This window comes from Tupaia chinensis, unplaced genomic scaffold, assembly GCF_000334495.1.
Source record: "Tupaia chinensis unplaced genomic scaffold, TupChi_1.0 Scaffold000709_1, whole genome shotgun sequence".
Classification (NCBI taxonomy): domain Eukaryota; kingdom Metazoa; phylum Chordata; class Mammalia; order Scandentia; family Tupaiidae; genus Tupaia; species Tupaia belangeri.
Window position 1 is genome coordinate 311,566 of NW_006160232.1, and position 57,186 is coordinate 368,751.

Here is a 57,186-nt window from a genome sequence, read left to right on the forward strand (position 1 = left end):
TTTCCCTTGTGGGAGAGGTATTTTCCTGCTTCCCCATATTTCTTGTGGTCCTGCAGCGATTTCTAGTCATCTGGTGGATGGTCGGTTTCTTCCCAAACTTGGAAGTTCAATCTGAGGGTCGAGAAGTGTGCAGAAAAGGAAGCAGAGAGAGGAAAACAATACCAACAACAGCAAAAACACCAGACAAGAAACAGAGAAAAAGAAGAGAAAAACTTTTAAGTAAATCTAAAAAAAATTAATATTCAAAAAATTTCAATAAAACTCAAAAATTAGAAAACCGTGCTGCGCAGAAGCGCCGCGCGAAATGGCTAGATCGCAGGAGCCATGGAGCTGTCTGTCTCTTGAAGAAGGGCTGTTCTGGGAGGAGAAGGGATAATTAAGAAGATAAAAGCCTAGGAGGGGCCAAAGGGCCCTGTAAAATGCCTCACCTTAAAAAATTCTAAAAAGCAAAAATTAAAAAAAAGACAGAGAGAGAGAGAGAGGACAGAGACAGAGGTAGAGAGAGACAAAGACTGATACAGAGACAGGAGACTTGAAAGGGGTCTTCCTACCATGCGAGTTTTATATGCTGGAGGCCCAGTTATCAGTGGGACATTTTCCTTTCTCCCAAAATGGCTAGATCGCAGGAGCCATGGAGCTGTCTGTCTCTTGAAGAAGGGCTGTTCACGCGAGTTTTGTATGCTGGAGGCCCAGTTATCAGTGGGACATCTTCCTTTCTCCCAAAATGGCTAGATCACAGGAGCCATGGAGCTGTCTAAGTTCCCATGTACTCTTCACCCAGCTTCTTCCCATAACAATGTTACATAACCACAGGACATAGTCAAAACTAAAAAAATGACTATGAAATAATATTATTAACTCAGGCACAGACAATAATAGATTTTCTAAGCATTTACACACATTCTTTTTGTCTGTTTCTCTGTTTTTCATATACAGTTCCATGACATTTTATCACATGGGTAGACTCAAAACACCATCACCATAGTCAAGATCCAGAACTGTTCCAAAATCATAAACTCCCTCTTGTTACTCCTTAATAGTCACATCCATACCTAATCTCTGATAACCACTGAGTTCTGTCCATCATTATAATTTTTTCATCCCATCAATGTGATATGTTGGGATTTCATATGTTACATAGTCCTTTGAGATTATGTTTTTTTTTAATTTTTCACTTAGCATAATGCACTTAATACTCATTCAAGTGTATGTATATATCAATACTTTATTTATTTTCACTGAAGAATAGCATTCTATTGTATGGCTATATCATCATTTATTTAACAATTTACTTATAGAAGTAGACCTAGATTGTTTCCAGGGCTTGGCTCTTACAAACAGATGCTATGCACTTTGCTGTATAAATTTTCATGTGAACATAGTCTTAATTTCTTTAGGACAAATATCTATGAGTGTAATTGCTGAATCATCCTATAGTAAGTGTATTTTTATCTTTTAAAGAGCTGCCAGACTGTTTCTCAATGAGTTGTACCATTTTACAGTTCCATCAGTGATGCACAAGAGACCCATTTATAGTAGTTATGTTTTAAAATGGAAAGTGCTATCTATGTCATAATAACTCAAATTAGGCTATATTAATAATTGACACGACTACATAGCTAAGGCCTCTGACTACAATCATATTGATAGAGCCCACTGCCTATGGGAAAAGGAGGCAATAAAGAGCACAGGAGATATCAATTTTTTTAGAGAGATTTTTTTGCCATAGGGTATGTGTGCTCGCTGGAGAGACAAAAAGAGACAGAGAGACAGAAAGTGAGAAATCACTCCCCAAGTGGGATGGCCACACCACAATCCTTTCTCCTCCATTTACCTCTTGGATTTGGGGGCATGCACACACACTTGCCTGGCATGTTTTAAGTCACTGGGTCCAGGATTTGAACCAGGCTCAACTACATGGGAGTCCAGCAACATAACCATGACACCATCTGCTGGTCCCAGAGAGCAATTATTTAAGAAAATTAAAACCAATTATCATTATACCTCAATAAGAAGGACCCTTCAATCAAATATTAAATCATTAAATGTCATTTTCTTTGAAAGGAAATTTTTTGTTTTCAGTTTTTATTTCTTAAAGACATAGGTAACTGTCATTTGAAGCTTCTGATCCCACATGATAACACATGACATCACTTGGAGAGAAACTTATGTAAAGACCCTGAGTTTTCAGTGAGTCTAGTTGACATTTGGTTAAAAACAAACAAACAAACAAACAATTTTATATATATACTCAATATATACAACCGATTTGAAACGTATGTTCCTTTGACATGAAACTGCACCTCAGATATTCATTCAACTATAATTTATAATTCCAACTTTTTTTTTAAAGACAGGGTCTTGTTATGTTGAGATTATCCTGTCTCAATCATCCAGGTAAATGGGACTACAGACATGCTATCATGCCCAGATTTTAAGGTGGGTTTGGAATCCAACCTGAGCAGCCTAGTCTCAGTCTGCTGAGGAGCAGCATCAATCAGTGCATGTTACCATAGCTGGGCCAAAAATACTAGTATTTTGGGGCCAGCTGGTAGCATGGTAGTTAAGGTAGCTAGATCCCACATGGCTGAGTACTGGTTTGAATCTTGGACTCGACAGCTTGAAAAAGACATCAAGTGCATGTGCATATGTGCTTAAAATTCCAAGAGGAGAATGAAGGAAAAGGGATTGTGGCATGCCCATTCCTCCTGGGGGATGGGGGTAATATTTTTGGTTTCCCTCTCTTTCTGTCTCTCTCTCTAGTGAGTACACATGTCCCACAGCAAATTAAAAACAAACAAAACAAAACAAAAAATTAGCACTTTTAATAAACCTGAAAGCTATTGGACCTGCAATTAATGGTACATGTACATATGATACTAGATATTTGACTTAACCTCACCAATCTATGGTAAATTACTAACAAACAACAATTGTCTCATACTTTGTATTAAATTTGATAAGGTACATAAAGCATTTAACACAATGCCTAAGATATAGTGTAAATATTTACTTCAGTGTCTTCATATGTGAGCTGGAATGGCAATGCCTACTTATCCTTTGTGGAAAATAAAATCATATGTGCAAAGCACATAGAGGATAGTAAAAACTTAATAAATGTGAGCTGAACATATTTGTTATCTTGCATATTTAATCCAGAAGATAACTCAATATAGAATTAAAAGGAAGTGGGAGCAGTTCAGTTTAAATTGACTATTTCTTCAATGCCTTTTTTTTTTTTTCGCCAGAGAACATGCGTGCCTATCAGAGAGACAGTGAGACAGAAAGAAAAGGCGAGGGGAAATGCAGACCAGAGGGTCATGGTCACATCACTGTCCCTTCTCTTCCATTTCTGCATCTTGTCAGGATTATGGGCACATACACACATGCACTCAGAATGTTTTTTAATCTACTGGGGCCAGGCCTCAACCCATGCAGTAGGTCATGTGAAATCCAAATCCCTTAACCAGTAGGCCACAGAACCAATCTCCTTTAAATTCTTTGTCTCTATAAAGGTTTCACACAGGCAAGAACACCATGCTGTCCTAGTTTATTGGTTTTGTAATTTTTTTTAAATCATTATACATTCTAAAACTCATTAAAAGCAGCATTCGCTACTACTAAAATTTTCAAATGGTAAAATTCCTTAGACACTGGAAAGTAAAAGATGTTCCCCATAAACACTCAAGACCCACTGTTTCCTATGTGTCATTTTAAAATTATGACAGTCCTTATTTAGTTATACATATTTGTGAGGTACAGTGTGGCTTTTCAGAACATACCTACAAGGCTTATGTTCAAAATACACCTGATCAAAAGTATATTCGCCATGTCCAACAGTTATTATGACTTTGTATTTATGATCTATTTCTTGAATCATCCTATATAATGTCCTATTGGAAATATTGCTCAGGAGATATCTGCCTACATAACAAACACATAAGCTGCAATTTTTATTTCTTTAAGATCTGCTCAGGTTTGGGCAACTTTTGCTGTACCAACAGATAAAAGTCCACAAGCACCTCATGGTATCTACAGAAATTTAGCACCATCCCAGATCCTGGAAAGGAGTACAACACTAACCAATGAATCTGTTAGTGAGATGACAGAAAAAAGATGTATGGCAATATGAATCAAGAACTTCGGAAAGATTGACTCCTCATCTTTGTAATTACCAAACTTTTAATGAAACTGGGACCAGTAGATGGCATAATGGTTATGTCACTCACTGGACTGTCATGTATTTGACTGCAGATCAAGTCCCAGACGTGGCGGCTTAAAACTCACACTGGGTGTGTGTGCGTACATGGCCAAAATCGCAAGAGGAGAATTAAGGAGAGAAGATTATGGTGTGACCATCCCCTATGGGGGTGATTTCTCCCTTTTTGTCTCTCTGTCTCTCCAGTGAGCACAAGCACCCTATATCAAAAATCTCTCTCAGAAACAAAAACTTTTAATTGGATTAATCATTTTCTTCTGGGTAAGCTGCTTGATTTCCCTGTGTATTCTGGTTATCGGTCCTTTATCTGAGGCACACTTAACAAAAATTCTTTCCCATTCTGAGGGTTGTCAATTTACACTAATTATAGTGTCCTTTGCTGTGCAGAAACTCCTTAATCTGATGTAACCCCACCTGTCCATTTGGGGGATTATTGCCTGTTCTTTGGGGGATCTTGTTTAAGAAGTCCTTGCTTACGCCAATGTCTTCACAATCTAAAATAAAAAACCTTTTAATTAAACTAATGACAGCATAAATTCTCAAAGATAATTTGATAAAAAAAAAAGGTGGCAATAACTAAAAACAATCAAATTTTTTGACTTAGTATTTTCCACTCAAGGGATTTGTCCTACAGAAATAATACAGATACTTCTCTACAAAGTTTTTATTGCTGAAATAGTAAAAATTATAATTTAAGATTATAATATAAATTATACATATTATAATATAAATTATAATTTAAGATTAAATTTATTAACTAATAATAGCAGTATTTACCAAAAAATATAATATATGCTTAGTGTGAAAAATTGTGTAACCACTTAAAATTGTGTTTTTTCAAAAACATCTTACATAGAGAAAATATTAAGGAAAAAGATGTCAGGTGAATAAAAGCAAGATACAAAACAGTGCATATGATTTAATTTTGTAGTTTTATTTAAAATACATGAATTTTCATGTGTGTATATTTGCACATACTGTCAGTCCTCTACATCCATGGATTCTGAATCAGTAGATTCCCACCACCACAGATTAAATCAACTGTGGGTTAAAAGTATTTGAGAAAAAAATTGTACCAAACATGTATAGACATTTTCTTGTCATTACTCCCCTAATAAATATAGTATAGCAATTATTTAAATAACATTTACATTATATCAGTATGATTATTTTTAAGTGCATTTATTTATTTCTTCTATGAACAAGAGAAACAATACCCCTAACAGGGCCTTGATGCCATAATCCACCCCCAGCTTCAGCGAGCTGCAGATTATGAGCAAGCATGTGCCTAACATATTCAGAGAAGTCTTGGATACAAACCCAGAACCTTCCCATGTAGGTCAGCTTCACAGAGCACTGCATTTTACTACTGTGCCCTACCCAGTCCTTGTGTTAGGTATGATAAGTAATCTAGAGGTTATTTTAAAAATAGGGTAGGATGTGCATAGGTCTATGCAAAGATTATGTGCTTATTCTGGATCTTGAACATACGCAGATCTGGGTATCCTCGGGGGTGCTGGAACTCCCAATTATGTGTGTGTTTTATGTTTGTGTGCTTAATGATCTACCTTAAAAAGAAGGGATCATCAATGTTTGGTGAAATTACAGGTTATTTTAATTTTTTTTCTTCTTGATATCTTCTGTAAACTCAAAAGAATATACAAAGACGACTAATAGGTTTCTATACTCAAAAAAAGTTAAGCATCCATCCAAGGAAATACCATTTATAGATATTATAATAAAAATGTAAAACAAAATGAGAGGACTAGCAGTTGGCATAATAGCTATGTCACTGGACTCCCATGTAGTCAACTGTGGTTCGAGTCCCAAACTCGGAGGCTTCAACTCACACTGGGCACGTGTGTATGCGTGCCCAAGATCCTGAGAGGAGAACAGAGAAGGGATTGTGGCATGGCCATACCCCTTGGAGGGTGATTTCTTGCTTTCTGTCTTTCTGTCTCTCTCTGTCTTTCTGGCAAGCGCATGCGCCCTATAGCGAAAACACTCCCAAAAAAAAAAAAAGGAAAAGAAAAAAAATGAGAAAGAGATATTTCAGTTTCATTTTCTGCCCATTCACCTATTTTCTGTTAGAGAAAGACTGCACCCTGTGGAGGGCACTGCATAAGGAAACCATCTTGAGCTATCCGCCATCTTGAGCTATCTGCCATCTAGGAAACCATTAGGTTTCACTTCCTCAGGGAGCAAACCCTTTCTCAGAAATCATGCGACCAACAGTTTTTCCTGGGGGTGGTTGGGTTTCTAGGCAATGAGAAAGATCCACCCACATCAATGATTGGCTCATACTGTTCTATCTCATTTGCATTCCAGGCAACCAATCAATGCCCACCAGCCTGTATATAACTCGACATTCTTCCTCAATAAACAGAAGACTCGAAGACTTGATCAGCACCTCATCTTGTCTTCACTCTGTGTGTCTGTGTGTTTGTCCTATCTCTCACTCCCTCCCCCAGGAACCTGTTCAACAGTCCCCTGGGTCGGGACAGCACCCTCATTGACATCAGTGGCATTCGAGGGAAGAAACCTCATAGGTGGATTTGTGACTTCTTAGGCTAAGTTCATGATGCAGGTCAACAGATCCTGTATCTCTCCTTCTTGGGCTGCAGAATGAGAGTCAACCTCAGTCCCTACTTACACTATTAGAAAAGAGAAGCTCTTGGGACCAGCAGTTAGCATCATGGCTATGTTGCTGGACTCCCTTGTAGTCAACGGCATTTCAAGTCCCGGACCAGGTAGCTTAAACTCATGCTGAGCACATGAGTGTGCATGCCCAAGATCCTGAGAGGAGAATGGAGGAGAAGGGATTGTGGCATGACCATCCCCCCTGGGGGGTGATTTCTCACTTTCTGTTTCTCTGTCTCTCTCTGTCTTCCTGGCGAGCGCATGCGCCTATAGCAAAAAAGAAAAAAAACTCTTAAAAAAAAAAAGAAAGAAGAAAAGAGAAGCTCTTGGTGTGAATTTGAAGCTCCAACATCCAGCATTTACCAAAAGGTAATATAGTAAGAATCAAGCCAACATGGAAAATAATTGAGTTGAACTTCAAGAAAGAGAAACAAGAGCAATATCTTATATAAATAATAGTAGTAATAATAATAAGTTTTCCCATGCTTAAAGACCTGTGTAGTCCTGGACGACTTTTTTTTGTGAGTCAATAAAATCTCTTTTTAATCTTCATCTTGTGAAACAATGAAATTCATTTTTTTCCTTAAATCATTGATTTGTGTTTTGCTTTTCAACTCACACAGACCCTACTGACACAAACCACACCTTTCAGGAGATAATACAAGTTGCTGAATCAGGGAAGAAAGCAATCATTTCCAGTTTAAAGGTCTGGGAAAAATATCTGAGAGCAAAAACAACCCAAGCTAGGCCTTGGAGGACAAAAAAGAAAGGTTGAGCAGCAGTAAGCAGTGTTCACATACGTCTAAATTGAAGGTATTAGGTAAGATGCCATTACTAAGTAGAGTTTGTACTGGGAAGCTTAAAGTACAAGGGATAGGGTCAAAACGTTGATTAGTTTAGACAGTATTCTAAAAGAATGAAAGAGCCATTAAAGGATTTTAGTAAGGGTGTGACTTTCAAATTATCCTTCCAAGAAAATAATTTAGTGGGAGGGCAGTATCTAATAAAAATGTGAAATGAGGGTTTCTCCTTGGCACCATCCTTCACCTTTGTCTTTCTCTGTTATCACTTCCCTAGGAAATTCACTAGCTTACCTCCCGACCTTCAGTTCTCTATATTGTCTCATCCTCCTCAGCTTTATGAGCTAGACCTTTAAAAACATGTCTAACTGTGACATTTAAAAAAACAGAATAAACATGCTATAACATGAATGAATCTTAAAATAATAGTGTTGAGCGAAAGAAACCAGACTAAATGCAAAATGTGTAGTGTATGATTCCAGTTGTATGAAATACTTGTATGAATGAAAGAAAGCAGATCAACGATTGCCTAGGGAATAGGACTGAGGAGGGAAGGTAAGGGTGTGAATACAGGAGTGCATGAGGGAGCTTTGGGGGCAACAGAATAGTCACTATCTTGATTGCAGCAATGGCTTCATAGGTGCATACATATGAAAAACTCAGCAAGTGGTGTACCTTAAATATGTGCAGTTTTCTGTATGCCCACTGGTTATACAGTTATACTTCCATAAACTATAGCTCAATAAAGCTGTTTAAAAAAAAAAAAAGAAAAGAAAAAGAAGAAAGAAAGATGGAAAAAGAGAGGAAGAAAGAAAAACAAAGAAATAAAGAAAGAAAAAAGAAGAAAGAGAAAGAACAGAGAAAGAAAAAGAAAGAAGAAAGAAAAAGAAGGAACAAAAGAAGGAAAAGAAAGAAAAATGATGGAAAAGAAGAAAGAAAGAAAGAAATAGAGAGAGAAAGAAAGAAAGAGAGAGAGAGAGAGAGAAGGAAAGGAAGAAAGAAAGAGAAGGGAAGAAAGAAAAAGAGAAGGAAGGAAGAAAGAAAGAAAAAGAAAGTTCCTGCCCCATAATTTACTAGTTAAAGGAGCCAGATGCCAGACTCCACATGGTCCACCAAAGTTTGAATTTCAACCTGAGAGACTTGAAAAGCATGCTGTGTGTGTGTGTGTGTGTGTGTGTGTGTGTGTGTGTATCCCTACAGGATGGAAAGATAGAGGAGAAAGATTATGGCGTGACCATGCCCCCACTGGGGGTGGGGAGAGTGCTGTCTTTCCCTCCCTCTCTATCTCTCTCTTCCTTTTAGGCAAGCACACAAACTAGAAAGGAAAAAAAAAAAATGACCATGCGAGCCAGTCTTATAGCAGTATGTAAGAAAATACTAAAAATTAATTTCACTCTTCTCCTTTTTATTCTTTTCTTTTCTTTTCTTTTCTTTTTTTTGGGGGGAGAGGGTTTTTGCTATAGGGTACATGCACTCTCCAGAAAGACAGACAGAGACAGAGAGACAGAAAGCAATAAATCACCCCTCAGGGGGGATGACCACGCCACGATCCTTTCTCCTCCATTCTCCTCTCGGGATCTTGGGTTTGCATGCACACGTGCCCGGCATGAATTTAAGCCACTAGGTCCAGGACTCGAGCCACTGTCAACTACATGGGAGTCCATCAACATAGCCATTACACTAACTCCTAGTCCCTTCTCTTCACTCTTCTCACACAAATGACATACCTGAGAGACCAACTAGTAAAACATCCAATGAAAGTTTCAGCAAACCTGAAACAATGTCCCATCTCTTTGGTCATTCATTCATGTCTTTACAGTGTTCATTTATTTAACAAATTTTACTGAGGCCCTATCCTACTCCAAACTCTACAAATCAAATGATGAACAAAATAGGCAAATATTTCAGCCCTCCTTAATGCTGGAATTTAATCCTCTGCTCTTTCCTTTAGCCCTTGTTATCTCTTTGACTAGCTGAGCACAGAGTTTTGGGTGTTCATGAGAACAGGCCTCCATTTATCCTTTCTCCCCATGAGATAAGGCAGCAACTGAGACCACAAAAGTAAACAATTGTGTTGAGTCTGTGAGAACACGAAGCTCACGAAGCTCACGTCTGCCCCACTTGAATCTTGCCCTTGGCAGGAGGAGGGCCAACCAACGGTAGGCTGGCAAGCAACCAGCTAAAGCAGTCCTTCCTGAATGTCTACCTGGAGACAATGAGACATTTTAGAAGCAAGACTAATTGGGTGTTTCTCAAATAAACTTTGCTGAAACGTAAAGCTGCTCTTCAGAACAGCCACCCTGGGTAAAAGAAGAGGTGCAGTTTATACAGGTACTCATATGCACAAACCAGGGCATGCCCCAAGTTAAATAGACCTACCCAGAGAATAGATCGGCCATGACATTAATAGCTACACTCACATGCACATCTATAATGTCAGAACTTAAGGATCTCAAAGCAGTTTATGAATAGACTGGTAGGTAGTGAGGCAACAGAAGAACTATGTCCCTTTATGCTCAGTCCACCCTTTTACGTGGTTCTGCAGCTAGAAAGAATGGTTGCATTTTTCTCTCTGTGATATAATGGATCCAGTCAGAAGAGTTCCATGGAGAATTTGGAAAATCTTGTACTCACTATAAAAATCTCAATTATCATAACAGTATCAGGTTTCAACATTAAAACCATTCTTCTGCCTTCTTTTGAGCCTCACAACACTTTAATTCTTTAAAAACAAACCCTTTAATGGGTATCATACCAAATTGAACAAACGAGGAAACTGAAGTTAGATAGGATAAGTAACTTAAATAAAGATGCACAGCTTTTAAGAAGGGAGTAGTGGGGGCCAGCAGGTGGCATAGTGGTTAAGACACTAGACTTTCACATGGTAAATCATGGTTCGAGTCCCAGATCCAGTTGCTTTAGATTTATGCCAGGTACATGTGTGCCCAAAATCCCTAGAGAAGACTGAAGGAGAAGGGATTGTGGTGCGGCCATCCCTTTCGGGGGGCAGCAGGGTGGTGATTTCTTGCTTTCTGGTAAGTGTAAGCACCCTGTAGCAAAAAAAATCTCTCAAAAAAAAATAAATAAATAAAAAGAAGGAAGTGACACCAACAGATGATGTAAGGCTTACATCACTGAATTCCCATGTAGTCAACCACAGGTCCAGTCCTGGAGTCAGTGGCTTAAACTCAAGCCAGTGAGTGTGCGTGTGTGCCCTGAGAGAATGGAGAAGGGCTCGTGGCATAGCCATCCCTCCAGGGGGCTTATTTCTTGCTTTCTGTCTCTCCTCTCTCTGCCTTTCTGGAGAGTGCACACTCCTTATAGCAAAAGTATCTCTTTGAAAAAAAAAAAAAAGAAGGAAGTAGCAGAAAATAGGCATAAACAGCTATGTTGATGATAAAACCAGAGTTTCTTTCTGCTATCTTCAAAGCTGTTCTTCTAACTTTGTGAGTTACAGAGTTTGAATCCACAGGATCTAAAAGTGTTCCCAGCCTGTTCTAAATTCCTTTTTAAGTGATTTTCATTTTTACATGAAAGGACAGTGCTCTGGATTGGGCATCATGCATAAACTTGACCTTTCTAGTTTGGTTTCTGACATTGCAGCATGAGAGAATGATCATTGATTGATTGAAAAGAAGATGAGGAGCCTGGAGAAGACAGATTCCAAGTGATACAGTGGTAATTCAGACAACATCAGGCCTGGTCAGTGGGAATAGCAAAGATGAGCCTGCTTCTTTCTGCCTGTGATTCAAACTTAGATACTTCTCTTTCCCACTTCATTCATTGCATTAATACACGCTTATCTCTTTTTATGCCCATTTGACTGGCTGTCTCCTCCCCTTGCATTCTTTTTTTTTTTTTTTTTGAATGAGACACCTTTTAACTCTAATCATTAGTTCTTAGATGGAAATTATGCACGTTTTAAGTCTCTATGTCTAGTCACCTTGAAGGGTATTATGTGTGTTCTGGTACTGGTTAACATAATCTTGTTTCTACATTCTTTTATTTCATTAAATTACATATAATTATATTAATTCAGTAAGATGTAGATGAAATATTTAAAAAATGGATTTCTAAAAAAGGAAAGGTATTACTTGGTATCTATCTGAAGAGAAAAATAATAAATCTTATATTTGAATATATTTTTTGCTACTTTTTGGCTCTTAAAAGCTCCATGGTTGCTTAGTTTTTTTCTCCTGCGGTGTCTTTCCCCCCCCCTTGTTTTTTTTTTTTTTTTTTTTTTTGAGAGAGATTTTCGCTATAGGGTGCGCTCGCCAGACAGACAGAGAGAGACATAGAGACAGAAAGCGAGAAATCACCCCCCAGGGGGGATGGTCACGCCGCAATCCCTTCTCCTCCATTCTCCTCTCGGGATCTTGGGCACGCATGCACGCACACGCGCCCGGCGTGAGTTTTAAGCCACCGGGTCCAGGACGTGAACCGCGGTTGACTACGTGAGAGTCCAGCGACATAGCCATTACGCTAACTGCTGGTTCCCTCCCCTTGCATTCTTTAAGAACATAGAATTATTGTAGAGAGGCAGCACCTGGCAATCATATGTGTTCATCAAATACTCATTGTGGCTAAATAATATGCTGGCTCCGAACTAAAAGAATAATACCAGCAGCTAACATCTACAGCAAATCCTAAGCGTTATCTTAAGCCCTTCACATGAATCAACACAATCCTCACAAGACTGTGAAGGGAATCTTATGAGGTATTAGTGTCATTAGTTTCATCCCTATTTTAGAAAGGTATTGTATTGAGGCACAGAGGAGTTAACCAGCTTATCCAAGTTCATGTCACTAGAAGCTGCAGTCCTGGTATTTCTCCAGATCCAGGCTTGCAGTTGCCTCTAAAGTGGCAGTAGGGGAATTCCCACAAGGGAGAGCTCTCAAACTATCCCAAGATATGGCCAGTTAGGATTCCAAAGAAAGAAGTCCTGAACACCAGGAAGATCCACATAAAGCATTTATTAGGGGAACTCACATACAGAGTGGTCTGCTGCTTATTCTATTAAGGACAGTCAAGAAAGATGTTCCACATATGTATGTCTTCAAGGAGATGTTTGACTCAAAACTAGGACAAGGTTCTTTCATTATTTTGGGCAACAACCTAAAAACTTTTATCAGAGCCTGGGACTCTTCAAAGCCCTGGCAGTGTCAGAGCAATCCTGCAGGAGAAGAACTAGTCACAGAGGTCAAGACAATCTGTTTTTCCATCAGAACAAGAGTAAACGTGGGGAGAACTGAGAGAATTTACCCTGGATTATATACCCTGCAAATCTAGTTCTTCACTCGCAGGAAGAAACTGAATGCTTAGTGGTGGGGGAGGAGTGGTGTTTGTTTTAGCTGTTCTCTTTATTTTCAGCAGTTCTCCTTACAGAGCAAAGAAAGTTTTCTCTCTCATCTCCAAGTTATGTGGCATGGCAACATGAAAATAGTTTCTCAGGAAATCTTCGATAAATTATGTGATGAGAAGTTCTCAATGGTAGCCATTAGATACTACCACCTCTGACAAGTTTTAGGCTGAGAGCTGCTGGCACAGGATTCTAATGAGCAAGCTGGGTTGGTCCAGGATGAAGACTCCTAAGTAATTGAATACACATATTTGAGCCATAGGAACCCCTACTCTTATGTCCTATTGGGTGATGATGTCAAAAAAGCACAACTGTTTTTAAAAGTAGTAAAAGTCTTAGAGGCTCAATGCCAGCCCATAGAAGTCACTCAATACAGGTTCAGTGGATGAATTTGTGATTAAATTGCTGAATGACTCACCCATTTATGCAAATGACCTACAAACACTGAATGTGTGTATGCTGGATTTATAAAAACCCCCTTCAGAAGTCATGGAAACTGCAGAGTTTCTGTAAATACCATGGCATTTACATTAACTTCATGTAATCCTGAGGATTATGCTTATTCTTTTATTTCATTGATACAAAATTAAATCTCAAAGAAATCAAGTAATTTAGTTGATTTGCTGTGGTTAATAAATGATAGAGCTGAAATATGATCCAAAGTCCATCTATTTCCTAAATTTGTTTTATATCTCTTTGGTTCCTTATTTAGATTTTTAAAATAACCCTATCTTTTGTACATTATGAAAATTATGCATATTGATTTGTAGGAAATTTGGGAAGTATCATAAAATATAGAAAACAATTAATCTTGAATAACACTATAATCCAAAGAGAACTAATGCCAACTAATGCATTTTCCTTTCAATCATATACCATTCAGAAAATACAGTTTATTAACTAATTTTTCCTTTGTTATAATGCAAGCATGAGTCCATGTCATAAAAATTCTATAAAAACTTCTCTTTAAATATCTATATAATATTCCACATAGCATAATTAATGTAATTTTTGCCTAAATATTTAGGCCACTTCTAACTTCTAACAATTATAAATAATACTAAATTTCTTTACACATAAATCTTAGACTGAATTATGATGATTTAGTTAAAGATAGATTTCCATATACGAGGAAGCATTTTTCTATTATTTCAAGCAGACTCTTTCTTAAGATTAAGACCCTTCTCAACTCTATTCCAGAATTTCTTCTCCCTTGCTTCTAAACCACTGAGTGAAGTTATTATTTTAAATACCTAGACTATAGATATTTACATTAAAAGGATGAGAGCTGGAATCATAAAATCTAGAGCTATGCACTTCTTACTGACGAAAGTCACCTGAGGCCTTCAATCCTTGTTTTCTCACCTGGAAAGTGGGGCAATAATTGCACCTCCCTCAAAAAGATTGTGAGGATTAAATCAGATAAAACATGTGACAACAGCTTTGCAAAAAACATCATGTGTTCTTGCAAACATCAGTTGCTGTTCCTTTTACGTGTGCTAATAGATTTAGATGGCCCTCAAAGGGAAACAAAAAGAGAAAAAAACTGGTTTTAGTTGATTTGCTCTTTTTGGTACAATGAAATCCAATCCTTCCTTAAGACGAAAAGAAAACTTTAAAAGAATTTAAAAGCCCTTAGGAGGAATAATAACAGCTGTCAAAAATAACAAGAATATTTCCCAAGTTTAGCAAGCCTTCATGTCGTTCTGGAGATTTTGAAAGCTTTTGCTCACATGTTGAATGAACAAATCTGAAGGTCTCCATTCACAGGCGGGTCAGAGAGTTGCCCCGAACCCAACCCTCCAGGATACTCAGGGTAATCACCAGCCAGGACTTAGTCGCTCCTCCCTGGGGGCGGGCCACAACCTTGGGCCAGCCTGGGATTGGCCCTAGCTCTTTACTAAGGGATATTAAATGATGGAGATGCTGCTGAGAGGCCAGCCAGCAGGGAGATAGGTGAAGAGAGAAAGGTGGTCTAGCCTCCATCAGGACAGGAAAGATTCAGGACAGACAGAGAAGTGAGAGGCTGGGACTGTAGTCATTATCAGGTTTGTGAAAAGACAGCTAGGGTAAAAGTTAATCTGTGGAGGCTTCGTCTTGCAATGGAATGAAAGAGAAGAAAGGCCATCATTCTATGGTCCAGTTAGAGGCTAGGATTAGTTATTTTCAGAAGTCAACTCAGGAATCCCCGGGACTCAGCGACCATGAAGTTCGAGGAAAAGCACGTGGGCAACGGAAACCTTGTGGGGAAAAGTCAGACGTCCGGAGGAGAGAAACATCAGGCAAACGGGAAAACAGCAGCAAGTGGGAAAGCTCAGGTCTGTGTGAAACAGGAGGCAAATGGGAAGCACCACACGCCCAGGGAAAGCCTCAACACGTACACCTGGCAGGAGATCCAGAGACACAATCAGGAGTCCGACCAGTGGCTGGTAATTGATCGCAAGGTTTACAATGTCACTAGCTGGGCAGACAGGCATCCAGGTGGGCGCTGGGTCCTCAACCACTACGCCGGAGAAGATGCCACGGTAAGGAGCATCACGCTCTTGTGCTCTCTCTCTCTCCTTTACTCTCTCCTCTCTCTCCTCTCCCCCCTCTCCTCCCTCTCTACCGGATCTCCCAGACACTGAATGGCTGAAATCTTGGCTCTGCTCCCAAAAGCGTTCGAGTACGTGTTCAGACTCCACATCTCATCTCCTCCCAAACCAATTTTTCAGGATTCCTATCTAGCGAGAATTTGGAAGCAAATTAAGTCTCAAGATCTAAGTTATTATCTGCACCTGGTTTGCGATGAACTCAGATGTTGACAGTTAAAACGATGACTGTGTATTCCAAGTTTTGTTTTGTTCTCGATGTTTTGCGTTTCTTTGTTTTGCATTTCTTTGTTTTGAAGTGGAGTCAGTCACTGTTTGATAAGAAAGTAACAGGTGGTTGAGTAAAATCTGGATAAAAGAATATCTGCACTCAGGAGAAACAGAAGTCTTATAATTGGAGTGTCTACAAGACAGGAAGCAATTCATCCAGTGGACATTGAAATGTTAATAATGATGAAAGCCTACAATTACCGAGGCTATGAGTCTGAAGAACTCTTTTGTATCCTGTAGCTCACTCAATGTCATTACAGGTGATGCAAACCACTTTTATGATACATTCAAATGCATCACTTCCCCTTAAAGAGGGTGAATATTATTTCCATATTACATATGACAGTAGTAGTGTTCAAAGAGAGAAATAATGTGCCAAAAAGCCAGCAAGTGAGAGTGCCAAACTTTTTTTGTTTTTTTTTTTTTGAGAGGTTTTTGCTATAGGGCATGTGTGCTCCCCAGAAAGAGAGAGACAGAATGCAAGAAATCACCCCCCAGGGGAGATGGCCAGGGCACAATCCTTTCTCCTCCATGCTCCGCTCAGGATCCTGGGCATGCACGCACACACATGCACCCAGCAGCATGGGTTTAAGCCACCAGGTCTGGAACTCGAACCAGGTCGACTACATGGGAGTCCAGTGACATAGCCATTACACTAACTGCTGGTCCTGAGAGTGTCAAACTTTGAAATCAGGTTGGCTTTGACTCTAAAGCTTCACATATATATTAATAAATCCTTAAAAATAAAATTAAAGAAAACAAAGGACACAAAAATGGAAAATTATTTGTTAATGATAGTGTAATATCTTTGACTGAACCAATATACAGTGTATTCACGATGGGAAAATTTATTCAGTACACTGAAATGATACACAGTGATTGAATGTAATAAAAATATAAATAAATAATTATAAATTTTAAAAATTCCATTTAATATTTAATAAAGAGCATTTAGGACTCCCTCTTAAAATAGTCTATCAGGAAGTTTGTTTTTTCTCAATTGACAATTTTATTTCCACATCATACAAAAAAAAAAATAATAACACAGAAGGTTAGAAGGACTAAACAGCTAACCCAAGGTCAGAAAATTAATATATGACAGAAGAGAAATTTAAACCTACGCTTTTTCAATTTTGTTTTTCCTTGTTGGTTTCATAGTTTGTAATTTCTCCAACTGGTTTCAAAGCATAAGACTGAAAACAGCATTTCACTTAGCACTAGACTATAAATGGTGATGTACTTAGAATAACAGAATTTGGCGCCCAGCCAACACTTTGTTGGTAAAGGCAGTGGAATTCCACATGGTCAACTGTACAATTTGAGTCCTAGACCTGGTGGCTTAAAAAACATACTGCACACATGTGCATATGTGCCCCAAATCCTGAGAGGAGATGTGGAGGAGAAGGAATTGCAGTGTAACCATCCCCCATGGGCATGTGATTCTCACTTCCCTCTCTCTCTATCTCTGTCTGTCTCTCTCTTTCTCTCCAGCAAGCTTGCATGCCCTCTAGCAAATTTAAAAGAAAGAGAAAAGAAGAAAGGAAGAAAGACAGAAACAGAATTTTCAAATAACTGGCAAATTTATAAAGTATGCAAGAGTTTGTTGACACTACCAATATCAATTTTTCATATTTCTCATTTTTTCCACACTTTGCTCATCCTCCCCCCCTGCCTAAGTTCTTGCTCCTTTACCAACTTCTTGTCTTGATTCTACAGTCAGATGAAATCCGTTCTTAGTGTTCTGTGTATTCACCACTTCTCTCAGACAGGACTTAGAAAAAAAAAAAAAGTTCAATCTTTCCTTGAGAAAATGAGCATGCGCTTGTGACAAGGGTTGGGAGTATCACATACATTGGAAAAAACACACTGGGGTAGAAGAAACCAGGTAGAGCGCATAGGTGTAAGAATAACAGGAACTAGTTAATACAAATCAAAGGGGAATATACTGCAGTTCCCTGTCTAACCCATCTCCTCACTTCCACGATTCAGAAAAACATAGATGATGCTTTTCTAACAAAATGACCTCAGAAGATATCTTGGCCCAAACATAGGACTTCAACTACTTCAGAAAAAACTGAGACCCTCAGTTTGAGACAACCCAGCTGATAAATCTATAATTTGATAATGATTTTTATGTCCTAGAAGTTAGGAAAAGACCACCATTCTGCATGTAACTCTAATCAACAAGGAGGAATTGATTAATATAATAGAAACCATGAGAACCTTATGGACAAATGCTCATGCCACCTTAGTATTCTTGTATGTTAAAGAAGAAAATCATAAGCTTGGTTGGCCATGTGCCTTAAACTTTGGGAAAATACATCCACAATGTTCAGAGAAAAGATTCTCCAAGGTGACTCAAAAATGGGAAAGAGCCAAGGAAATCCCTCCTATTACAATAATCCATGGCTACACAGAGCACAGAGATCTTGAGCTAAGAATCAGTTAGATGAGAGACCAGCAGTTAGCGTAATGGCTATGTCACTGGACTCCCACGTAGTCAACTGCAGTTCGAGTCCTAGACCCGGTGGCTTAAACTCACGCTGGGCACGTGTGCATGCATGCCCAAGATCCCGAGAGGAGAATGGAGGAGAAGGGATTGTGGTGTGGCCAGCCCCCCTGGGGGGGGGTGATTTCTCACTTTCTAGCTCTCTCTATTTCTGGCGAGCAGATGCACCCTATGGCAAAAACCTCCCCCCAAAAAATAAATAAATAAAAAAGAAAGAATCAGTTAGGTGAACCTGGGAAAGTTGTCAAAAATGCTCTGAGCCTTAGCTTCATCATCTGCAAAATGGAAATGGCATTAGCAATCTGACCAATTGATGGTAAATGGAACAAATGTATTTAACGTGTTTGGCATAATCCCAGATATTTCATAAACGTTCAGTAAATAGTAGCTATTATTGCTCCTATCACTGACCTCTATATCCTTACAAATGTGATTATTCCTTACTGCTTGTTCACCACCAGCTTCAAAATCCTGATGGTATTTGGTATGGTCTGTTTGGGAACAAAGGGTAATACAATGGGGAATTCTCATGCTCTTTAGTGAAAGAGAACAGGACAGAGTCAGAGCACCTGGGATTAAATGCTCACTCTATAATTTAAGAGATGTTTGTGGATCATTCTCTGAGTGCCTACTGTGGACCAAAGTACAGTCTCTGTGTCCTGCACTTGCCTAGAGGGGGCCCTCTTCCTATTTAGATGGGAACTCTTCTCTAGGTCTTCACACAAGACAGATAATAATATCTAAGTAGTTCATCACATTGGGTCATGCATTTTTTAATTTGTATAGTCAATTGTTCTAATCTTTGTTAGAGATCCAGCCTTGTTAGAGATCCAGTCCAAGAGTACAGATTAGAGAAAAAAGAAGATCTGCTTTTCATTTGAGCCTTCTACTTACTAGGAATGTCCTGAGATGGTTGCTTAAGCTCTTAGAAATCAACTCCCCCATCTAAAAAATGAGAATAATGTCATCATCTTAGTATTTTTTTTAACAAGTCAGCAGAGATAAAATGAAGTGCCCCTACACTGTCTGGCACAGACTATATGCCCCCAAAATAGAAGCCATTGTATTTTATTATTTTTTCATTCTTCTGATTTTAATTTTATCCAAGGACCTTTACTAAGAAAAATAAATCTACAAAACAAAATTGGCACATAAGTTCATTTCATCACATATATGAGTTATCTGGTTGTTTTGATGCTACTTGACTTAAACCGATGTCACAGGGCTAACAACTAAAGTCTAAGATCTAGTCTTTCTACTTGTAAGCATTTATTCAGGAGAAACCATAAACAATCTATAAGTACCACAAACGATTGTATAGATTATACTGCAATCGTAATATGATAAGCAATGTTGCGGTCATTAAAATGAGGATCACAAAGTATGTTAGTGATAAGAAATACTTATGAATAAATATAAGACAACAGCATGCTTCAGGTTCCGTGAGAAAAAGGTAAATGCAATCTTGTGATACATGCACAGAGGCAGCATGTTTGGAACAAAGACAGTAAGTAGGTTTATTATCCTGTGTGCTGGTCAGCCCACTTCTTATCTCTGTATGTCACATTCAAGATGAGACACTGAAAAACTTAGCTTCTTTCTCATGAAAGTCAAAGGTCAACATGACAAGGAAGATATATATAAAAGCTTAGAGGAACTATGGCAGAGTTTTATTTCAGTTCTTTAGAGGACTGCTATGTGGAGGTAGGTAAAGGTGCATGCAGCTCCAAAAGAGAACATCATCAGTGCTTTGGGATGAGCAGAGCCAAGAGAGGCAAGATTGGCAGAGGGAAGAGAGGGTTTGTGCAGAGGTGGAGTGCAGATATGACTCATATCCTGAGTAAGCACCCCACCAGGATGGCATTCCAGCCTAGCCACTTCCTTTACTTAGCACAATATTGGCCAAAAATATATACTTTGTTAATGACAGTGACTATTATCATGTGATGATGAAAGCAGAAGGCAGGAAGATAAAGAAGAGAAAGGAAAGGAAGGGGAAGAGAAAAGAGAAGGGTCAAGAAAGGATCCTGAGCGCTGAGCCAAAAAGTTTGCATTTCTTTTCTTTTTTTTGTTTTCTTAGAGAGAATTGTTGCTACTAAGGTACTTACCCTCACCAGAGAGAGACAGAGAGATGGACAGAAAGTGAGAAATCACCCCCCTAGGAGGGATGGACATGCCATAATTCCTTCTCCTCCATTCTCCTCTTGGGATTTTGGGCATGCACACACATGCACCTGGCACAAGTTTTAAGCCGCTGGGTCTGGGACTCAAACTACCGTCAGCTATGTGGGAGTCCAGAAACAACCATTATGCAATATGCTTGCCCCAGCAGTTTGCATTTTATGCTCACTACATGGCTATCTCTCCTTCCACGATACATGATTTCTCTCTCACACAGTGTATCCCTTCACACCCTTATCATACATCTAAGCTGGTAAAAGTAATAATTAGTAATAATTGTATCTTTCCTGGGTTGTCAAACTTTTATAAATAACCTGGTTCTCATTTCAATGATAGTGTTAGTTATGAAATAGAGAAGAGAAAGAAGAGTTATGAAATAGAGAAGATGAAAATAGGCACTAAGAAGACACTGCCTTTCTGAAAGGTCAACCTGGCAGTTGAGTGAAGGATGAATGTGAAACATCAGCTGAAATGAAGTAACACCAATAATACGGGAAACATGTTGAAGGACTAAATAAGGCATTGACAACTGGAATGGGGAAGAGGCAATAGGGTGGAAAGAATATTTAAGAGACATAATCATATTATATTTTATAGGTAATTGGATAAGAAACCAGAAAGGAGGAGTCCAGCTGACTTATAAAGATCTTGACTTGCATGACTAAGTGGTGATGTTCATTATTTATTACAGGATAGGGAAGTCAGGAGGATGCATAGATGTGGAAGGAACCAGGGTTGCAATGGAAAAATAACCCTCTTATCTCTGGGATGGGAGGGTAATCTGATGACTTCAGGTGAGCATTCTCTACTCCAAAGCAGCTCTTTCCTAGGTCTGAGGCAAATATGCATTCACCCATAAATCAGCCTATTCACAACCCAACCTGAGATATGAGATGACTTATTCTAGACATTATCTTAGACTACATGAAATCTGAGATGAATGCCAAAGAAGAATTGGCCAAAGGTATAGGAATGGGAATCCTCATCTGTGCTTGGGTATGAAATATTCCTATGAGCTTTTTTGAGATAAGAAAATCAAAGTCTACATTCTAGTTGCCTTGTTTTGTAACTATATATACATATTCTCCATTGATAGTTTCTGGATTTTTGTATGCTGCTTGGTAAAGTTCTTTTGGAAACTCTTGACCCACCTCACATAAGTCCTTGACGGATTTTGTAAAGGCTGAATAAATGAATGAATGATTGATGAGACCATAGGAAAACTAGATAGTATTATCTGCATTTTTTTTTTAAAAAGTCCAGGGCTTACAGAAATTAAATAATTCGCTGAATGCAAAGCAGCCTACTCTCCTGCTACCCTACACTGTGCCTTAGTGTGAATCAGGAAGGCACACTTTCTGGGTTGTTGTTGACCCATAGGCACAAGATTTGGCCGATGGCATGTCCCCTGGATTTTAGGCCACATTTGCTCTCTTGACCAGGTGCCTGTGTGCAGAGTACAACCTACATATAGCATTTCAGTTGTAAAAATAATTTTGTCTCATAATTTCCTCTTCCATTAGAGATTATACTTTTTTAAGTAAAGCATGTAACTCCACCCCACACTAAATAACAGAAAAAAAAATTAGCAAGATTTCCAAGGTATTTGTGGAAGCAATTATCACCTCTGTCCTGTGTTAATACTATTTTGGAAAGAATCAGATTCGAGATGAGCTAAAGAATAAATTTATGAATAAGTTAGGTGGTAGAGATGATGACTGAGAAGGGAATCAAAAGGCTAACGAATGATAATGGGGATGTTAAATAGAAAAAAGTTCAGAAAGTAGAGACATGGAGACTAGGAGAAGACAGTAGCACTAAACCCCTGTATCCTCTGAACACAACGCTTCAGTAATTCCAGTTCCTTATGATATAAGCACTTTATCCACCTGTTCACTATTTTTAAAATTATTTATTTACTTTTATTTATTATTATTTGCTATAAGACACGTGCACTCACCAGAGAGAGAGAGAAAGTAAGCCACCAGGTCCAGGACTTGAATCACAGTCAATCATATGGGAGTCCGGCACCCTAATCACCATTTCACCCACTGGCCCCATTCATCTTCCTCTTATTCATGAGGCATTTATTGATTACATATCCAGTTCCAAGCATAGTGCTAGGCAGCAGGTATGCATTGATCAATCATAATACATGGTCCTAGTCTTCATAAAATACACAAACCCCTGAAGAAAACCAAGTACATAAACAAATCATAACATCATTTGAAAATATTGAGGAAGGAGTGTCATGAAAGCCCAGTGTTGATCATGAATAACTTTCCTAAGTGAATTAGGGGAGATATTTAATCTGGGTCTTAAAGGAGGAGCAGGAGTTTTTATGTAAAGATAATTGAAGAAAATAGATAAAGTAAAAGGAGCAGTAGGAGTAAAGTTTCAGAATCACAGAGGGGCATAGACTGTTTACTGCATGAGAAGGCTCCAACAGAGAAGACAGTGCTTAAAGCACAGAGACAAGATAAGTTTAAGGCGGTAGGTAGGAGCCAGAGGCAAAGTGCTTTACATGACTCAAACCTAGGTGAAGAGCCTCTGTTAATATCTTCCCAGAAAACACATACTAATTTTAGCATCATCACCAAACAATCTGGCATTGCTCCTTTCTTGGGAGGCCTTTCATATAAAAGGTTATACTTGTTAAGGCTGAAAGGGACCTGTTGACTCCATGGCTGTAGAGTGACATAGCTCTAGATTCAAGTATCTTTGGACAAGATGTTTCTTTCCTCTAAGATTTTGTTCTTTATCTGTACAACAAAAATGAGTGAATTTCTCAGAACTAAGGTGATGACTGAGTTGCCCAAAGAGCACCCTGCATACAGGATATACTCCATAAACACGGACATGATCCCCTTTGATCCCCTTTCCTTCCTGCAGCAAGAGCATACTTGCCCAAGAATGTTGGTAGCAGGACCCGTTTTTGTTGCAGGCCATTTGAGAAGGATTTCACAACTTAGTATCCAGATTCTATTAGGAAATATATATATATATATTTATTGGAGAATTTTTTGCTATAGGGCATGTGTGCTCGCCAGAAAGACAGAGTGAGACAGAGAGACAGAAAGCAAGAAATCACTCCCCAGGAAAGATGGACATGCCACAATTCCTTCTCCTCCATTCTCCTCTCAGGATCTTGGGCATGCATGCATATGTGCCTAGCGTGAGTTTAAGCCACCAGGTCTGGGACTCAAACCGTGGTTGACTGCATGGGAATCCAGTGACATAGCCATTATGCCAACTGCTGGTCCCTCTATTAGGAACTTCTTAAAAAGAGCATATTCAAAAACTACGTAAACTCTTTTGTTATACTGCTCACTAATGCAATGAACAGTTCCACATAGCAGGCCAGTGCCTATTATCCTGAAAAACTATGTAACCCTTCTTTATCTATTGTCACTATATTGACCTGTGAGCCTTTCTAGTGATCAGAAAAAAAAAAAAAAAAGCACAGGAGAATATTATTCTGAGTGCACTGTTCCAGGACTCTAGATAGCTATTCAAAGCAAGTTAAAATTGTAACATATTACATTCTTCCATAACTTGATCTTTTTTTTTTTTAAAAGAGATTTTTGCTATCAGGCGTGTGTGCTTGCCAGAGAGACAGAGAGACAGAAAGCGAGAAATCCCTCCGGGGATTGGTCACGCCACAATCCCTTCTCCTCCATTCCCTCTTGGGATCTTGGGCACGCATGCACATGTGCCAGGCATGAATTTTTAAGGCCCGGATCTGGGAGTCAAACCACGATGGACTACATGGGTGTCCAGCCATGTAACCATTATGCCATCTGCTGGTCCCCATGCCTTTATCTTGATCCATTGAGATGTTTTTTTCATGCTAACCTGCCTTGAAATAACAAATAGAATATGATTTTTCAATATAAATCTTTGTGAGATATTTTAATAATCTCAATCAGTAAATCACTCTCTTCCTAGTTAGGGGAAAGTATGCTTTATTATCATAGAAAGTGAAATTTCAAAAAAATGAAAAGAACCTTTGAAATTATGTATTTTAGCATTTCCAAAGGGAATCAGAGAACATGTGTGGAAGCAGAATGGGCAGGAAGCCTGGACTGGTTCTAGTGGATAAAAGCCCTTTTTATTGCCCGTAGATCCCCTTAAGTGGAGTCTAAAGAGTTGGTAATACACTCTTCTAATTAACCTTATTCGTTATGTAAGCACATTTTCACAAGGAATCTTGAGTTAGTTCTTATATATATCTAAAATTGCTTTAATATTTAAATATGTAAGATTCATTACATTCAATATGTAATTCAGAGCTCACTCCACATTAGGCACTGGAGTATAGAAAGAAAATCTCTGCATTGCCGTGTTGAAGAGAAGATGGGTAGTGAATTCATATTTCTAGAGGTATATATATTTGTATATGTGTGTGTGTGTGTGAAAGATAGCACATAAACATTATAAACTTAGTATATGCCAATCAACATTCTAATGAATTCATTTAACCCTCATATTAATTTTATTAATTCAGTGGCTATTATCACCACCCTTTAAGGATAATAATGTAGACATACCACATACAAGTCAAAAGACCTGTTCATATTTATACAACTACAATATGGCAAAGCTAGAATTTAAACATAGGAAAGCTGAATCCAGGGTCTATTTTTTTTTAATCAATACTACACAATACCCCCACTTCAGAGTATTTGTATGGTTTCCATATATTCAGGTTAAAACATTAGTTATATTTCTTTATTTTTAGTGTCTCCGGTTCCCAAAGCAGGAAGTTCCCCATCTCCTTCTTAGGAAATCCTTCTTCCCTAAAATCTATTTAAATTCCTGGGAGCTAAGAGTTTTTTATTTCCAAAAATAAGCAGGATATAGGAATCACTACTGTTCCTCATTTTCACATGAAATTGCTACTTAATGTGTATCTCTGATGAAAAAGTATACTTGATCACCTGTATTCTGTACCTGGCTGTTTCAAATCCATCAACAGACTATAACTTTTATTAATAGAGAATGATGAGGTTCCTTTACTGACAAACTTAGACAACCTAAGTTTCAAGGATTGTTTTCTTATCATCTCTCATCCCTTTGTCTTAAATCATCATCAGCAACTTTTACCTGCCCTTCTCTAGAAATATCTAATTCAAAACCTTCGCCCTTGGATAAGAACCAAAGAGGTTCCATTCCTCAATGGACTCTGTGATTTGCAGAGGCAATCTTGATAACTGCAGTCCTCTGACTGAGAGTGTGAGCGCCTTCCATGCTGAGGTTGGACTTTAAAGGTACATCATGGCCTGTAAACGCAGGCAACTATTTCTTCTGCTTTTCAACAAAATAAACTGTAATCTACCAATGCTCCAGGATAACCTGACCATGCCGGTCATATCTAGAGAAGCAATGCATTCAGTTAGTGGCTATTCAGCATGAGGTTCTCATAGAGTGTTCCCAGGGTAATTCTGATACATCAACTTGAAGCATCAAATTGGAGTCAGAAGTAAACCTGCCCTAATGAATTCTGTGCTGATTCCAAAGTGAGGTACAAGACGAGGTAAGAAAAGTGACCAATATAGACACAAGCAAGCCTCTTCTGAGACCCTAACAGGTTTCTCTGATTTACAGGATGTCTTCAGGGCCATGCACCTGGATATCGACATTGCACGACGGTACCTTAAGCCACTGCTTGTTGGAGAGCTGGCCCCAGGAGAGCCCAGCCAGGAGAGAAACAAAAACGTGAGTTAGATCCCAGGACACAGATGTGTAGAGGAATGGGGACAAGGTGTATTTTGAGACCAATTTACCATTTTATGTGAGAAACCAGATTTCCTACCTGGGTGTGCCCACAACAGAGTAAATGCATTTACTCTGAGTAAATATAATTCACCCCTGTGAATCAAAGGAGTGGAATTTTTAGTCCTGTGCCAAACAGTAATTCCATGTCTCTCAGCTTCCATTTCATGCCAGGCTACGTACACATATAATTTTTCTAAATGATTGCTTGTAATTATGTATTTCGTATCTATGTCTATGTCACCTAATAAACTTAGTACCACGAGAACAGAGAATTTGTCCATCTTGCTTATCCCTGTGTCTTCAGGACCTACGTGCACAGAGCCACACATGCAGGAGGAACTCCATAAATGTATGCTGAGTGAAAGCATAAGTAGATCCTAACTACAGCCTGTTCACGTTCAGGGAAAGTATTACTCAGGGGGAATAAATTGTTTCCTGAAAGTCCCACAGCTGGTATCAGGTTAGGACTTCGAATCACGTTTCACTGGCCCTAATTCCTTAGGTATTCCCAAGAACAGATACTATTTAAAAAATTTTTAAAAAGACAGAAAGAAGAGAAAAGAAAAGAGAAAGAAGGAAGGAAGGAAGGAAGGAAGGAAGGAAGGAAGGAAGGAAGGAAAGAGAAAGAAAGAAGAAAGAAAGAATGAATGATTAAAAATACTGTCTTTTAAAGGACATCTTTGTAAGAATCAAAATTCACTGGGATGATGCTACATAAAACTTAAAGGAGAACCATCCTGGGTGCTGGTGGTTAAGGGAGCCAAACTCCAAATGACTCACTATGAGATTCAAGCCCCAGACCCAGCTTCTTGAAAAACATACTGGTGCATGTGCGTGTGTATCCGAAATCCTAAAACGAGGTAGAGATAAACATAAAGGGACTGCAGAGTGACCATCCTCTATGGGGGAGAGGGATGCTTTCTTCCTCTCCCTCTGTCTCAGTCTCTCTGGTGAGTGCTTACACCCTCTGGCAAAATTTAAAAAGTAATAATAATAAAGCTTAAAGAGATTTTACTTAATATTGAACAATTTATTTTTTGTAATTAATATTTTTAAACATTATTTTTATTCATCATTATTATTACTTTTTAATTTGCCACAGGATATGAACTCTCATGAGAAAGAGAGAGAAAGTGAGAAGGCACATCACCAGGTCAAAGACTTGAACTGCAGTCAACATGTGGGAGTCCAGCACCTTAACTACCAACACCACCTGCTGACCCCATCATTTATTCTTTATAATAACATATTTGTCTGACTCTTAATTCCCTTTGAAATAATCAGTACAAAGTACTAACCTGTATACCACAGGGAAGCAGATAGAGATTTTATTCCCTCTTTAAGAAATGAGGAGATAGACTCACGCAGGGAACAGGGCTAATCCGAAGACACAGAACTGGGTGTGTGCAGACCTGAAACCAACATTTAGCTCACTCCTTAAGCCCATGCACATGCCCACAGCTGTGTGTCAAGCAGCATAGGTCTGCTGAGAGCAGGGAGCTCTGAGAGTAGATGGGCTAGGCTCACACCTCAACCTTGTCTCTTTCAAGTTATTCAAGTTTAGCCCAATTCCCACACCATGTCTCAGTTCCTCTCCCTGTAAAATCACAATAGTATTAACCTTGTAAGAATTATTTGGAGGATGATTTTAAATGTGAAGTCACTTAATGTTCTTAGGATAATGTCTGGAACAGAGTACATGCTCAATCAATTTTAAACGTTGTCCTTATCACAAAACCAATGGAGGTATACTGGTAGTCTACAAATCTCAAGAGGCGGCTCCATTTTTTTTTTTTTTGAGAGGTTTTTGCTGTAGGGTGCGTGTGCTCGCCAGACAGACAGAGATAGAGAGACAGAAAGCGAGAAATCACCCCCCAGGGGGGATGGCCACACCGCAATCCCTTCTCCTCCATTCTCCTCTCGTGATCTTGGACATGCATACACATGTGTCCGGCGTGAGTTTAGGCCACTGGCTCCCACGGTCGACTACGTGGGAGTCCAGCAACATAGCCATTACGCTAACTGCTGGTCCCGAGGTAGCTCCATTTTTTAAGTTAGCTGACGCAATGTTAAAAAGAGAAACATCATGCAAAACTTAATTACTTTTCTGAAAAAAAAAAATTTACCAGGAAAAGCAAACCTCACTAATGGCAGAGTCTTCTAAGGCAATTATCTTAAAGTGTTGGTCTAAAGACTTGGAAAGCACTTTGTAAACTCTACCAGTAACTATGGTAACACAGATTCAAATACAAAACCAGGTTCCCCAAAGCACAACCAGAACCAGGAGAAGCAGAGTCAACACCTGAAATAACATCAATGGTTTAAAAGGCAATTCTTAGGCTTATTGATCTCCCTACTGCTTCCTCTTCTTTTTCCTTCCCCACAAAAAAAATTAATTCTGAGTTCTATAACAGCTTTGAGGGGAGCTCACAAGTCATATTCATCTTTTTTCCAGGAAGAAAAAATTATCTTAGCCTTTTGTCAGAGACTGTGCTCTGTTTTGTTTGTTCTTAAATCCAGCTAATTAATTAAATTCACTGATTTGATAAAATTATATACATAGAATAAATGCATTGCTAAATTAATAAAAGAAATTACTGTGTCCATGTGTGTTGGCTTTCCACTGCAGGAACTAACGCTTTCCTTGGATATTTATTTTGCAGTCCCAGCTAGTGGAAGATTTCCAAGAATTGAGAAAGACATTAGAGGCTATGAATATGTTCGATGCCAACCTGGGGTTCTTCTTTCTTCACCTGACCCAGATATTGATTTTGGAAGTCCTAGCTTGGCTAATACTGTATCATTTGGGCAGTGGCTGGCTGGTTACAATATTTATTTCCTTTCTTCTCACAGTTTCTCAGGTAAGCAGGTATCCTAAGCCCCGGCAGTGTCCTCAAGGAGAGGCTCAGAGATTGTTCTCTTTGTAGACCAGTGTTAGCTGCTGCCTGGCACTTCTTAGCAAGCTATTCATCAGTGTTGGACACTTGCCAGCAAGATACCAAACCTCACTGGGCTCCATTCTCTCACCTGTAAAATGAGGACAGTAATGAATACAAAATGATTCTAAGGACGACTAAACAAGCCACTGTGAGAAACACCTAGCATTGTGTCTGTCAGATTGCATTTCATTCATTAATGACAGTCTGTATGGTTTTCCCTGCCTCATCTCCATAATATCAGTAACTGAAGTGCCATCCTTGGCCATGGAATGTTCGTCTTTATCTTTCATTCATTAACCAATCAACATTTATCAGCGCATCAGACCAGGAAGTCTTCAAAGGCAGAGATACACCTTATTAAGTAAGAGCATGTTAGTCCCACTGTAAATGACAAACAGCCACTGACACTTAGCAAGGTTTTTGATGAATTTTTCTCCAATGAAGCATGAATCTCTGAACATGAGCTTCCATAAACACCACACGGTGGTGGATGTGAAGGGAAATATGAGCTCCCTGCTCCTGAGAAAGGAACTACATAGGGAAGATAGTCATTCAAACAGCTAAACAGACTGCAGGAAAGAATGACACGAATGCCAAGGATAGAGATGAGAGGTCCTGTGGAGCAGGAAAGAGCTTTTGATTCTCCATTAGAGCAATTGGGGAAGGTTTTATAGCGAATTAATGGTAACGAGCTTCCACGTTCCAGCATTGTTTTTAATTTATTTATTATCATGATAATCTTGTTTATAGTACATTGAATCACATATAACTTTATAGTGTATTACATTTCTTTTTCCAGAAGAAATAACATGCATATCAGTCAATACAGAGACACTAAAATCCCCATTTCATCATCCAATAGCTTTTCATTATTTTTCCCAATCAAGTTCCAACATTTTGTGTGACAATTTTGTTTGTTTTGGAAGTGCCAACTTGCTTTTGTCCAAAAACTGAGACTTTTGGAAACAAGAAAGGAAGCAAATATTTGCTTGGTGTTTTGCATAATCCAGGCGCTTTACACATATGTAAATTGCACAACAGCCCTGTGAGTCAGGTATTATCAGATGTAACACTATTCCTGTTTATCAGATGTAAAACTACCATCTTCCAAAGTTACTTGTCCAGAGTCCCATAGCTAATACATGATAAACAACAGTTTGGGATGCAAATATGCCTAATGCCAAAGTTAACACTACTGGATTATTTTGACCATGGCCAGGAAAGTATTCCAAACTGAGAACACCAATTGCACAAAGATATAGAAGTTAGAACATGACATATATGTGAATTAAAAACTACACTTGGTTGGAGATCAGACAAGATCTCCCACTGTTCTCAATGAACTCTTGAAACTACAAATGGGTTTATTTATTTATTTTTAATATATATATTATTATTATTATTCATACATTAAATTGCTATATATTATTTAGATTGTAAAGAGACTTTACCCAGCATGATATACACCTCAGTCCAGCCCAGTTGAGACCACCATACATATCCTCGTCAACAGATAATAGACCTTATCTGTGTCCCATAGGTGTCTTACCTCTCTTCATTGATTTCTTCTTGAGTTCCTAACTTTCCTAATCAAAAACTTCATCTCTCCTAGGCTCAGAGTTCATTTTTGCAGCATGACATGGGGCACCTTTCCATATTTAAGAAGTCCAAGTGGAACCACCTGATGCAAAAATTCGTGATGTGCCATCTGAAGGTATGGGATGCCAAGGAAAATGGTGGGAATTCTTGAATGTCATTTGTTAAGGCAGTGGTTTCCATGTTTGCTTGATTATGCACTCATACCAATAAAACAAGTTTGTTTTTTTTTGATTTTTATTTACAATCAATCATTTACATCTTTACAGCAAGAAAAACGTTGTTTTTTTTTTCCAAGAATGAATACAATATATATTAGTCCAATCAAACATTTTATCATATACAGGAACAGCAGATGGCATAATTGTTGTCTCTGGCTTCCCACGTAGTCGACCGCGGTTTTTTTGTCCCAGACCTAATAGCTTAAAATTCATGCTGGGCATGTGTGTGTGGGTGCCCAGAATTTCTAGAGGATAATGGAGGAGAAATAACCTGGTGATTTCTCACTTTCCATCTCTCTGTCTCTTTTCATCTCTCCAGTAAGCACATGCAGGCAATGGAAAAAATTGCTCTTAAAAAAATATATGTGTTATCATCAACAGATAACTTATTTTTATGTCTGGTAAATGTTTCACCCACCCCACCTCCAGCTCTCTCAAAAAAAAAAAAAAGTGTTTTTGATAACCACAAATAAATTATAACGTACTAACAATATAGATAATACATGTAACATATCATTATAAAAACATGTTAAATTTAGAATTTTAATTTTTTATGAATAAAATATTGATTTTTATTTTAGATGCTCTTTTATTTTTCATTATCCTCATAGATCATTTGGCCTAATCCCTGAGACCCCAGTACCCTAAAGAGCCAATGCACAAAAGAAAGTCTGTGCCTTTAAAAAATGAAGATGTATACTGTAAATCTTGATTGGAAATATCCTTACAGAGGATTTATAGCTGAGAAGCTAGGGGAATCCAACAGGTTTGATTAGTCCCAGAAGGGTGGGGCTATCAAGAAATAAATAAAAAGATGCAGGAAAACAGGTAAAAGTGAATAGAACATGAAAGAGGAGTTGGTAAAGAACAGCTGGCTTTGCTCAAGAGTTGAGACTTGCAAAACCCAGATTGCTGGATGAAGCCAGTGGGGAGGATAGCAACTGGTGTTACATCCCCAGTAGAAGTTTCAGGAAAGAGTTACAAGCAGTGGCCCTATGCACCACTGCAATACAGCAACCAGGTTGTCACAGAGTAGGCCTTTAGTAAGCATTTGTTAAATGAATCGATGAACATACAGGACTTCTAAAAGTGGCTTGAAGTTCTGGCTCTGATAGTACTCATCAAATGATCTTGAGTCAATCCTATTCTAGCGCAGGTTCTTAATGTTCAAAGGTGTAATCTTAGGAGTTCAATTAGATCTCTCCATTTCTTTAACTTTCCAGTATTTGGTGACTATGTACTTAAGCCCAGAAGGAAGACAAATGCCTCTGAGCCTCCCAATAAACCATCCTTACATTCAAGTCAGACCCTTTTTGGAAAAATCTATAGGCACTTACCTAGAATCTGTGTTCTTCCCTACAGAGTGGTCTTCTTGGTTACCTGTTCTCTAACTTACAGTGACTTGAAAGTGGTCAGCTAGTCAAAGGGTAAAGATAATTTTGGAGTCCGGCCTATAGAAAGTAGCAAGCAGTAACTATGATAGCAAATGATAGGGAGGGCAAGGGGAACTCCTCTCAGATAAGATCCTTCCAAGTGTCCAGTTCTGAACTAGTGCTTTTAGGATATTGTCTTGTATTCTGAGTCCCATAAAGGGGAATGATAGTACCCCTTATTTTTTCAGTTAAGATTAGTGTTCAGTGGGGTTAACTAAGTCAATGGCCCTAAGTGGGAGAATTCATAGTACAGTACTAAATAGTACAATCTTTAGATCAGTGCTTCTTAATTCTGGCCATCATCTGGGGTCACCTAAAGAACTTTTAAAAAAGAAACTTTCCCTCTCACTGCTCTCTCTGTCTCTCCCCCTGGCGAGTTTGTGCACTCTATGGCAAAACCTCTAATAAATAAAGTTCATTGCCTTAACATAATGAATAAACGAAAAACAAACAAGCAAACAAAACCCACCAATACCCAGGCACTATCTCTAGATGTTCTGACCAAGTTCATCTGTGGTAGGGTCTGGACCTCAGCATGTTCTTAAAAGCTCCCGGTGATCTATCCTGCAGCCAGGATTGTGAACTGCTACGCTAACAGAACTGCTTTCTTTGGGAACTTAGCCACTTATTGGCTGCGTTGCTTTGCCCAAGTCACCTAATCCCTTAGAACCTCAGTTTCTTCAACTGTAAAATGAGGATGGATTTCAGAGATATTGTCAGGATTGTATGTATTATGCCCAAGATAGTACCTGCCATATGGGAACAATCTTTTCATAATCAAAATGAGTATACAGGATGAACAGGATCTTTGGCTCATGGTACCTACAGACAAAAAAAAAATTGAAACAGACACCAGAAGATAAGCAGATAGTATAGAAACTACTTTATTTAGGTAAGCAAAGAAGCAAAGTACACTTTTCTTTTTTTTTTTTTTTGCAAAGTACAAAGTACAGTCTTCAGAAGGGAGACTAGCACTGGGTTATTTGGATGGATTTCTTTTACGATGACCCTGGTTCCCTCTTCTGGTTCCCTCCTCTGGATGATCTCTTTCCTTTGTCATGGGGTGTCATCTTTGAATGACAGGAAGGGGCGTACAAACCTACACACTTCTGCACATGCATTTTTCCCAGAATGCATCTGGAGAGCCCACCAACCACAATGCTAATTTATGTTACGTGAGCAATGGTACATGCCAGTAGCGTAGTGCACATGTTCTGCCCAGAGGCAAGCAGGAGTTTGGCCTGGAGGTGGGTACAAGGCAGGCAGAGCTTTCATCCTGAGGTGAGAAGGGAGCTTTTACCCTCTTCTCTCAGGAATTGTTGACTACAGGTCAGAATGATCTGGGTCGGATTATGGATGTTGGACAGGACTATCTGCTCATGTTAAACTGCTACATAATATGAGGACCCAAAATCATTAAGAAGAATGTTTAATCATCATCATAAGAAAAAGATAAGAAAGTAGACTATAAATCACAGCATCACTGGGTTGCAAGATACTTGACATCACCTGTCCTTATCTATCTGCTTTGAGCATAATGAGGCTTAAGTTGATTAAATAGCACAGAGCTGGGTTTGGATTCATATTAGAGATATGTCTGTCCCCCAGATTGGTTAGAATGAGTAATACATTGTCACTTTATGTGGCAAGTTTTATTTGACCAGAAAATTCCTATGAATACACTAGTAGAGGACTTCAGAAAGTTTGTGGAAAAAAATGAAATGAAAGTATGAGCTTATTTTTGGTACAAAAAATTTTTGAAATTAATGCAGTTATCTAAATGTGTACTTTCCACAACCATTTTGAAGGCTCCGCATTTCCCATTCTGTACCTACCAGTGTTACATGGAGGAGGTATTTCTGAATTCATTTAGAAATATTAGATGTAGAGATTCAGGCTATCCTATCTTCCTCTCTCCTGTTCCAAAAAGTCAGAGGAAAAGTGAGATTCATCTGCCCTGGAGGTCATTGAGAGCTGATTTGTACCAGTAAATCAGATATTTCAGGTCAGCCCATTCTTGCTGACACTTTTAAAAAATCACTCCAAAAAAAAAAAAAAAAAAATCACTCCTTTCCCATTGGTCCAAATTTGTACACAGATTTTTTTTTCCTATAAAAATTATGTCTTCAGAAACAGTTTAGCACTAGTTGAAATGAGAGAACCTTGATGACTGTGAACAGAATGAGAAATGTTGCTAAAAGCAAATCAAGTGTACTCTGCCTTTTTGTAGGCAAAACCAGCAATTCATGAGTCAAATGAATATCAGCTTCAGCTACAATCAAGAGAGAAATTACCTGTGGGGAGAAAGGGTGGGTGGAAAAAAGGTGACAAAGAAAATGATCATAAGAACAGCAACATCCCACCTTATATGTGCATCACAATTTTAAATGTTAAGACTTCATTTCGCATTGATTAATTTCTCCCTCCTACAGAAGGCCCAGATTTTGAGAGTCTTGAGGGTTTTCATTCACTACCTGTGCAAAAATATACATAGGCTTGTCTGCAGTGTTGCACTATAAAAGAGTCCTTCTGAAAATAAACCATGAAATGTCTGCATACATTTTTGAATTTTTTATAACATTAAAATCAAAATGGGCTCCCTGGAGCATATCTTTAAACACTCTCCAGAATATGCATCTTGAAAACTGTAAGAAAGAAGTCTTATTGTAGGTATAATGGTACAGAATATTTGAAATTAAGACTTTCCTCAAAAAACTGCCCTGTACTGTTTCTATGACTACATTCTAAAGTATTTCACTTTGGTGGAAGGAAGACGAGAGTGTCATGTATATTTTCTGTAATCTTCTCAATAACTTCATCCATTTTACAGATAAGGAAATAGCCCAAGGTCACCCACCTAATAGATGGCCAACCAGGGATTTTAATTCATGTTAGTTTCATTCCAAAGCCTGAGTTCTTCCTACCGCACTGAAAAAGGAGCTAACTAGAAAATGATGAATGACCTACAGTGGTTTCTGTGGAGAACTTGGCTCAGGGACAGCCTATTTGGCATGTAATTAGTAATCCTTACCTGCCCATAAAATCTTTTTTCCTTTGTCTCTGGCAATAATAGCGTCTTCCAGACAGAGCAACCAAGGTGGAGTCAGCTGCTAAAGATCACACCCATAAAGATCACACCCAGTGGTCATCACTCTGACCACTGTTCTAAGGTTCAGGGCCTAGGATGTTAAGATCTGCTCCCCATGGGGCTGGCAGGTGGCATGGTGCTTAAGGGTGCTGGACTCCCACATGGCCAACCACAATTCAAGTCCTGGACCTACTGGCTTGCTTTCTCACTTTCCTTCTCTTCTCTTCTCTTCTCTTCTCTTCTCTTCTCTTCTCTTCTCTTCTCTTCTCCTCTCTTCTCTCTTCTCCTCTCTTCTCCTCTCTTCTCCTCTCTTCTCCTCTCTTCTCTTCTTCTCTCCTCTCCTCTCCTCTTCTCTCTCTCTCTCTCTCTCTCACTCACTCTCTCTCTCCCCTCTCTCTCTCTCTCTTTCTGTCCCTCTCATCAAATTTAAAAATAAATAAATAAAGGAAATAAAGTAATTCTTAAAGATTTGCTCCCCAATCTATGGGGAACCAAAACCTATCTCCCATATTTCCAATTACCACAGATGTCACTGGCTTAAAGAGCACAATCAACAGGTGTAAGAAGCCAAAATATTTGCTCTCACAAGACTTAAAAAAAGGGGGACGAGCAGTTAGCATAATGGCTATATCGCCAAACTTCCAGGTATTTGACCGCGGTTCAAGTCCTGGGCCTGGTGGCTTAAACTCATGCTGGGCATGTGAGCGTGTGTGCCTAATATCCCGAGAGGAGAGGAGAATGGAGAAGGGATTGCCGTGTGGCCATCCCCTCTGGGGCGGGGGGTGATTTCTCACTTTCTGTCTGTCTGTCTCTCTCTGTCTTTCTGGCGAGCATATGCGCCCAATAGCAAAAAAAAAAAACCTCTCAAAAAAAAAGACTTAAAAGAAGCATTTCTTTGTTTTTCTTTTTTTTTTTTTACTATTTTGATTTTATTTATTTACTTTTATAGTAAAATAACCATTTATAACATATAAACTTATGGAGTACAAAGTATGTTATAATTTATTAATACAATGTGAAATAATGAAATCAAGATAGTTAACATAGGGACCAGCAGTTAGCGTAATGTCTATGTCGCTGGACTCCCACGTAGTCGACCACGGTTCACGTCCTGGACCCGGTGGCATAAAACTCATGCGAGGCGCGTGTGCATGCATGCCCAAGATCCCGAGAGGAGTACAGATGAGAAGGGATTGCGGTGTGGCCATGCCCCCTGGGGGGTGATTTCTCGCTTTCTATCTCTCTGCCTCTGTCTGTCTGGCGAGCGCACGCCCCCTATAGCAAAAACCTCTTAAAGAAAAAAAAAAAAAGATAGTTAATATATTCGTCATCTCAAATAACATTTTGCAGTGGGAACATCTATAATTTTTCTCTTAGCAATTCAAAAATATACAATATTCCATTTTTTATATCTTTGCCAATTTTTATTTTTTATTTTCTTGTTTTATTTACACTTAACCACTGTACATCTTTGCAGCATACAAATAAATCTTCCCAACGTGAATATTCTATTAGTCCAGTCAAAGATATTACCATATATATCATCATCACCAGATAATTTTCTACTTTTGTGTCTGTTAAATGTTTTGCTTTTTTTCCCCTTAATTCCCTCTGTCCCACCTCTGTACTACCCACCCTCCCCCTACACTGTCTACAGAATCCATGGTTGCTCTCCATGCCTTCATACTTTCTAATCTTTCAGTTTTTGTCATAGAGCATAGGCATTCAGTATATATTAAGTGGGGACATACAATGCTTCTCTTTTACAGCGTGGCTTGCTTTGCTCTACTATTTTGTCCACTTTCTATCAAATGTCTGAGTCTCATTGTTTTTTATGGCTGAGTAGTAGTTCATTGTGTATATGTGCCGCACTTTCTCAATCCATTCATCTGTTGGACATTTGGGTTGATTATATATCTTAGCAATTGTGAATAATTACTTCAATAAATATGGATGCACAAGTGTTTTTTCAACTGAGTGTATTTCTATCCTGTGAGTAGACACCAGGAGCGGAATAGCTGGATCATCTCTTATCACACTGTTCTTGTTTAGTTGTCTGCCATTCCCACTAAATGATGTTTCTTACATGTGGGAACCCCATTTTATTATGCTTGTCATTATATTCCAAGTGCCTTGCTCAGTATCTGCTACATGAATCATACTTCAAAATAATGGATGGGTGAATAAATGAGTGAATGTGAAATTGTCCTATGTAATTTGATTGGAGAAGTGAGGGGGCTGCAGAAGGGGCAATAGGAATTGTTGAGTAGAATCTGGGATGTGTTGTGTTTGAGATATCATGAGATATCAAGAAAAAGTTTGAGAAATTCCTAAATATTTAAGCATAAGACTGAGGATAGAGATCTAGGCAGGAGTGAAAGATTCTAATGCAAGTATATTAGGGATTATTAGAGGTGAGAAGAGAACACTACTCCTATCAATTGCAGGTGGGGTGGGGGTTCCTAAGAAAAAACTGCAAAGACAACTATGAAAAGGCATATTAACATTACAGATGTATATTTCCTATACCCTCTATTGTATATGTATTCTAGACAAGCATATAAAAATGGCATATATAATTTTTAATTTTTTTTTGAGAGAGAGAGAGATTTTTGCTATAGGGCACATGTGCTCACAAAGAAACACAGAAAGAGAGAACATGAGAGATCACCTGCAAGGGGGCATGGCCACACCACAATTTCTTCTCCTCCATTCTCCTCTTGGGATCATGGGCATGCACACACACGCATCCAACATGAGTTTTAAGTCAACAGGTCCAGGACTCGAACTTCAGTCAACTACACTGGAGTCCAGCACCATAACCATTATGCCATCTGCTGGTCCCTCATTTTAAATGTTCTAATACTAACATTTAAAAAGTAACTTTATCTTTCCATATATGTTAAAAATATAATTTCAACATGGAAATATTTATTAATGAAATATTTTACATTCCTTTTTCTATACTGAGTCTTCACAATCCACTAAGTATTTTATACTTGCAGCCCATCTTAGTTTGACTGGCCACATTTTAAGTGCTCAACAGTCATATATGGCCAGTATCTACTATATTCAATAGTGCATGTCTTTAACAATAGAGTTGGTTATTAAGAGATGCCAAATACACAATAGAAACTACTACTGATGTTTATTCACCTGTAAATGATAAATACAAAGAGATAGTGAATATCTTACACATATAGCATCTCATATATACCTCCAAACAGTTTATAAAGGCAAATATAATTATACTGTGTTTGCTAGAGACAGAATTAAGTTTCAAAGAGGGTAGCTGATTTGCTCAAACCACACAATAGGGAATTATCTAGCTAGGATATAAAACTAGGTTGAAGTGCCTGTAAATCCTTTTCTCTATTAAAGCTTTTCAGGCTTTCAGTGAAAGAAAGTCACAACCTAATCAGAGATTATTCAAGTTTGGCACCAGCTAAAATACTTTTATTCTCATTTATTTTTACATGAGAGCATTGAAGCTAGGACGTGCAATGATCTGAGCTGAACCCCCCAAGTAGAGGAGATCCATGATTCTTTGAAATAGTGATTGAAGTAGGATATCTGTGACCACTTTATCCCTCAGAACTAATTAAAATCTTGGAGCTGAGGCTTCTTTGTATGTAAGATAGTAATGATAGTCTCTACCTACCCCATCTGCCTCAGAGTTTTTTGAAAATGGGGATCAAATAAGGTTGGAAAAACACTTTGTTTTAACAGGTTTTTATGATTTTCATTAATGGGAGTTGTTTCAGCCTGAAATCATGTTCCTGGATCAGAGAAGGATTTCTTCCTAGGCTATGAGAATTATATCCTAGGTATATAATTCCTTATTGTGGGGTTTGAGCAAATCAGCTAACCTCTTTGAAACTTAATTCCAGCTCTAGCAAATACAGTATAATTACATCTGCCTCCATAAACTGTTTGGAGGTATATATGAGGTGCTATATGTAAATGCTGGTATAGTAAGATAAAGCTCTAATAGAGCTGGTATAGCCCTGTCCAATGAGTTATACATCTAGGAGAATCCTCGAGAATATCTTATTTTGATTTTGGGTTTGCATGCACAAAACTCTGACAGTAAGGGGTTTTTCAGGAGAGAAATTTTTCAGTTAATGAATTATCTTTTTTTTTTTCCCCCCTCAGGGCCTGTCAGCAAACTGGTGGAATTACCGGCACTTCCAGCATCATGTAAAACCAAATATCTATCCCAAAGACCCAGACGTTGACATGGGCCCACTTTTTCTGCTTGGAGATTATCAACCTGTCAAGGTATATTTAGAAATGCTGAGCACCAGAGAACTGCTCCTGGAAATGTTTCCTGGAAAGGCTGAGACCAGCAGTTGGCATAATGGCTATGTCACTAGATTCCTATGTGGCCAACAGCGGTCCAAGTCCCAGACCCGGTGGCTTAAACTAATGCTGGGCATGTGTGTGTGCATACCCAAGATCCCAAGAGGAGAATGGAAGAGAAGGGATTGTGGTGTGGCCATCCCCCCTGGGGGGTGATTTCTCGCTTCTGTCTCTCTGTCTCTCTCTGTCTTTCCAGCTAGCGTACATGCCAAAAAAAAAACCCCTAAAAAAAAAAAAAAAAAAAAAGACTTAGAGCCTTGTCTTGGAGAAAACAAGCTGCAAGTTTTGCTTTACATAAGAGCTTCAGAACATCTCACCTTTTTAAGCCTAGAATATAGATTTGAAGAAGTCTGGGGTTGTAGGAATAGAAGAAGATTTGGAATCATGATTCATATCACTCTGCTTAAGCAATTCCTATGACAGGCAAGTCCCTTCCCAGTGCCTGTCACTACCAAGATAATGTGAGCCAGTGTTAGTGAAACTAGATGACTAAGGTTGGTGACAACCTTCCCAAGTTTAACAAGAATATGGAGAGACATCTACTCAGAAGACACAGGGTAGCATTCAATAACCAATAAACCACAAACACTTAAAATCTCCACTCATTCTAGCCCAGTTAGATGAGACTATGATGTGGGACCAGCAGATGGCATATGTTGCTGGACTCCCACCTATGCAGCAGCTTGAAACTCATGCTGGGTGCATGCATGTGCATGCCCCAAATCCGGAGAGAATGGAGGAGAAAGGACTGCAATATGGCCACCCCCCCCAGGGGGTGATTTCTTTTTTTCTGTCTCTCTGGAGAGCACACATGCCCTCTAGCAAAAACCTCTCTCTTTAAAAAAAATAAAAGAGAGAGAGAGAGACTATGATGTTATTTTTAATTCATGTTCAATTCATTTATGGAGAGGGTTGGTTTTTGGTTTTTTTTTTTTTTCGCTATAGGGTGCGTGCACTTGCCAGACAGAGAGAGACATAGAGACAGAAAGCGAGAAATCACCCCCCAGAGGGGATGGTCACACCGCAATCCCTTCTCCTCCATTCTCCTCTCGGGATCTTGGGCACGCACGCACACGCGTCTGGTGTGAGTTTCGAGCCACTGGCTCTGGGACACAAACCGCTGTCAACTACGTGGGAGTCCAGCGACATAGCCATTACGCTAACTGCTGGTTCCCTTGGTTCATTTATGCATGAGCCATGCAGTTCCAATTCCTTGTAAGACAGCTAGAGATTCCACCTCCAATTTGGACCTCTTCAGAATTTCTCACTCATTAATATTTTCTTAAACTTCAATTTAAAGTCATTATGTAAACAACTACTTAAATTTCCATGTTTTAGGGGACAGAGGAGATATAAGAATAATCAAAGGAAAGTAACTGTCCTCTAGGGAAATACTGAATCCTGAGTCAGATTCATAGGCAGGGGTTACTAGTACCTTCTAGGAAAAATTTAAGAGTTTTATAAAAATAAATGAATATAGCTTTTTAATTTTTTGCCTGGTTCTATCCAGTATATAAAACACAGATTTTGAAAGTTTATATATAATATCATTATGCCTTAGGGGAATAAAAAAGTCACCCACCATGTGCAATTCAGGATCAAAGTGCAAATGAGGAAAGATGGAACAGATAAAAGGGGAGATACTTACATCTAGTATCATATGACCATTCAATAAGTTGGATGAATAAATGGCATTAGAGCCTGAGTTTCAAGCTTAATTCTAAATATTGATTAAAGGAGATCCAGAAAAATTCATCTGAAATGTCCCTTTTCAGTCACTGTTCCACCTCACATAAGTATAAAACAATTTCAAAATGACTCTCATGGGAATAACAAAAGAACCTCAATCCCCATAACCCACCTGTTCAAGAGTTTCACACATTTAATTAAAGCAAAAAGATGCCAACATTTTTCCTCCTATCCCAATTCTGGTTTTTCTAGTGCCTAAGATTTGACAGGCAGTGAATAATAATAATAATAATCAGAAGGCTCATTCCATAGTGATTTTGAACACACTCACACAGACACACACACACACACTCACAAATGTCCTTGAGTGCGATGATCAGAAATATTGTCCCTTATTTTTATTTTATTCTCTCTTTATTCAGTATGGCAAGAAGAAAATCAAATACATCAACTACGAAAAGCAGCATCTGTACTTCTATATAGGTGAGACTCCTGGAGCTATATTTCTTACCATCCTATTTCCTTGAAGCAAGCACTTATCAAGATAGAAAGCAGCATTGTAATTCTCTCACAGAGACTTGCCCAGGTCTTCTTACTGAAAACATCAGCATGTCTTATTTCAGGCTCACAAGAGTGAAAATTTGAAAAGGAAAATGGAAAAATGAATAAGCATTTGCAACAGGCTTCTCATCACATTAGGTGTTGGGCAAGGAAGGAAGGTGAAATTCCAAGAGAAAGGGAAGACAGGTTGGCCATCATAGAACCGTACAGCAAGGACTCTTATCTTGAAAAAGACTAAGTACCCACCTCAAAAAAAAAAAATAAAAAAAAAAAAAAGGTATCTGGATAGGGAAGAGACATGGGGAAAAAATAATGCTGAAACATTTACAGTGTGATGCCAGAAAAAGTGGAGGGCCAGCAATAAAAGGCATCTATAGAACTTCAGTGTTAAAGGAAACCGGCTTTTCCCACGACCTACATAGAGTTGATATGTGATTCAGATATATATATCTGAATGTGGGCATGTGAACTGGGATGAAAGAAAATAAGGGCAGCTCAGCAATTCTGATACCAATAAAAAAAAAACATCATAAGTAAAGGGCCTTTTCTCTTAACGCAAATCAAATTCATGGCAGCTCATTAAGTGAGTTTTCAAGAGACCCCCCCCCCAAAATCTGCCAATCTAAAACACATGTTTGAATGATAAACTATTATCGAGGAAAGAACTGAAAATTTTCTGTAGACCAGTGATTCTTAATCAAGGACAATTTTGCACTCTGAGGTACATTTGACCTTATTTAGGGACATGTTTGATTATAATGGAGGGAGAAGGGTGATACTGACATCCAGTGAGTAAAGAAGAGGGATGCTGTGAAATATTCTGCAGTGGACAGGGTAGCCTCTCTTAACAAATAATTGCCTTGCTCAAAATGCCAGTGGTTCTGGGGTTGAGAAACACGGTTGCAAATTATCTGATTTGCCCAAGTGTAGAGCCACTAGTAGTCACCTGCACTAGGGCTGAAAAAGGGGGCTAGTGGGTGAATTTCTAAAATGTAGGACCAATGATCAATGCTGCCACCTCCACCACTGCACTCAGCCTCCCCCACTCCACATTTGTCACCCACTTCTCTTTCATGACTAAAGAGAAATGAGGACATCAGCACCCCATTTTGAAAGGCAGATGACCCTTAGCCTAGCTAGATGTAGAGTTGCACAAGAAAAAGTCTTTGGAGTTTCTTTTCTGAACTTTCTTGAGAAATTTGTCTTTACCCCCCCTTGTCCACAGTGGTGCAATATAACCTTACTTTATGAGAAATCAATGCATCAATGAGAGGCAGGAATTCTACAGAATGACCATCTCACAAATCGCACTGCCCCCAAGAACTATTTCATTGTGTTCTTTTCTTTTAAATGACAGCTTAGCACCTCAGGTACAAATGAGTCATGCTGAGACTGTCAAAGAAAAAGAGAGCTGGACATTTGTTAAAGGTGACAGGATAGATATTTTTCAGCTACTTCAATAAGGAAGAGGAACTTCAATATGAAAGCAAAGTACTGAAAGACATTGTGGGGTTTGGGAAGGAGTAGGGGAGTTGGTCAGTGTTAGGTCAGACCACCTGTGTCTGCTAACTGGTGTCTACTTAGTCAAGCTCCTACCTTCCTCCAGAGACTGGGAGGCCGAGACCCAATCCTTCTTGATCATTTCAGAGAGATGGCTTTTGGATCCTTAGAAAAAACATTTCTGGGTTATAGAAGATAAACCTAAAGAAAGAGGACAAAGATTTGACACTGTATGTTTTCTAAAGTAAATACTGCAAGAAAAGGAATATAGGTGTCTATAGTCAGCATTTGACTTGAACAAATAGCCTTAAGTTTCTCAGGCAGTAACTTTAAGGGAGCTGGGGTCTTCCTAGAACCATGGCCTTGAGCTGCTAAAAAATTATGCTAGTGTTTGTTCACATTTCTTAATGTAGGAAGTGGATAAAATTGTTTGTGCTGAGTGGTTGTAGTCCTCATAGGCCAAGGTTGAGGCCTCACTGAGAAGACAGTTCAAAAGACCCTAACTAAAGTTTGGTCAAGGGGAGTATTTGTCACAAGCCAAAGAGTTTCCATAAAACTCCTTTATGTTCTAGGAAGCCTCTCCTGCCTGGGGAGAAGTAGCTGAATAACTCTTACCAAGAAATGAGTATATCTTATTTCTGTAACCCCAACATAATAGAACAGGGGAAACAGAAATACGCCAAGGACCCTGAAAAAACTTGAAAGTTCGAGGCAGGAAATGTACAGGGATGCCTCTACCAAAAATGATTCTGATCTTCAAAGCTACACTACCATCTTCAAGGAAGATTGAACCTGGAATCACCAGGCAAATTCTTAGTACAGCCTGGTAGACATGGCAAGTCCAAGGGAGTCCTGAACAGGGGTATAGATCTGCACTGTGTGTTGTTTCTCAGAGTATGCATTCTGAGACTGGTATGTTAGAGAGAGAGGCGCATACTGATGTCCATGGGGTAACATTATGCTTATTTATTCAGTCTTCGTTTGCTGTGTTTCAGTTGGGCTCCCGCTGCTCATGCCTGTATATTTCAACCTACAATCCATGAAAATAATGTACTTTCATAGATATTGGGAGGTAAGTAACTTGGGTCATTTGCTGAAACTACACCAGGTACAAGGGAAATGAAAATGTTTGTTCCCCTCCAGATGTAGCTTCCTTGAGTAACAGGGCATGAGATTTAGCCAGTACATGAAAAGGCCCTTGCCCAGTGTAAAGGAGATAAAATTATGTTCAGGGCATCTAACTTTAATGTGTTTCTCTTTGCAGGACATTTTCTGGGTCAGCAGCTTTTACATCCGCTATTTCATCACATTTGGCCCTTTCTATGGAATCTTTGGAACACTGTTGCTCATGTATTTTGTCAAGTAAGAATCTTTCTCATTCCCCTAATCCATTCAGCACTCCTATCTTCTATATCACAGTTGTTTATGAGTAGCAAAAGATTATGACACTATGTCTCATTCCCTGGAACTGAGCTGTTTTCAAGCATATGTGAAAAGAAAAAATAGTTAAAATACTTAGACTAATTCCTGGTGAGAAAAATTTGCCTAATCTCCATTTTTTCCCCCACTTGCGTAGTTCCCAATCGAAGCATTTTAGCTGATCATCAGATCCTTTAAAATGGTGAACTAGTTGGACATAAAAACCCCTAAACATAATGACAGGACAAGAATATTTTACTGAGTGAATGAATGAGTGAATGAGAGAAAGGTACCCTTGGCAGGATTTCACACATCATGATCCTCCCTGCAAACTTCCAGTCAGTCAGAATCCCAGGCACACTAAGCATGCTCAGGTTGATCCAGGATCCAAACCCAGGACCTTTCATGGTTTCAGTATTGCACAGTGGTGCCCTATTACCTATGCCACTACATCTGAGTCAACAACTTTTTAGAGAGGAGGGGGAGATATTTACTATATGGCAGGTGTACTGACTGCAGAGACAGAGAGACAGAAAATGAGAAATCACCTGCCCCCCCGCCCCAGGAGGGATGGCCATACTGCAATCCCTTCTCCTCCTTTCTCCTTTTGGGATTTTGGTCACACATGTACATGCATTTGGCATGAGTTTCAAGCCACTGGGTCCAGGACTTGAACTGTGGTTGACCATGTGGGAGTCCAGTGATGTAACCATGACAACATCTGCTGGTCCCACCAACAATTTTTTAAAATTCTTTTATAATTTTACATTTCTTCAAAACTAAAATGAATAACACTCTCCAAAGTATTCATCCTTCATTCTGTTGCATTATTATTTTAAATCCTAAATAATTATTAAGACAATAATAGCTACACTGCATCCGGTATTTTGTTAAAGGCTTTACATGCACGATCTTATTTGATGTAATCCTCACACAGCCCTGCCATGAAGGTAGTATCATTCTTCTACTAAGGAAACTAAAGTTCAAAGAATTAAACTGCTTCCCCAAAGGTATAGAGCAAATAAGGACCAAGGGAAGTGCCAAAACAAAACTTGGACTCAGCTCTATCTGATAACAAAGCCCAGGCACTTTGCATATGCCCTTAGTTCCTGTGGTATTTTTGATCCTTAAGCCTGAGCTACAGAAAACTTTCGAGACACCGTACATTTTTACGGTGAGGCAGATCATGTGGCAGAATAGTAGATGCGTCATCTCTTGAGGAAAATGAATGACCATCATTTTACTGGAACTTTTGAGTTCCTTTTCTACCCTCCAAGGCTCGCCAACTTTTCCGGGAATTATGCAAGGCCAGTGATTGCAACTGCAACGCCAGAAAGAGTCATCACTTCCTCCTTTTATTCTATGAAAGGTTCCTTGAAAGTCCCTGGATTGTATATGTGACCCAGATGAGCCACATACCAATGAAAATGAGCAAAGAGGAGAACCGGGACTGGCTCAGCACTCAGGTACTGGTGAAGCTCCTGAGGGAGAACCGTCAAACCAAACTGATTCAGAATCTGCTCACCTCAAATAACATCACACCCATGTGCTTTGCATGTATCTACATCAGGCAGGCGCTATGATTAGTCCCAGTTTACAGATAATAAAGTTGAGACACAAAGATGTTCATTATAAGGTCGCACTACTGGTATGTGGTAGAGGCAGGTTTTAAACCTAGGCAGTTTGATTATTGAGCCTTTGCTCTAAACCAGCTACACTCCAGAGCTAAATCTTGTCCACTGCCTGTTTTTATGAAGCTTTCTTGGAATGAAGACATGCTTGTTCATTTATGTAACATCCTTGACTGCATCCATGCTACAGCAGCAGATTTGAATAGCCGTAAGAGAAGTAAAATACTGTCTGGCACTTTTTAGGAAAAGTTTGCTGATCCTTATACGTGATTGATTTTCAGGTGAATTTGAGACTCATAAAATTACCCTCAAAATCATCTTACTCATATAGATAGAATATCCCAGGAAGGAGACATGGCATGCTCTTCAAGCATGCCATAAATGCTTCACAAAATTGTGAGCAGTACAGAACACCCCTGCCTCCTAAGCCAGGGTCCCTTCTACTGGCCAAGCTGTGATTAACAAGGGAATTCAGTCATTATCTTGTTTCTTCTCCAAGCTCAGACTCAAATTCAGTGAACCCTCTCTGGAGCATAGAGGAGTGGTTCTGAAAATTTTTGGTCACAGAGGCCAGCAGGTGGTGTGGTGATTATGGCATTGAACTGCCACATGACTGACATGGTTCAAGTTCCAGACCTGGCAGCTTGATTTCTCACTTTCTCTTTCTCTCTCATCAAATTAAAGAAAAATAATAATAATAAATAAAATAGAACAAAAAAAATTTTGGTCACAGAGCCACTTTTTTTTAATCTTTCAGTTTCCATTTATTTATGTATTTAATTATTGGCTAGGTTGAATGCTTTTCATATATTGATTGGCTCTTTGTATTTCTCTTTCTGTGAATTGCTGACCAATGCCCTTAGTGCATTATTCTACAGTCTCTACCATAATTCTACAGTCTCACTCCCACCCTAGTCTTCCATATATAAGGACCAATAGTGACCTACCCCTCAGATTTTACATACTCTTCTATATCTATTGCTTTATATGTGCTTTACCACAAAATGTCTTGTTGCCTTTTATAATTAATTCATTTTATTTGAGATTTCATCATTGTACATCTTTACAGCATACAATATGGTTTTTCAAAACATACATGCATTAAAAAAACATGCATGCATTCTATGTCAATCAATTCAAGGATATTACCATATATATCATACTCAGCAGATAACTTTACATTCTTACATCTGTTGAATGTCTTTTTACTGAGCCTCTCCCTCCGTCCCCCAGCACACACCACTGCCGATATAGTCCCTGGTATCTACACTTGCCATCCCTGCTAGTATAGCTTCTGCTCTTTCAGTTTGTGTTATGAAGTGCAGACATGGTAAGCTCCCAGAATTGGGATAGGATATATATATATATATACACACATATATACACACACACACATATACATATATACATATATATGTGTATATATACATATATATTTATAGCCCATAATTTCTTACCCCAAAAATATATTTAATAAACATTTATTGAATGATTAACTGAATAAAAGAGTAAGTAAGCATTTTCTTTGTTTGACATGGGGGCCCATTTATATCTAATGGAAGTTTTTCTTTTGCAGGTCTTGGCCACCTGTAATATTGAGCAATCCTTTTTCAACGACTGGTTCACTGGGCACCTGAACTTCCAAATAGAGCACCAGTGAGTAATAGAAGCAGTCCATGATAGGGGGGAGTGCAGTCACTTATAACAACACAAAATTCAACCTCTAAACTCTGGATGTCAGAGGAGAGAAAAGGCTTTCTATTAGTGTCAGTGGTTAGGAGAGAAAGGAAGATGTAATAACTGTGAGTAAGTGGAGTAGAATCTTAGAAAAGAACCAATGACTAAGTCTCCAGATACCTACAGGCTTGGGAATTGGTGTTTGTATTATGTCTATTTGGTTTATAGATGAAACCTAAAAAAAAAAAAAAAAAAAAAAATCCTCTTGGATAACTTAGTTGTGTTAAAATTTAATTATGATTTAATTTAAATATCTATCTCTTCAGCGCTAGTTACAAAGCAACCAACAATGCAATCCTGTCCATGTTGCAATGTTCAGATGGTATCTGTTAATGCTTACCAATGGGTCAGTTAGGAGGACATGAAATAAAGAAGAAAAGTAATACTTGAAAAGTTCATCTTTCCAGAATATTCAGAAGAGAGACTTCCCATCTTTATCTAAGCCATAACTGGGATACTCAAAGGAAAGAGACTGTATATGTATTTATAGGACTTTTCATACTATTTTTCTCATTTTATCCTTAAAAACCTCAATAAAACAAAAAAAAAAATGGATGTTTGTTTATATTTGTCAAAGAGAGAGTTAAAAACCAAGGTCACCTGGTGGATTAAAGGAAAGCTTTAAACGAGATCCATATCACCTCATTTCTTATTCTTATGCTGGGACTTTCCCCCCACACATCTTAACTAGAAGTTATTGAATAGTCATCTCTTCTATCCAAAAGTCAGATGGATAGAAACAAAAGACAGAGGAGAGAGAGAGATGTAGAAGCAAAGTCAGATGTGGAGTGAGGAGTACCTCCAGCTCTCCTGGGTCTTCTAAAATGATAGACATCCCACGGCTTCATTTAACCTGGTCCAAAATAAACATATTTGTTGATGCTAATGTGTATTCTATTAGCATTTCCCAAATATTTGTCACCTACATGGCTCACGGAAGTATTAAGAAATAATACTTGGTAAGAGTGTTCAAATGTCCCAGAAGTGTTGTGCAAAGTCAAGGTGAGGTCTGCATGGCTGATGTAATTCATTTTGATAACAGAAGAGGGAAAACACCTCTGAATTTCCCTTTATACCTAAGTCTTCTCTCTCCCCTCTGCTTCCCTAGTCTATTCCCAACTATGCCACGCCATAATTATCACAAAGTGGCACCCTTGGTGAAGTCACTGTGTGCCAAGCACGGACTACAGTATGTGAATAAGCCCATGTTGAAGGCATTTGGAGATATCGTCAGGTAATAACATAATTTTTCTCAGCTCACAACTCTTTCTCCTTCATTTCTACTGCCCAGACTAGCATTTACTGATTTGTGAATCATTAATCCCACAACCATTTATTAAGGGACACCAGTGTACCCAGTATCTAAAGCAAATTCCTAGAAATATTTTCATTTTCATTTCAAATTTGCATAGACATAAGACTCTACAAGAAGCAGTATCAACAACAATAATGATAGTACTACTACTTATCATATACACATTGCCGCCAGTATTCCTCAGTGAAAATGCCTTGTAGCTTTCTAAATTTCAAACTTCAGGAAGCAAATACATATATTGTGCTTGTATTCCCCCAGAGAGCTTCCTAAACACTTTAGAACTTAGCTGGTGGGAGAGATCACATCATCTGATTCTACATTGCAAACTTAGATGCCTACAATTTCCTGCAGGACCTGAATGGGTGAACCAGGCTGGGGTGACTGAGTGAGAGTAATGAGGTACACAGCAACTAAAAATCCATACCCATCTTTAAGCACTCACATTTCATTTCCTAGATAACATGGCGCCAGCCTAATTAATAGCCAGTAGTCTGGGTTTAATAACTTGCTCTTTCTTTTAGTACTAAGAAAAAAAGAAAAGTATCTTGAATAAAGCCTTGTCTAATGTCTGACTATTGTTCCCCCTTTAGACTCTCCACTGCCCCCTCTTCCCTCTCTACCCTCTAGATATCTGAACCCTCAGTTGATACAAAATTCTATGCTTTGGGCCATCTCATTCCTTTGCCACTTTTTCTTATGCCTAAAATGTTCTTCTAAACCACCACCTTCCCTGACAGCCTTGCACAATTCCCATTTACTCTCCAAGGCTCATCTCAAATGTGTTTATTTCATGTCAGTCTTTACTGACCTCCAAGTCTAAATCGATAGCATACTTTTATCTTGCAGTACCCCATTCCCTTCATTTGTAGCCTTTATCACAATCATGATTAAATAGCATCTGAGATAATAAACGATTTAATACATGTTTCCCAAGCTATACTAGGAACTCCTTACAGAAGGACTTATATCTGTCCTGTCTTGCTATATGCCCAGACCCTAGAAAATTCTTCCACATTATAGAATAGGATTGGTACATGGATATAGGATGGATTTGTACATGGATATATCTATATAGAAAAGAACCCCAAAAAATTCCATCTCCTCCACAAAGTGAAGTTACCTGCTAAAAATGCCTTAGTATATTTGATTCCTTTATAATGGGTAACAGAAACAAGTATTCATCAAATATAGCTGGAAATAACATTACCCTGAACCAGGCAGGGAGGTAAATATTCCATGGAGGAGCTTCTTTTACATTAGAGTCTCACCTCCTAATGCTTTTATTTACTCCTCCCACAGGGCCTTGAAGAAATCTGCAGCCCTCTGGATGGATGCTTACTATGAAACATGATGCATAATGTCAGCCTGAATGCACAATGTAAATGCATCTCTGAAGGGAGTTGGTGCATATGCAAGAGTTCTTCCCCAATTAGCATCATTTGCACGCCTGAGTGTGCTAGACATGTGAACCCCAAAGATAGCTCCTTTCTTGAAGTTCTACAAATAAGAAGAAGCCATTAAATACAAGATGACTTTGGCTAGGGTGACAAAAGGAAAATGAAAGCTCAATGTGTTTCATCAGGATCTTGAATTTAGTTCTACCAAAAGACCTTAGTTGAATCATCTCAATCAGGGACACACATACAGGAATCAGTTAAAAATTTTATGCGTCAAGTGAACACAGGAAGAAGTTGACCAAAGTAGAGACATCTGATGGAGTACTTTGGGAAACAGTGCAATTGCTTATGAAAGAGAATCATATATTTAAGAACTGTTGTGCTATGAAAGCATAAAAATTTTGCTTATTTCTTTTGAAATGCATAGACTTCTCTTTAAAAATTGAGTATGATTAACATTAAAATGTATGGGACACAGAAATGGATTATTATGTGTTGATGATCATGTGTATAGTATCCTCGACTGAACTGGTGTGAAGTGTATTCAAGCTGGAAAATCCACTTTACAAACTAAGTGATATATCATGATTGAATGTATAAAACAAATTAAAATAAGTTTCTAAGAAAATGTCTAAAAATATTTAACATTCATTTCTCATTTTCACTATTGTACCTGCATATGTGCAACTAGTGTATATATATCATTGTGTTTCCAAGTGGAAAAATGAGTTTCTCTAAAATCTTTGACAGGAACTTCCCACACCCAATAGCTTCTGATGAAACAGGTTACCCCTCTCTGGGCAAACATACTACCTCAAACTCATTCCACCCTCATTGTCAAAACTAGCCCACTTTGTAGTTCTCCAGAGTTGGTTACTGTACAAGTCTAAAGAAACCTGGGAAATTAAGACAGATTATGTACAGGTAATATGTGAAATCAGTCCAAAAAAAGTTCTAGGTCATCTATATTTAAAGAAATATTGTGTTTGAAGAATAGATTGTCCCTTGAGTATAAAATCTGGTTGGCTGCCAACTCCCTTACCCGCCACAGCAGAAATAATTAATTCTTATCCTTACTGGGTCACACTAACAAAATGGAAAAAAAAAAAAAAAGCTTTGTTTTTATGTCAACCTCAGCTTATATCAGGGTATTTTTCCAGTGTGACTCCAAATTAAGCATGGCTTAGGAAAAGAGAGTTTTTTCCTCTTGCAAGAGAGTTTCAGTGTTGGAAGGTTAAGTGGACATTTAGTCTAGGGTCTATTTGCTAAGTTATTCAGGGGGTGGGAGGGACTTAAAGCTGAACCTTAGCTGCAGAGAGAGAAACTATAATAGCATGAACTTCCTTCCCCAGCTCCAAACATATCAGCTTTATTTGTTAATATGTTGTCTGAAATTCTCTGTAAGCTTTCATTCCCATATTCCAAATTCTGAAAAATACTCTTTGGGTTTGTTTGTACTTTAATTAAACCTCTGGTGAACAGCAACACATTAAATCACTCACACTCTTGGGGAGTTATCCATGAGCAAAGTAAAACTGGTTGTCTGAGAGGAAGAGGCACTGAAATGATGATAATATTAAATAGGAAAATTGACCAGGGATAAAAATGAGGAAAAGCTATATAGACTTTGTTTTTTCTTTATAATAGATGTGGCAAGAGCCCATCTTCTTCCTGTTGGTGGATTGATAGATGACTTCTTCACCCAAATTCATAGTTACTCATGAGAGTGGAGTACAGTGGTTAGTTTTCTGTCTCACCTGATCAAATGCCCAGAGATTCTCCAGCACTGTTTTTTGCCCTGATTACCAGCAATCAGACCCTTCCCTGTACAAATTTACTACCTTAAAGTCATTTCCCACCCAGTGTCAAAACTAGCCCACTTTTGTAGTTTTTCAGAGGTAGTTACCATACAATTTTTTTTTTTGAGAGGTTTTCGCTATAGGGCGCGTGCACTTGCCAGACAGAGAAAGACAGACAGAGAGACAGAAAGCAAGAAATTACCTCCCAGGGGGGATGGTCACGCCGCAATCCCTTCTCCTCCATTCTCCTCTCGGGATGTTGGGCATGCACACACACGCACCCAGCGTGAGTTTTAAGCCACCAGGTCCGGGACACAAACCGCGGTCGATTACATGGGAGTCCAGCGACATAGCCATTATGCTAACTGCTGGTCCAGTTACCATACAATTTTAAAGAACCCTGGGAAGTTTAGACAGATTATGTAGGAGCAGAATGTGAAATCAGTCCTAAAAAGGTACTAGGTTATCTGGTACTGAGATAGAATTTAGACCTTTCGACTCCACTTAACAGGTAGAAGGGAAAGGACCCCAAAGAGAAGTCTCTGTGGGGATCAGCAGATAGCATAATGGCTACGTCACTGGATTCTCATGTAGTCAACCATGGTTCAAGTCCCAGACCCAGTGGCTTAAACTCATGCTGGGCACGGGTGTGCGTGCCCAAGATCCCGAAAGGAGAATGGAAGAGAAGGGATTGCGGCGTGACCATCCCCCCTGGGGGGTGATTTCTCACTTTCTGTCTGTCTGTCTCTCTCTGTCTGTCTGGCGAGCGCACGCACCCTATAGCAAAACCTCTCCAAAAAAAAAAAGAAAAAAAAAAAGTCACTGGTTTTCTTTTTAATGAAGTCGCTGTTTTTCCTCTATCTTCTGATTAATATACTATATACACCCCCTTTACACGTCTCTAAGGAATTTATAAATCCTTGTTAAGAAGGTAGGAAATAGGATATTAACCACACAGAGTAAAGACCCAAGATGGAGTCACCATGCCTAAGTTTTTGTTTTGTTTTGTTTTTGGAGAGGTTTTTGCTATAGGGTAGGTGCGCTCGCCAGACAGACAGAGAGAGACATAGAGAGAGAAAGTGAGAAATCACCCCCCAGGGGGGATGGTCAGGCCGCAATCCCTTTTCCTCCATTCTCCTCTCAGGATCTTGGGCATGCACGCACACGTGCCCAGCATGAGTTTTAAGCCACTGGGTCCGGGACGTGAACCGCGGTCGCCTACATGGGAGTCCAGCAACATAGCCATTATGCTAACTGCTGGTTCCCACCGTGGCTAAGTTTTCACAGCCAATCGCTGGCTGCATTGAGACTCAAAGCAACTGTAGCTAAGGGCAACCGTTTCTATTCAGTAACTGTATTCTAACAAGAAGTACAAAAAGCTATGATCTGCTGATCCCACAAAGAATAGGATAATAAAACACTCAGACTACCATGTAACCATTTTCTAAAGCCCACTTTCTTATCAGAAGGCCAGCCCATTGCTGGACTCTAGATAAAACCCCCTCGCCTCCAGCACCACTTCGACAAACTGTTTGGGCTCCCTTCCACTACGCTAGACTCTTGTTCTCCTTCCCTAATAAACTGCACTTTACTCTTCTATGTGTCTGCATCTCTAATTGTTCATGAGCATAGGACAAGTACCAGCACTCCTACATCAGTACTGGGCTTTTATTTATTGGGAGGTTTTGATTATTGCTTCAATCTTCTCACTCATTATTGATCTGTTCAAATTTTCTATTTCTTCATGATACAGTTTTGGTAGACTGTATATTTCTAAAAATGTATCTGTCTTCTAAATTATCCAATTTTGGGGTGCATAGTTATATTCTGTTATGATCTTTTGTATTTCTCTGGTTTAAAAAAAAGATGGAAACTAAACAATGTGTTGTCTAGGGATCTGTAAACATGTAGTAGCATTATAAAGAGAACCAATAGGATAGTAAATACAAAATTAAGGATCACGATGTCAGAAAACAAAACTATTATTTAAAGATCTTAATTGGCTTTATTCGGGATTCCAGAATCCAATCCCACTTCAGAACCTAAAATAGAATCAATGTCAATGATCTAAACAGAGGAAGTTGGTATCATGGACAGAGAAGGGTTGATGAAAGCATTAAAGAGGAACAAAAGGCAGATTAGTCATGATAATTTCTTCATAATGTAAGGACAGGGATACAGAATAATAAGGAAATAACTGAGTACTTAACATCAAGTTACTTCTTTGTGTAAGGATTAAAACAGGAAAGTTCTGTATCATGAACTTCATTATCAGAGGGAGCGTCATTATCAGATTCATATTTTTTCACGTTCATGGTCAAAATTGGCGTGTTTGGGAAACTGAACTATTATTTCTCTCTGCTGATTTCTCTGAAGATCAGTTAACTCAGTTTTGGCCTGCAAGTCATGAGTAACTTCATATTAATTTTTAGACTGGTCTACTGGGCCTTAGGGCAGGAGATTAGTCCAAATAATGGCCTCCTACAATTTCTACTCAACAATGGGAGAAAAATAATACTAGCTTTAAAACAAAAATTTATCCATAGAGTAAATTCATATTTACTTACTGAGTTACCTGTTAAATCATCTTTTTCCTAAATTTACTGTCTCAACTGATTTTTTTCTCTCACTCTGTGGTGACTGCTATTTGCATATGGCAAGGCACTGACCACTTCTGTTGGTCTTTTAGTATGCTTCTCATTAAAGGAGAACCAGAGACCAACAGATGGCATAGTGGTTATGTCTCTGGACTCCCACATGGTCAACCGTGATTCAAGTCCCAGACCTGGTGGCTTAAAAATCACTCTGGGTATGTGTTGGTGTGTGCCCAAGATCTTGGGAAGAGAATGAAGAAGGGAATTGCGGTGTGACCATCCCTCCTGGGAGGTGATTTCTCACTATCCCTCTCACCATGTCTGTCTCTTCTCTCTTTCTGCTGGGAGCATGTGCCTAAGGCAAAAATCTCTATATTAAAATAAAATAAAATAAAATAAAAGCCAAAGTCTGTTGTTTTCACATCTAGACTACTGGGCACTGAGTTAGAATTTAGGTGGCCATCCTATGGATCATTTTATTTCCATCCTTTATGCAACAGGGCTCTATTGTATAGACATGTAAATGAAGGTGCCTTAGCCAGGCTCCTGCCTGTTTAAATGAAATGACTCATGAAAACTCTCTACCAGAAACTTTCTAATGGATTTTCATGGCTCTTGGAATAAAGACTAAAGCCTAAGGCTTCCCCAAGTGCTATGCCATAGCTTTTACCACTCTTGCTCTTGCTCCTTCTACTTCAGTTCCACTGGCTACTTTCAACTCTTCCCACCCCCTTCTGCACTGGATTTTCATTTCCAATCCCAATGCCTGAACTGCTCTGTCACTCTCCCTGTCTTTACTTCATCTCACCCTCTTTAAGTCACCAGTTACCTTCCAATCTCAGCACCATCATCCCATCTCAGGATAGCTTTATCCACTATCCCAGAGAAGCTTTTCCACTTAGTCAAGACCTTCTGTGGTGAGCCCTTTAGCAATTATCACGGATATAAAATTGCATTCATTTATGTTATTTTTCAATTAATTTGTTTGTCTTCCCCTTCTAGCCTGTAATACCCTTTGAAGCAGAGACTGCTTGACATGTCAGAGACACTCAAAAAAGATGTACTTTTTTTAAGTAAAGGAAGGGAGGGAGGGAGGAAGGAATATTAATTCTAAAATGCTATAACTTAAAAATCCTCCTTTGCCTCTTTCATGAATATTCATCCTTTTGTATACCAACTCACCAGGAAGTTTCTCCAGATCCTTAGTTTTCTATGGTGGTAGCTTAAGCTTATACTCTATAGCTAGAGGCCATGTGAAATATTCTCACTGAGAGATGTTACTTATTATAAAGGTATGTTAATGTAATTTCTTGCAATTAGACAAAAAGATTTTTATCAAATATATGGGAAGCACTTCTATATTCCAACTCTGAGTTATTTATTGTGGTAAGAACACAATATATGATCTTTTTTATTAATTTATTTATTTTACATACTTTCACTCAACATCACCACAGCATACAAAAATGTGATTTTCCAGCCATTTTATTTTTTATTATAATTTTTTTTTCCCATCGCAACACACAAATGAATTTTCCATCCAATATATACTGTGCGT

General features: G+C 38.7%; 1 protein-coding gene across 1 annotated transcript; it reads left to right on the forward strand.

The window, feature by feature from the left end:
- Positions 1-15,012: 15,012 nt before the first annotated feature.
- Positions 15,013-51,612, forward strand: LOC102480779 (fatty acid desaturase 2-like protein FADS2P1). Its single transcript, XM_006160797.2, has 12 exons — positions 15,013-15,543; positions 26,177-26,287; positions 29,011-29,208; positions 30,899-31,000; positions 39,780-39,905; positions 42,098-42,158; positions 44,732-44,808; positions 45,001-45,098; positions 46,525-46,621; positions 48,363-48,442; positions 49,632-49,757; positions 51,138-51,612. Exons 1-12 carry the CDS (start codon positions 15,223-15,225, stop codon positions 51,187-51,189), a joined length of 1,449 nt encoding a protein of 482 aa, XP_006160859.1. The 5' UTR covers positions 15,013-15,222; the 3' UTR covers positions 51,190-51,612.
- Positions 51,613-57,186: the final 5,574 nt, after the last annotated feature.

Excerpts from the sequence above, each read along its gene's own strand:
- LOC102480779 (XM_006160797.2), top strand. The coding sequence starts at position 15,223 with ATGAAGTTCGAGGAAAAGCACGTGGGCAACGGAAACCTTGTGGGGAAA. Across the intron at positions 15,544-26,176 it reads ACGCCGGAGAAGATGCCACG|GATGTCTTCAGGGCCATGCA; the intron begins GTAAGGAGCATC and ends TCTGATTTACAG. Across the intron at positions 49,758-51,137 it reads GCATTTGGAGATATCGTCAG|GGCCTTGAAGAAATCTGCAG; the intron begins GTAATAACATAA and ends CTCCTCCCACAG.